Here is a 59,520-nt window from a genome sequence, read left to right as displayed (position 1 = left end):
TCTTCTCCGCTATTTCACTAGCTACTGATTGTGCCACTTTTTTTTGCGAAAAGATTATGCCACTAAGTAGCAACCTATCTATCACAGAACCTAGCTAGCTCTGGCACATGATGAATCAAGAAGATGCTTACCTATTCTGTTGTTCAAGACTGCCCGTCAGGATCTCAGGGGTGTTGATACTCCTGTCCGACGAACATAAAATCACCCGAGCCGTCGTTGGATCGGTGAGGACACCGTGGAAGGATGCTGCAGCGCGAGTTGGGCGTGATATGCGCCTAGGTTATTTTTGAGAGATTGGTTTGCGGCTAGATCGATCGCTCATGTCGTTGTGTGCGGGCCTATGCGTGAGGGCCGGGCCTGTGTCTATAAGTAGCCACGTAGCTAGCAAGGAATCCTTGCAAGTCTCCGGCCGCAAACCAGTCCCCATGAAATATGTATGGTAATCACCAAGCCGAATTCGTGTGCGGAACGGGATGAGCTACCAGATCGGACACGATCGAGGGCCCAAATCGGACCGGGCCAGCACATGCACGTAAAGAAGGAAGAGACAAGAACTAAAAGGCGAGTTTGGCTTTGACCCGCAAACACACGAAACGAAATCGATTTCGGTTTGCATGCTTGCTCAATAATTTGCCCGTACGTACTCATTTGAATAAGCGTACATGCAACACCTTTTCTTTTTTTTAAACACGGAACAATTGAAGTCGCTCACCTGAGAGGAAAAAAATGGCATCTTAATTTATTTTATTTAACACAAAAAGACATCATAACATGTTCTTCAGTACAAGTCATTGTGTATGCGAGGGGGAAGGGTCAACACGGCAGCATCGATCTTCTGATGGGCCCAACTTCGTGTGCAATTTAAATCATAGAAATGCATTTCCATACTTCTAGAACTACACTTTGTGTAGCCACCAATGTTTTTGCTGAAGAAAGAATCAGTGCTCTGTGCTCATCATCACTGGCTAATAAATAAAAAATTATAAATAGATCCATGTATAAATATACTGTCTTCTGGTATAGAAAAACAGATTTGCTAGCCCTACAACGATCCATATAGTTCCAAATTGCATGTCAACACGCGATGGAAGAGGGGGGTGGGCCGTTCGCATCAACACGCCAACTGTTGATAGAGAAATAAATGGGCTCCCGCGACTCGCCTGGCGACTCGTCGGGCGGCGCCGATCCCGCCGCCCCTACACCCACGCCACCCCCTGCTCTCTGCTTGGGCCTGTCCGGCGCCGTTGGAGCGCCGGAACGGCCGCCGGCTCCGCTCCTTGTCCGCTGCCCGGACCGCTCGGCTGCTGCCGGGCGCCCTGCTCCGCCGCCCCGTGCCGTCGACCTTGTCCCCCGCCCAGGTATCGCCTTCCGCGCCTGTGTCGTCGCTGCTTTCCGTTCTGGTGTCGTCTTCGACCCCTCTGAGTCCCCTGCTCTTTCCGACCCCGGCACCGTTTGGGTCGTCGCTCCGTTCGTCGCCGGCTGTTTCTCTTGCGACGGTGTGTCCTCCCTCCTGTCGTATTTCTTCTGTGCCCCCCCCCCCCCCCCGGAGCGGCTGCGTGCGGCTCAGGTGGCGCCGCGCGTGTTCTCGGTTCAGGTGGCGAGCGCTGCGGTGGCGCGGTTCCTGGCGACTGTTTCGCCGGGGCTCCTCGTCGCCGTCAACCTGGGCGTCCACGCCTCCCTCGCCGAGGCGGAGGCTGATGCGGCGTCTTCGCGTAAATGCGCGGCCCGCGTGCGGTGCCTTCTACACCCACCCGCGGTCGTTGCGTCTGCTGCCACCCGTCGCCCTCGCCTTAAACCACTGTCCATCCGCTGTCACATCCCCGCGGCGCCGCAGAGGCCTTCACTTCTCCCCCTGCCAGCGCCGCTGAACACCGCCCCTAGTTGCGATTGGCCGGGATTGGACCCTGAGGTCGCTGACACCCGCCTCGACTGCCCTGCCTCCTCCCATCTTGTCGCTCTAAAGGGGGGCACCGCGTGCGACGCGGGCGAAGTGACCGCGGCTGCGCCCCATGCGGGAGCTGGCGCACCATTCACTCCCCGCGACCCACCCTCACCTGCCGCCTTCACTGCGTCGCTGGGGGACAGCCCTTTTCTTCAGGCGCTGCTCTCCCCCGCTGCTCCAACCAAACACCCCGCTCCCCCTGCAGCCAGAGCTCTCGCTCAACGGCTGCTTCCGCTGCCTCTCCGCCCGCCACTACGTCAAGGACTGCCGGGACCCCGTCCGGTGCCGGCGGTGTCGCGTCTCTGGCCATCGCGCGTCCTCTCCTCGTTGCGCCATGGCCCCGAAACGCAGCAACGCCCCCCCCCCCAAGGCTGCTTCCTTCCCCGGGCGCACGGGCGCGGCGCCGCCGCCTCCCCCTGCTCGCCGCCAGTCCACCCCCTACCCTCGCGCTCGGCCCTCGGTTTCCCCTGGGCGGAGCTCTCCCATCCAGCCCCGGCGGCTTGAGGTGGGCGAGTCGAGCTCCGCCCCGCCACCCTCTGTGGGCGAGTCGAGCTCCGCCCCGCCACCCGCCGCGCCGCCCTCCCCGCCCAGCAACCACGACATCTCCCTCACGGAGGTGATCCGTTCGCCGCCGCCTTCCCCCCCGGGGTGGCCGAGGAGCGCGGGGCCCCGGACGTCCAAGTCCAGTCTCTAGGCTCGGATGGGCTGCCTACCGGGCTCTTGGCCTCTCGGGACAGCGTCTCCGCCGACTCGTCGGACTCACGTCTGTCTCTATCCGTGCGCTCCGCCTCGTCCATGTCGTCGGGCAACTCCATCCCGTCGGTCATTGCCGACTCGGAGCGTCCGGACGTCGTCGAGGTCTTCATGCCGGAAGGGGATTACGACGCGGCGCAACGGCTCGCTGTCGTCGTCATCGTCCCCCCGGGCGCCTTCCACAACGACACCCTTGCGGTGCAAGCTGCTGTCCTCGACAACATCGGCCACCTCCTGCCCGAGGTCGTCCCGTCCTCGGTCGGGGCTATGTACCTCCGTTTCGCGACATGGGAGGACAGGCGCGAGGCGCTTCGCCGCCAGCCGTTCATGCACGAGGGCGCGCGGATCGACCTCTTCCCTGAAGAGGAGTACGACCGCGTCGCCCCCCGCCTTGACGTGTGTGCGGTGCTGGCCGCCACCGGCTTCCCTGCCGAGTTCCTCACCCCGAACTGCATCCCTGCCATGTTCTCGGGGTTTGGCAAGGTGTTGGAGATCGACCCCCTGGTGCTGTCTGGCCACGAATTGGCCACCGTGCGGGCCGTGGTCTTGCTCAAGAACCCGCGCCGCGTCCCCTGTGACGTCTGGCCGCTGGGAGGGCGGTGGGGCACGCGCATCGTCGCGGTGCGCCCCGTGCGTGCTTGGAACCGCGACGACTCCTTCTCTGCTGACGGGGCCTACCTCCCGTTCTTCTCCGAGCCACCGCCTCCCTTTGCTCACAACGCCGCGGTCCTCCTGGGGCAACCTGTGGGAGCGCATGCTGGGGGGCCCGCTGGCATGCAAGCCATGCACGTCGGCGCCCGCGGAGGTGGGCAACGCCTCGCCTCCATGCTGCGGCTCTTGGGTGCTCCCCCCTGCGCCTCAGCCCACAGCGGCGCATCCCTGCGTCACCTTCTGCTGACGACCCGCCTGCCCCGGACGGCGCGGCCTCCGCTGGGCAGGCCCCGGCGTCACGCGGCCGCTCCAGCGTCGCTCTGGTGGAGTTGGACGAGCCCGGTGACGGGGTGGCGGTGCCGCCGCCCGAACGACGCCGGAGCGCGCGGATTGCTCGCAACGAGCCGTCCACCTGGCTGGGCGTGGAAGAGAAGGCCATGAGGCTTAGGGCTCTTCGGGATGCTCTGACCGGCTGCTCGCCGCGTCTCAAGTCTAAGGTGGCGAAGGCTAAGATGCTCGACGGGGTGCTCGACCCGTTGACCGCGGCGGCTACGGCGGCCGTGCGCTCGGCGGCTGCGATCCCGTCTGCACCGGCGCATGCTAGCTCCGATGATTAGGGCGCCTGAGTGTGTCGCCCCGTGCCGCGCGTATGGCGCCTATCCCCCCCGCCCTATTTCGTGTCCTAGGGCTAGCTATGCGGGTATCTACAGCATTTGTGCTGTCCGCCGCGGTGGTGTTAGTTTGTACCCTGTCGAGGGCGTGCTGTCGTCTCTGTTTCCATCCCTATCTGTCCTCGGTGCTTCTGTCTGTGATGGATAGTGCCTCGTACTCTAAACTCTCGTTCCTGTGTTGGAACGTGCAAGGGCTGGGGGCGCTGACAAGTGCAGCGTCGTGAGGAACGCTATCCACACTGTCAATCCCGTCCTCGCTTGTATCGAGGACAGCAAACTATCTGAGTTGTCCACCAGTAAGGCTCGCTCGTTCTTGCCTTCCCGCCTAGGCTCATTCGTGTCCAAAAATGCGGAGGGTAGTAGAGGCGGGATGGTCACCGCTTGGGACCCCAGCGTCCTGAGTCTGTCCGCGTCCTCGGCCTCCCGTTACACGCTTACTGCCTCCCTTTCTTCCACGCGGTGCGCTCTCTCCTTCCGGATCACTAACGTTTACGCTCCCTCCGATCATGCTTTCACGACAGACTTTGTCGAGGACCTAATGTCGGTCGCGATGGGCATCACCGGCCCCTGGCTGGTGCTTAGGGATTTCAATCTCATCCGCTTCCCTCACGAGAAGAATAACAACCGCTTTGATGCATCTCGTGCGGCTGTGTTCAACTCCCTCGTTAACTCTCTTGCTCTACACGAGCTCGCCCTATCGGATAGGCTGTTTACTTGGACGAACAGGCGGGATCCCCCCACCCTTGCTCGTCTGGATCGCGTCTTCTTTGATTCCGCTTGGGACGTCGCCTTCCCGGACTCGTGTCTGTCGTCTCGCCCTCGTCCTACCTCGGATCATGTGCCCCTAGTGGTGGAGGCAGCGACGCGGATTCCTTCCTCCTCTCGGTTTTTCTTTGAGAACGCTTGGCTCCGCGACCCACAGTTTCTCCCCTCTACCCTCCCATCCTGGTCGAACACGGGGGCCGGTCGGTGCGCAGTGGGCTGCCTGGCAGCTCGCAAGAAAAGGTTCAGGGCTGCGGCCAAGGTTTGGAAAAGGCTCCACAAATTCATTCCTGCTTTCGATAATAATTGCAGATTTGTGATTGACCTGCTTGACTTTTGGGAGGAGTGCCTCCCCCTGTCCTCTGATGAAAACCAGCTCAGGAAGGACGCGCGCGTGGCTTTGGCGGCTTCGATCCGGCGGCAGAGCGCGTACTGGAAGCAGCGCGGGAAGTGCCGGGCTGTCTGCGAGGGGGACGAGAACACTGGCTTCTTCCATGCGAGCGCCTCCCACCGCCGCCGCGCCAACACGATCCGTGTGCTCGACGTCGACGGCGCGATGGTGTTGGACCATGCTGGGAAGGCGGCGGCCCTGCTCACGTTCTACTCCGAGCTGTTGGGCAGGGCTCGACCTGCCGTGTGGCGCTTCGACTTGGAGGCTCTCTACCGCGACGCGCCGAGGGTGGATGCGGCGGCCCTGGTCGCGCCGTTCTCGCCCAGCGAGATTAAGGAGGCGGCGAACCTCCTCGACCGGACTAGCGCGCCCGGACCGGACGACCTTGGCCCCGCGTTCTACCAGGCCGCTTGGAGTGCGGTCGCGGGCGACCTACAGCGGCTCTTCGACGCGGTCCATGACAGCACCGCTGACCTCGACGCCATCAACCGTGCATACATTGCCCTGCTGCCCAAGGGTGTGGGCGTGCCGACGCCGGGCGCTTCCCGCCCTGTCTCCCTTCAGAATGGGGACGTGAAAATCCTCTGTCGTGGCCTCACCTCGAGGTTGCAGAAGCAGATCGGGGGCATCATCGACGTCGACCAGTCTGGGTTCCTGGCGGGGAGGAGCATCTCCGAGAACTTCGTGTATGCCGCTGAGGTGATCCAGTGCTGCCACAAACGGGGGGCGCCTGCCCTCGTGTTCAAGCTAGACTTCGCCAAGGCGTTCGATTCGGTCAACTGGGGGGCGCTGCGCCGGATTCTCATGGCGCGCGGCTTTCCCGTCGGTGGTGCGCCTGGATGGACCTGATCTTCGAGTCCTCGCGGTCGGTGGTGCTGCTGAACGGCGTGCCCGGGCGGTGGTTCACGGTGCGCCGGGGGCTGCGGCAAGGTGACCCATGCTCGCCCTACCTCTTCCTCATCGTCGCCGACGTGCTGCAACAGATGATCTGTCAAGATGGGGCCCTGTTCCACCCTCTCGTCGATGGCAAGCCCCCCCTGGTGCTGCAATATGCCGATGATACGCTTGTCATCCTCCGCGCGGACTCCGGCGCTGCTGCCCGCCTCCGCCGTATCCTCGACGACTTTGCGGCGGCGAGGGGCTGGACATCAACTTCGACAAAAGTACTCTGGTCCCCATGCACGTGCCCGAGGAGGTGTTGGTGGAGACCGTTGGCGCCCTTGGCTGCGCCGTCCAAGGGTTTCCGCAAGCCTACCTTGGGCTCCCGTTGTCGTGGGAAAAGCTCTGCTTCGCTGACTTCCTACCCATGATCGCGAAGGTTGACAGGTACCTGGCTGGATGGAGAGCCCGTCTTCTCTCCCCGACCGGGCGTTTGGTCCTGATCAACGCTGTCCTCGACGCCCTTCCCACTTATGCCATGGCGGCGATGTTGCTCCCGCCGGCGGTGATCAAGGAGCTCGACTCGCTCCGTCGGGCCTTCCTCTGGAATGCGGCCGAGCGCGCCTCCGGAGCCCAATGCCTGGTGGCTTGGGAGCGCGTTTGCAGGACCAAGGCGGAAGGTGGGCTGGGCGTCCGTGACCTCGCTACACAGAATCGCTGTCTACTGCTCAAGATGCTGCACCGGCTCCACGCAACCTCCTCGTCTTCGAGATGGGCCCTGTGGGTGTGGGCGGAGCTCGACGGCCGCTCCCTTCTCTCGCCAGCAGCCAGCAGGAGCGCAGGGGAGCACGGCAAGGCGCTGGCACGGCTGCTCCCGCTGTACCGCGGGATCACCAGGGTGACGGTGCGCGATGGGAGGCGGACGTCCTTCTGGCTCGACTCCTGGCTCCCGTGCGGGCCTCTCGCGGTGGCTCTTCCGGTGTTGCACTCGCACACGACGGTGAAGGAGGCCACGGTGTGGCGGGTGCGTGCGCGCGGCTTGGACAGTGTGCTGGTGCCCAGGCTTACCTCTGCCGGCGCCGTGGAGCGGGCTACCCTTTTGGCTCTGATCGGCGATAATGCTACGGGGCTTGGCGACGACGAGCGCAGGCCAATGCTGTGCTCGGACGCGCGTGGGAGCCTCGTCACGGCGGCCGTCTACGCCCTGGAGAGATTCGGGGGCGTGCAGGCGTCGTTCGCGGCATTCCTCTAGGGGTGCGCGGCTCCCTCCCGTGTTCGTTTTTTCGGGTGGCTCCTGGTCCAACGACGGGTCAACACAAGGGACGTCCTGTTGCGGAAGACCATCATCACGGCGGAGGAAGCTTTCTGTCCTGTCTGTTCGAGCGAGCTGGAGACGGCGGATCACATGGTGTTCGAGTGCCCTTTCGCCCGATCTTTCTGGGGGGCGGTGGGGGTCGATGTGGTCGACAAAGGCTATCAGTGTTGGGAATCGTAGCATAATTTTAAAATTTTCCTACGTTCACCAAGATGCATCTATGGAGTATACTAGCAACGAGGGGAAAGGAGTGCATCTACATACCCTTGTAAATCGCGAGCGGAAGCGTTCCAATGAACGTGGATGACGGAGTCGTACTCGCCGTGATTCAAATCACCGATGACCGAGTGCCGAACGGACGGCACCTCCGCGTTCAACACACGTACGGTGCAGCGACGTCTCCTCCTTCTTGATCCAGCAAGGGGAAGGAGAGGTTGATGGAGATCCAGCAGCACAACGGCGTGGTGGTGGATGTAGCGGGTCTCGGCAAGGCTTTGCCAAGCGTCTGCGAGAGGGAGAGGTGTTGCAAGGGGAGAGGGAGGCGCCAGGGGCTGGTGTGTGCTGCCCTCCCTCCCCCCCACTATTTATAGGACCCCTGGGGGGGGCGCCAGCCCTTGGGAGATCAGATCTCCAAGGGGGGCGGCGGCGAAAAGGGGGGAAGGGGTGGCTTCCCCCACAAGCCAAAGGGGGGCGCCCCCCACCCCTAGGGTTTCCAACCCTAGGCGCAGGGGGAGGCCCAAGGGGGGCGCCCCAGCCCATGGGGCCCTCCGGGACAGGTGGCCCCACCCGGTGGACCCCCGGGACCCTTCTGGTGGTCCCGGTACAATACCGATAACCCCCGAAACTTTCCCGGTGGCCGAAACTGGACTTCCCATATATAATTCTTCACCTCCGGACCATTCCGGAACTCCTCGTGACGTCCGGGATCTCATCCGGACTCCGAACAACTTTCGGGTTTCCGCATACTCATATCTCTACAACCCTAGCGTCACCGAACCTTAAGTGTGTAGACCCTACGGGTTCGGGAGACATGCAGACATGACCGAGACGCCTCTCCGGTCAATAACCAACAGCGGGATCTGGATACCCATGTTGGCTCCCACATGTTCCACGATGATCTCATCGGATGAACCACGATGTCGAGGATTCAGTCAATCCCGTATACAATTCCCTTTGTCAATCGCTATGTTACTTGCCCGAGATTCGATCGTCGGTATCCCAATACCTTGTTCAATCTCGTTACCGGCAAGTCTCTTTACTCGTACCGCAATGCATGATCCCGTGACTAACGCCTTAGTCACATAGAGCTCATTATGATGATGCATTACCGAGTGGGCCCAGAGATACCTCTCCGTCACACGGAGTGACAAATCCCAGTCTCGATCCGTGCCAACCCAACAGACACTTTCGGAGATACCCGTAGTGCACCTTTATAGTCACCCAGTTACGTTGTGACGTTTGGCACACCCAAAGCACTCCTACGGTATCCGGGAGTTGCACGATCTCATGGTCTAAGGAAAAGATACTTGACATTGGAAAAGCTCCAGCAAACGAAACTACACGATCTTTTATGCTATGCTTGGGATTGGGTCTTGTCCATCACATCATTCTCCTAATGATGTGATCCCGTTATCAATGACATCCAATGTCCATAGTCAGGAAACCATGACTATCTGTTGATCAACGAGCTAGTCAACTAGAGGCTTACTAGGGACACGTTGTGATCTATGTATTCACACATGTATTACGATTTCCGGATAACACAATTATAGCATGAACAATAGACAATTATCATGAACAAAGAAATATAATAATAACCATTTATTATTGCCTCTAGGGCATATTTCCAACAATCAGGTGGGCACGCTCCAGGATCTTGACGTCCGGGGGGTGGTCGGGGATACTGCGTGCGCTACCTTCGCTCTTCTGTGTGCTGGCAGCTATGGAAGCACAGGAATGCCGTGGTCTTCCGTGGGGCGGTGCCCTCCCTCGCCCGTCTTCTCGCTTGCTGTAGGGAAGACTCGGCCCTGTGGCAAGGACGCCTGAAAGTAGCTGAACGGACGTGCGTCGACAGATGGCTGCAGGTGTTCTCGTACCCTGGGAGGTAGCCTGCGCCATGTTTGTGTGGACTGTGTAATCCCCCCCCCCCCCCCTCTCTCTCCCTCCCATGTAAAACTTCCTGTCTCCCCCCGGGGGTGTGAATCTAATAAAAAAGAAAATTCAGGTGGAGGGCTTTGCCCCTCCCCCGGTGACCTTCAAAAAAAAAATTGCATGTCATCATGTCTACGGTAGTACGCAATAATCATATACACTAGCTGAGTAAATATTTTTCATGGCTTTCAATGGAGATGGCATGTCCACCTCCAAGAGGACGGAGCAGGTATCCAGTGTTGCTTGCACATCACCTTGTTGCCAGTCAAGGACGACGAGCAGAGTACGAAGACCTGCCTTGATATGTAGACCACAGCAGTAAGTTGTATATAACAACACCATGTTAGGTTTAACTCATTAGGATTTACGTGATTGGATCTTAAGCCTATTCATTGGATCACCTAATTGCATGGATCAGAAAGATGGATTAGGATTTTACCACCAAAGGAAGCACAATGCGAAGTCCCATGCAGGCTTGGTGTAGACGGCCGCAACGGGTAGCAGCGCCCCTCCGGGCGCCACCGACACCTGCCCTAGAATAGGGGCAAAGCTTGGAGTTGATCTTTCAGTCGTGCAGCGCTCCCCCAGATCGGTTATGGTTTTAGGGATATGGGGAGCAGGAGTAAACCATATGTGAACTTGTCAGCTAATATATCTGTGCTGGCGACAGGGGACTAAAACTATTTGTTGGTTAGGGTGCCCCCGATCATGGCATGTTAGTTGGGGTAAGGGTAACATACGTTGGTCATGACCACTCCCTTTAATGACGGTTCATCGAAGAGAAGGTTCACCTTCATACAAGCAGCGGACGAACACGGTGGGACACGTGTGGTACCTCGACACGGGAGTAAACAACCACATGATCAACGACAAGGACCAATATTCTGAGTTAAATCTCTCGGTGGTTGGAGGCACAGTTCAGTATGTTAGTTGGGGTAAGGGTAACATACGTTGGTCATGACCACTCCCCTTAATGACGGTTCATCGAAGAGAAGGTTCACCTTCATACAAGCAGAGGACGAACACGGTGGGACACGTGTGGTACCTCGACACGGGAGTAAACAACCACATGATCAACGACAAGGACCAATATTCTGAGTTAAATCTCTCGGTGGTTGGAGGCACAGTTCAGTTCGGTGACGGGCGAACCATTGACATCACAAGGCGAGGCACTATCCTCTTTGAGCTGGAGTACTGCGGTCACAAGGTGCTCACGGATGTGTCCATTGTCAAATCAGAGAGGAACAATATACATGCAACATCAGAGAGGAACCTAAAATCCATTGTCAAATCCTGAGTTTAAGATGAACGGTAACATTTGTACTACGTGGACCACGCAAGCATCCATATTGCCAAAATATCACATAATAAATCCGTAAAAATATACCATTCAACTTGATAACTGCAATGTTGTCCTTAGTATGACAAATAATTCGAGTTATTCCAATAGGTAGTTCTGCACCGCGTAGAAGTAGTATGATTTGAGTAAACATACAACCTATACGCCATGGTCTGGAAGACATATCATCCGAATGACCAGCTACGTGTTGTATTTTAGCTCACAACATCGACAGACTCAAATCCCTTGTCAATCGAAGTCTTCACTGCATCCATCACAACCTGTGTCTTCCTGGTGATGGCCGGCCACTTCCCCTCAGGCTTGGCGCCGGCGTCTCTGATGCCCTGCACCAGCCTGCAGAACTCCTTGACCATCAGGGCCTCCTGCGGCAGGTCTGTCGTGACGACGTGCTTGCTCGGCTGCGGAACCCATCCGGTGTGGAGCTCGGCGAAGTTCGACCTGGACGCCACGCTGAACGGGCCGGATTTCTCCTCGTACGGGATGATGAAGTCGGTGACATGGAGCGTACCGTCCGTGCCGATGACGGTCAGGTCCATGGTGAGGTTGGCGAGGAACGAGCAGTGGAAGGTGGCCATCTTTCCGTCGGCCCAGTAGAGCGTCGCGCCACAGGCGATGAGCACGCCGGCTTGGTTCTTGACAGGCTCAGGGAGCGCGATCACGTTCTTCGGGAGCTCGTAGTCGACGGCCCACAGGATCGCGCGGATGCAGTACCACCCGGCATCGCCGAGCACGCCCAGGGCGTCGAGGTCTGGCTTGACCCTGATGTCATTCTGGAGGAAGTCTTCGTTTGCTCGGAAGCTGAACAGACTGTTTATCTGATGCAACAGAAGAAAAAACAATGGTTTATAGAAGTGCCCAAATTAAGCGAGCGCAAACAGTTGTGAAGTTAGAGTCATATCAAGAAAGGAAACATCACACTGCTACAGAGTGCAATCAGAGATTGTGGAACCATGCTTATACCGGGTCACTGTAATATTTGTATTAGCCAATCATGATAAGGACTTTCAAGGAATTCTAGAGGACAACGCAGGATGAACAAAATCTACAGCTCAATCAAGAGAGAAGTCCAAGAAACAAGAAACAAGACATCGTTGTCCCTTCAAGTAAACTAAGCAAGGATGCATAGATGTCATTAAATTATTGATAATGGCTTCACCAAATTTGTGTGAGGTACACAATGGCAGGTTCGTCTGAGGTGTTTTGGTAGTTCCAATTGCTAGTAACAAAATGTCACCCATCTTCACTGTGCTCAATAATTAGGCAACTGAGATATCGAAAGCTAGATGATGTGACGTGCTTAATACAGCTTTATTGATTATTCTATATATTTGATTCAACGAGAAAATAACATACGGATAGTTTGAGGGAAGGAAACAATCAAACAAAGCCTATATCTCAAGTAAGATGATGGTATCAAGTGCTAGAAACACAATATGATTCGCTGCACATTCATCGTTGTCAATTTGGCAACTACATAAAGGTAGCTGTCGAATATTGCTGAATAAAGTTTTCATCTCTTTTCTTTTCCATGTCTTTGGTTTCTGCAAACTGAAATTTGTGTTTTTTCCTCTGCTATGTGAACGTCCTAATTTCAAATTCTATCGTGACTTATGTTGTCAGTATAGGGTTGATCATTGTCAATAAACATTTGCTCCAGTAGTGAACTATCACTTGGCTACCGCATATTTATAGTTTTTAGTAAGAATTGTTGTAAGGAAGTGTAAGAACTAAGAACATTGTGTAGCCTAGACAAACGAGATTAGTACTTTGCAATGTAATTTTTCTCACCAAGTGATATTGCCTTACACACACATTTTGGGACTAAATCCTTTCTATCTTCCACCACTATGTCGGATAGAAATTCCGCATTCTTCAATAGGCAAAGTCACCTCACAAACCAATTTCAGTAGAAAGAGATTTCAAGCATACTAAAGTGTCATCTTGTGCTGCTTCAGTGATGGTTGGAAGAGGGTTTGATGGTGAGTTTGTGCTTGCTGCTGGAAGGGGATACGAAAATGTTCAAAATCACTCAACACCGGAAACACTTGCTTTCAGAGATGGGTAACAATTGCAGCTAGAGAAGGGTGGCAGCAGATATATTTTGAAACTGATTGCCAAGTGCTGATTAGTATGTGGAAGTCTCGGAAGAAACAGAGTTCAGAAATCATGGGCATTTTCAGTCAGATTGAAGAGCTCATTTTATCCTTCCAGGGGTTTGATCTGTCTTGCACCCCGAGGGAGGCAAACTTATGTGCTTAGCATCATGTTAATGGTTGCAATTCTAGTGTGTGGCATGTCACACCTCTGGCCTTCCTTTTAAGGTGTATTCAGAACGATCGTGTACTGCTGCATGATGAATAAAATGAGCTCTGTTTTGACTGTAAAACAAAAAGTAGTGTTCAAGCATACCACCTAGGTTTTTTGGCCACCAAGAGGCAATTAACTAGCCCTTGTTCGCTGGATAAAACGACAAACGGCAATTAGTTCAGAGTTCACTAGAGAATCTTTTGAAGCTTAAGCAGATGCACTAGAATACTAAGGCAACCTGACAAGATCCACAAATTATTGATAATGTATCTCCATCTAGGCCGGCTAGAACACAAATGCAATGGACCACATCAACAATCGAATAGTAGTATTTCTCTAGATAGTTAGCGAGCAAAATTATTTTAGCAACAAATTCAGTTTGAAAAACTCACAACTCTGACGTCGCCGACGTCGGCGGGGAGGAGCTCCCGCATCTTGGCGGTGCGGGGGTGGTGCATCCACATGGTGGAGTCCATGAACTGGACGCCGCCGGCCTCGCAGGCGGCGAGGATGGCGTCGAGGTCGGCGGCGCAGAGCGCGGTGGGCTTCTCGAGGAGCACGTGCTTGCCCCGGGCCGCGGCGGCGGTGGCCCACCGCACGTGGAGGCTGGTGGGGAGCGGCAGGTAGACGGCGTCGACGGCCGGGTCGTCGAGGAGCGCCTCGTAGGAGCCGTGCAGGCGCGCGGCCGCGGGGAGGCCGTTGTCGGCGGCGAAGAGGCGCGCCTTGGCCTCGGAGCGGCTGCCGACGGCGGCCACGGCGGCGGCGGGCGCGGCCAGCAGCATGGCCCGCGCGAGCTTGCGCGCGATGGAGGCGCAGCCCATGATGCCGAAGCGCACCGGGCGCGGCGGCTGCTCCTCCGGCACCGGCGCGGCGGACGACATGGCGGGCGGGTGCTGGCTGGTGGGGCGCTGGGTGGGCTTGTGTCCGGTGTGTGTGTGTGTGTGGCGTAGGAGCTAGCGCGACGAGTGACTCGTGGGCCTTTTCGACTAGCTAGCCGAGTGCTCACCACCAGTAGCAACGTGCGACCTGAATCCACACTTGCAGAGTACCGACAACATTTTTTATTTTTTTTATTATTGTTTAGATTGCTTACCACATGTGTCACATGGTATACCCGTAACCTTAAGACTTACAGTAGTTGATAGTAACCTAAAAAAAATAGTCGTGCAAATTATGCCTAACTTTGGCGACCTTTATTAAATTGAATAATATAATAGAGAAAGGCTAAAATCCAAACCACATGATTTTAGCTACATATCTGAATAACCGTTCGATCTCGCTCCCCCCGCCGGTGATCCTGCCTTCGACTTTTCTCCTCGCCCGAATCAACCGCACCCAGAATCACGACTGATCTTGTCCCGTGATTTAAAGACGGTTTTAGTTCTCATTAATGCAGGAAGATCTTTTTCCTGTGATTGAAGGACGGTTTCAATTCTCACTAAAGCGGAAAGATTTTTTTTCCCTATGATTTAAGAACAGTTTCCAATTCTCATTTAAGGAGACACATACACGCCTAATTTTTTTCCATTTAAGGACAGAGAGTACGTATGTTTTTCCGCGGTAAAAAGATGGTCAAGGGTGGGATCTGAACCCTCAACCTCTCCAATTAGGATTGAGTAAGATAGCCACTAGACTATCTAATCATTTGTGTGAGTTCACTAATTGAGATATAATTTATAGACATGTGAATCGTGCTGGAATATCTGAGCATTGTATACCATTGTATCGAAGAGAGGCTTGGTAGAAGAGATATATTGAGAGAACATGTGTAATGAGATCTTTACGGTAACTTCTGTGTTAGACCATGGTAACTTTCTACCCCGGGATAAAAGTTGTTGACAAAACATACCCTCGAGATAAAAGTTGTTGAAAAACATACACTCGGTAACTTCTATGTAAAAAGCATGGTAATATACGCACAACAGCGATGATAACTTACTTAGCCCAGTCGTGGTAACTTTTTGACCCGGGGTAAATTGTTGAACCCCCCCCCCCTCCTAACTAATTTGTAAATAGTATGGCAATATACACACAACTGAGCTGATAACTTACTTAGTCCAAATATGGTAACTTTTTGACCTGGATGGGGGTATTGTTGAAAGATCGATGTTATGCGGACCATAACCTTTGCCCGATCTATGGATGACCCTATCGATCACACCATCCACGAATAGATAAAGTGCAACTACCGGCGTGGAGCTCCTCTTCGGCTCGATCAGTTTCATCACCGATGGCTCGGCGTGGCTCCAGGAAGCCCCGCTGGACGTTGAATCCATGCCTATGCGCGGCTCCGCGCACTTTCGCGTCGACGACTCTGGTGTTCTGCTCCATCAACCGTCTATCCGTACCAGGCATTGCGGCAGTCTTCAGTTTGTCGTCGTCGCAAGCGCTCTTCATCGTTGGACCCGGCATGCGGCAGTCTTCAGTTTGTCATCATCACAAGCGCTCTTCATCATTGGACCCGGCATGCGGCTTCACATCAAGCTTCAACCTAGCAGGTAGCTATGATGGAACCCAATGAGTCATTCCATGATTTATTTGCATCAATCCACGAGGATGAAGAAAGTTGTGGGAGCCTCTCACCCATTGTTGAGGTTCTCATGACCAACAGAGCTCCTGGTATGGGTGAACTGCCTGTCGCGCATGCTCATGATGGACGGAACAATCACGATGGGGGTGATGAGACAGTTGATGGTCGTGACGGCGGTGGTGATTCTCTGCATGTTTCATATTTCATGATCAAGATTTACCAAGTTTCAAGAACCCTAAAAGCAAAAATAAAAATAAAAAAATTGGCGATTCCTTGCACGTTTTTAGTTTCGGTTTGTGAAACTTGATTTTTTTTCACTAGTGCATATTAAATTTTGCTTGTTGAAACTTACCAAATTTTAAAAACGTGTCAAAACATATTGTTTTATTTCAAAGCCCTCGTCACAAGCAACACAAGACGTGGGATGAGTGGAGTTGTGAAAAGCTATGTGCATGGACCCTATCTATAGTATTTAAGGCCTAAAGGGCATGCAAACGATAAACCAGTTTCCGAATCACGGGGCAATCGGGCAGCCACAAATCCGCGTGCCCCGTTTCATGCGCGCTACAAATCCTCTCTCTCTCTCATCGACTGCCTATGTCCAAACCCCTCACCACCCCTTTCCACTCTCTTTCAACTACTATGCATCCACGATGGTGTGAAGTCAGCACGCCATGGAGAAGCATTGTCGACCTCGCTCCAAACTGGCAAACTATCTGAAACGCGGCCAGGATGAAGTTATTAATCGAAATCACTGCCTTTGTTTTTTGCTTCGATAAAGTTCCTTTGGGATACTGAAAAAGGTATTTTCCTTCTGCTCTCACGAAAGGTGAGCTAGGGCAAAGAACTCGGCCCCTCTAGGCTCCGTTGGCGAGCCCATGGATTCGTCTCCCCTTTGCTTGCCGCTCGGCGGTTGGTGGTGGGCAGGGGAATCTTATTGCCTCGGTTCAGGCTAGTAGTTTACGTCAGGGTTTTGTAGTCCTTCTGTGTTCTGACCCTCATTGACTTCTTCCATCGGGACAAATTCAGTGGAGCTCCGACATAGATTCATATTATCTCCTTAGTGCGGCAAGGCTAGGATATCTCACTGGGCATGACGATGAGATCTGGTGTCATTCACTTTAGATTTTTTTTCAAGGGTTCAATGGTGATGATTATGGCTCAAGGCATTGGTCCTTTAGGGTGTGTTTGGTTGAGGTCACCAGATAGAATGTAATGGGTCGATTCCGTTCCGGGAGCCCGTTCGAGTGTTTGATTTGTCCAAGGAAGAGGAACCCATCGGTTCCTCGGAACGGCATATTCCCCTTTATATGCCGAACCGAGTGATTCCTCCAAGCGGACCGCGCGGAACGGCTCGCTCGCGCGCCTCGCTCTGCTTGTCTCCGTCTCTCGTCTCTCCCTCACATCTGGCTGGCACCGGAAGGAGGCGAGCTGCGGCAAGCAGCAAAAGGCGGCGGCGGATCAATTCCAAGTCGTGCTCCTATCCTCACCGCCGGCAGGCAGCAACAGGCGCCGGCGTCCCCTCCCCTTCTCGTCGGATCCATCTAGGTCCAGCGACGGCGGCGGCCATCTCTGGTAGCCGGTCGTCTCTCTCCCGCTCACCTCCCCCCCGCCCCCACCAAGAGCAGCAAGGACCCGAGTGCTCGTGCACCGTCGGACCCTGCGCCATGGCGCTGCTGCTTTCTCTTGCGTGCGTCGTGCTCTTGGCCGGCCCTTGCTGCTCGTAGCCTGCACTTGCTGATGCTACTATTGTTGTGTGCCGTGCTGCTACTGCTGTTGCCTGCCGTGCTCCTACTGAATTTGATATTTTGTGCGCAGAATGCAGCCGACAGAAACATGATGAAATTTTGAGGCAAAGTGTTGCTGATGGCTGATTAGTACTACAAGATCGTTCGCTTTTTGTTTTTGTTCTGAGAAGATTGCAATCACGCACCACATTGCACGGCTGGTGTTTTTATTCGCGTGCAGATTGTGCTTGAGTTTCATGTTAAGTTGCAAAGGTTCGATGTCCGGGCGATACACTGATACTAGCTGCTTGGATCTAACACTTGTTTTGGGCGTATACCATCATTTAGAATTGAAAGAAATGTATTAATGATTTTTTTGCCACTATATATGTGTCTTGTTCGTGTTTGACACCAAAGTTCAATATATTGTAGATAATAACAACAACACAAGTGGAGGGATGAACAAATCCATTCCATTCCATCTCTGAAACCAAACACTGAAATGTAACCATTTCATTCCATCAAATTGCCCCTATCAAACATAAGGACGGAACCGACCCATTCTAGTGGAATGGAACCATGTCATTCCATTCCACTTCATTCCCAAACCAAACACACCCTTAGGGCACGTGCACGAAAACTTCCTAGCTGTCATGGGCAAAATCAGTCCGGCTCCCGTAGAGGAAGGGCGACAAACGACTCGTTTTGGCGGTTGTAGTAGCTGTCTGATGTTCAAAGAACCTCGATGTAATTCTTATTATTTTGGAGACGATTTATATTTCTGGTGAACTTCTATAATAGATTTGATACTTTTTGAAAAGAAAACTCCTTTGGTTTGCGAGATTGCAAAAGCAGGAAAACCAGAGTGAAAAAGAGGATTTAGTTAGCATGGCATAAGATCCCACATGAACCGTGTAAAGAGATCTTGTCTTGAAATGGAAGACTCCGAAACTTATTAAACGATTCCTAGGCGGTTATGATAATAACCACTCCCTCCGTCCCATAATATAAGAACGTTTTCGACATCACACTAGTGTCGAAAACATTCTTATATTATGGGACAGAGGGAGTACTATTTAAAAACCTAAAATCTAAAAAGTGCATACGCACTATTTTGATGAACCGAGCGGCCGGCTCCTGGCCACTCGCTTTGTAGTCCAGGTGTCACCTGGTCTGAATCGTATAGAATTGTTTTGGATTGTTGCGTTCTCACATAGTGGACCAAGGAATATAATTAGAAGGAAAGGTAGTCCGTGATGTCCATTCTCTCTCTCCGCATGTGACTGATTTAGCTACCTTTTACAACAATTCAAAAAGTCATAACTTTTTAACCGCGCATCGGAATTCAGATCCGTTTTTACCGTTGGAACCCTCACGACGAGATCTTCGAAACTAGATCCCGCATGGGTGTGTTTCGATGATTTTTTTATGCCAACTTTGATGTTATATGGTGCAACTTTAGTATTGCGTTGTGCAATTTTTGTACTACATGGTGCAACTTTTTTCAAACAAAATTTTGGAGCTGCATGATTCAACTTCCTATGTGGTTGCAACCTAGCAACCATGACAACCTGATTTGCAACTAGTCTACTGCTCTGGTCAACTACCTAGTAGTAGATGTGCAATCATGACAATTTTGATGTTTAGTTGCACACACATTGATGTTTAGTTGGCAGGACACTAGTTGCTCAGTTGGCTTGTAATTTAGTCTAGTTGCACACACATTGATGTTTAGTTGGCAGGACACTAGTTGCACACACATATGCTCAGTTGGCGCGGCAATATAGTCTAGTTGCACACACATTAGTGTTTAGTTGGCAGGACTATTTGGCACACATATATGCTCAGTTGGCGCGGCAATCTAGTCTAGTTGCACACACATTGATGTTTAGTTGGCAGGAAGACTAGTTCGTCGAAACATCTCCATGCAGATCTACTTTTGAAGAGCACGTCGCGAGGGTTTCAATGATGAAAACGAATCTGAATTTCGACATATGGTTTAGAAGATATGTCTTTTATAATTTTAAAAACCAAAAATAATGGACAAAGGGTGGACATGAGGAACATTAATACAGTGGCATGCAGGTATCCATCACGTGAGAAGAGACCACATATGATAGGGATTAGACGTGTTGCCTTTTTCTGGACCAGGCGACAGGCGCTTACCTTTTTTTAGTCGGCCGTTCGCGAGCACTAACGAGCCGCCGGCCGCCAGCTAGACGCGCCCATTTAAAAATAAGGTTTTTTCATTGCATGGTAAAAAAAACATGAGCTAAATTAGAAAGTTGTATAAAATGATTAACCATGAGCTAAATATACAAAATCTACACCAATTCAATTATGGACGCGTCTAGCGGGCGGCTGGCTGCCCGCTATCGCTCTTGGGCGGTCGGTTTTGTTGTCAAATAGTACGCGTAATCATCCTTATGGCTAAAAAGACACTGCTAATTAATCACCTTATATGTGGTCTGTTCTCACGTTGTGGGTGTCTGCATGCTGCTACATTAATGTTCCTCATGTTCGTCACTTGTGCATTAATTTTTGATTTTCAAAATTATAAAAGACATATATTCTAAACCGCGTGTCAAAATTCAGATCCGCTTTCACCGTTGAAACCCTGGCGACGTGCTCTTCAAAAGTAGATCCCGCATGTGGATGTTTCGACGAACTAGTCTTCCTGCCAACTAAACATCAATGTGTGTGCAACTAGACTAGATTGCTGCGCCAACTGAGCATAATGTGCTAAATAGCCCTGCCAACTAAACATCAATGTGTGTGCAACTAGACTACATTGCCGCGCCAACTGAGCATATGTGTGTGTGCAATTAGTGTCCTGCCAACTAAACATCAATGTGTGTGCAACTAGACTAGATTGCCGCGTCAACTGAGTATATGTGTGTGCCAAATAGTTCTGTCAACTAAACATCAATGTGTGTGCAACTAGACTACATTGCCACGTCAACTGAGCATATGTGTGTGCAACTAGTGTCCTGCCAACTAAACATCAATGTGTGTGTAACTAGAGTAAATTACAAGCCAACTGAGGATATGTGTGCAACTAGTCTTCCTGCCAACTAAACATCAATGTGTGTGTAATTAGACTTCATTACAAGCAACTAAACATCAATGTGTGTTCAACTAGACTATATTACAAGAGGAGGTTGCACATCGACTTTCGTTGAGGCAATAGACTAGTTGCACATCAAAGTTGTCGTGGTTGCTAGGTTGCAATCTCATACGAAGGTGCAGCTTCAAACATTAGTTTTGGAAAAAAGTTACACGATATAGTACTAAAGTTGTACAATACAGTCAGGGACGGAGCCAGGATTTCGGCATAGGGGGGGCGAGGTTTCACACTAAGTTCACGGGCAACTGCTATGTTGTGGTAGAAATTTTTAGGGCCTGGTCCAATGGAAACACCGTGTGCAATCATGCCCGATTTTATTTATTAATTCCATTCACATGACAAAAACAAATTCTAGAAACACATTACAAATTATTTTCTTAATGACAAAAACAAATTCACAACTCTAGAAACAGAAGACAATCTTACAAACTAATAATTAGCATTAATACAATGTGGTTGATAACACAATACGAAATCCCATTAATTTCCCTGTAATTGATGGGATCGACTCACTGATTCAACCTAATTCCAAAGCCAGAACATCAAAAAGCATGCAATTCTATGGAAGTAATCAAAGAATACTGGAACCGGGAGAAATATTACAGTTTGAAAAGGACAAAACAAGAACTGATCTAATCTAATGCTCGTACAGTATTAAACTAGAACCTTTCTTCCCGAAAATCCATTTCTGCACCCGAGCTCATCTGCACCCGCGTCGACGAAAAAAATTGAAATAAATACTAGAAAAATTCAAAAAAAATCAAATAAAATATGTGTGGTAGACAATTTGATGCGTGAGGCCCGCTCCAAATTTCAAGTCATTTGAACATATGAGCAGCTCTCAGCAAAAAAGACAAAATAGGGGTCTGTAAAAATGTTTATTGTTCATGTACTGTTTTGACCCGATTTGTCTTTTTTACTGAGAGCTGCTCATATGTTCAAATGACTTGAAATTTGAAGTGGGCCTCACGCATCAAATTGTCTACCACACAAATTTTATTTAGAATTTTTTGAATTTGTTTTAAATTGTTTACGAATTTTTTCTAACCGAGTGCAGATGAGCCTAGGCACCAAAACGCCCTACTCCTTTCTTCCTCGTTTTGTTACCGCTCATCTGTACAGGATCTGTGCTCACCAGCGGCCGTCCCCTTCCCTTCTTCGGTTCTCTTGACGGCGATGGGACGCAATCACGAAAAGATCGATATCAGGCAAGGCAAGGTACAGGCGTGACACTAGATTGCAGGAGGCAGTTTGGAAACCTAGCGATTATAGCGACCTGTGTGTACGTGGCTCATTTATCTCTACACAGATCGCTTTTTATTTTTGAGAGAACGACTGCTATTAGCCTGCTACTAACTGGCCCATTTATCTTCTATGATGGGCTGCTATGCTACTCGCTGTTTTGGGGTTTCTCGTTAACAAACGACACAGGGAAAGGGGGGGGGGGCGAAACAGCCCACAGTCAGTTGTCGAACAACAACTTATTAAGGGGCGACACGATCGTTGCCCTCGTCCTCCGTGAATCCGTCCCTGAATACAGTACTAAAGTTGCACAATATATCATTAAAGTTGGCATCAAAAATATTTCGTTAAAACATACCCATATGGGATCTAGTTTCAAAGATCTCGTCATGATGAACCCAACGGTGAAGACGGATCTAAATTCCGACACATGGTTTGAAAGATATGACTTTTTAAAAAGAGAAAAGTATGTTTTTGGTCCCTTAAGTTTCCATAAAGTATAGAATTGGTCCCTCAAGATTTTTTCGCATACATTTGGTCCCTCAAGTCTCAAAACCGGATAAGATCGGTCCTAAACCAGATTTTGAGCACGTTGACCGGTTTTGACCGCCACAAAACCGCCCGATGAACAGTAAATTTGAAAGAAAAAACTTCAAAAAAATCTGATATTGTTTGGGATCCAATATGCTTACATGCGCAAGGTGCGACCAACTTTTCATGCTCTTTCGACACTCTAGGAGGAGCTGGTGAAAAATAAAACAAAATTTTGCTCACAAAAACTTATTAAGGGGCGACACGATTGTTGCCCTCGTCCTCCCTGAATCCGTCCCTGAATACAGTACTAAAGTTGCACAATATATCATTAAAGTTGGCATCAAAAATATTTCGTTAAAACATACCCATATGGGATCTAGTTTCAAAGATCTCGTCATGATGAACCCAACGGTGAAGACGGATCTAAATTCCGACACATGGTTTGAAAGATATGACTTTTTAAAAAGAGAAAAGTATGTTTTTGGTCCCTTAAGTTTCCATAAAGTATAGAATTGGTCCCTCAAGATTTTTTCGCATACATTTGGTCCCTCAAGTCTCAAAACCGGATAAGTTCGGTCCTAAACCAGATTTTGAGCACGTTGACCGGTTTTGACCGCCACAAAACCGCCCGATGAACAGTAAATTTGAAAGAAAAAACTTCCAAAAAATCTGATATTGTTTGGGATCCAATATGCTTACATGCGCAAGGTGCGACCAACTTTTCATGCTCTTTCGACACTCTAGGAGGAGCTGGTGAAAAATAAAACAAAATTTTGCTCACAAAAACTTATTACGGGGCGACACGATTGTTGCCCTCGTCCTCCTGAATCCGTCCCTGAATACAGTACTAAAGTTGCACAATATATCATTAAAGTTGGCATCAAAAATATTTCGTTGAAACATACCCATATGGGATCTAGTTTCAAAGATCTCGTCATGATGAACCCAACGGTGAAGACGGATCTAAATTCCGACACATGGTTTGAAATATATGACTTTTTAAAAAGAGAAAAGTATGTTTTTGGTCCCTCAAGTTTTCATAAAGTATAGAATTGGTCCCTCAAGATTTTTTCGCATACATTTGGTCCCTCAAGTCTCAAAACCGGATAAGTTCGGTCCTAAACCAGATTTTGAGCACGTTGACCGGTTTTGACCGCCACAAAACCGCCCGATGAACAGTAAATTTGAAAAAAAAAACTTCAAAAAATCTGATATTGTTTGGGATCCAATATGCTTACATGCGCAAGGTGCGACCAACTTTTCATGCTCTTTCGACACTCTAGGAGGAGCTGGTGAAAAATAAAACAAAATTTTGCTCACAAAAACTTATTAAGGGGCGACACGATTGTTGCCCTCGTCCTCCTGAATCCGTCCCTGAATACAGTACTAAAGTTGCACAATATATCATTAAAGTTGGCATCAAAAATATTTCGTTGAAACATACCCATATGGGATCTAGTTTCAAAGATCTCGTCATGATGAACCCAACGGTGAAGACGGATCTAAATTCCGACACATGGTTTGAAATATATGACTTTTTAAAAAGAGAAAGGTATGTTTTTGGTCCCTCAAGTTTCCATAAAGTATAGAATTGGTCCCTCAAGATTTTTTCGCATACATTTGGTCCCTCAAGTCTCAAAACCGGATAAGTTCGGTCCTAAACCAGATTTTGAGCACGTTGACCGGTTTTGACCGCCACAAAACCGCCCGATGAACAGTAAATTTGAAAAAAAAAACTTCAAAAAAATCTGATATTGTTTGGGATCCAATATGCTTACATGCGCAAGGTGCGACCAACTTTTCATGCTCTTTCGACACTCTAGGAGGAGCTGGTGAAAAATAAAACAAAATTTTGCTCACAAAAAAATAGCCAAAATTGTTTCTTTTTGCTAGAGCCCGTCCGATGTCATTTCATGACAAAATTTGGTCGGGCCTTGCCCATGTAAGCATATTGGACCCCAAACAATTTTCAGATTTTTTTGATTTTGTTTTGATTTTTTTGAATTTACTATTCATCAGGCAGATATTTTTGGTTTTTTTACCACGAGCTCCTTGAGTGCCGAAAGAGAATGAAATTTTGTTCACATCTTGCGTACGCAAGCATATTCGACCCCAAAAAATTTCAGATTTTCTTGAATTTTTTTATTTTTTTTGTCGAATTTACTGTTCATCGGACGGTTTTGTTGCGGTCAAAACCGGCCAGCGTGCTCAAAATCTGGTTTAGGATCAAACTTATCCGGTTTTGAGATTTGAGGGACCAAATGTATACCAAAATTTGAGGGACCAAGTCTATACTTTGTGGGAACTTGAGGGACCAAAAACATACTTTTCTCTTTTAAAAATTGAAGAACCGGAATAATACAACGTGAATCTGTTTTGTTGTCCATCGGATATAATAAGTCTGACTGCATTTAATGATCAATCACATGCTAATCCTACGCATGCATGTGTGTGGCAGAGCCGGTCGCTCGTTCTCTTCGTTTAGTGCGCATGCACTTTGGAGGTTTTAGGTTCAATTATTCAAACTGGAGTAAGACAAAAAAAAGCTCCTTCCCGTACTTATATAATCCTTTGGAAGGAAACAGGTAGGGCCTGTCTAAAGTCTTCGAAAGCGGTGAGTGGGTTGGGTCTTGGGTGGATAGGGACTTGCGTTTGCGTGCGACCGGCCGGCCGGCCGGCCGGCCTCGGTGACCGCGCTCCAGAAATATTGGCGCGCCGCCCCCAGCCCATGCCGCCATGCGTGGCGGGCGAAGGCACGAGTCCGCTGCCCACGCGGCGGCCATGCGCGCCCGCCCCGTCTGCCCGCCTCGCGTCACCGGATAAGGGAGCCCCACCCCTCCCCCGCTCCCGGATCGCCGCGAGTTCCCTTTTGACTTTGCCGCCCGCCCGCCCCTCGCGCGCCAGAAAAATGTGGACGAGGGCGTCGTGATCTGATCGCCCTCAACTCAACGGAAGGAGGAGTCCCGAGGAAGTGGCGCGCGGCCTTGCTAGCCTGCCTGCCAAGAGTCTCTCCGCGGCATAGAGGTACGTGTTCTTGATGCGCGGGCTTTGGGGTGCACTCCCCGTGGTCGACGAAATTCCCCTGAGAAAGACAGAGATATCCTAGCTCCGCCGTTCACTTCTCTCCAGAAGATCTTGGTCTGCTGGGTGCAGCAGGAAAGGGGTAACCTTGCTGCTGAAGCGGACGAGCTTTTTTCTTCTCCAGAGAGAAGAACGGATTCCTTTCTTCATCATTAGTACAAATAGAACGCATTGCAGTTTCACTTGCGTGAATTCTTATAGCCAACCTGTTCGCGTCTCCTTTGAGAGTTGGCGACGGCAGTAAATAGAGCATTCAGTCCTTCATGATGTTGCCTGCCATGGTTTATTTATTTCATTCAGCTGTAATCTTTTGGTATTCTTGCCTAGTTACGTGGTAGTAGAAAAAGGTTCGAAGAGAAAAACAAGCCTTAGTGTCGGCACTGTGAAAGGAGCATCTGTCCCGCTGAAATGGCAATGTTTTTCTCAACGGACAACTGACTTCCTTCCTCACCATTTTCTTCTTCCTTCCGTTCTCTTGCTTGTTTTTATATAGCTTGTACTGTATTCTCCTGTCCTCTTAATATAATACATGCAGCTCTTCTGCATGGTTAGAAAACACACACACCAGGAATCCAGCTTCACTTGCGGGGAGTTGTTGTGTGCTGTGAATTTTGATATCTACTTACTTGTTTGCGTAGGGCAGTAGACAGATTTCGTGTCAACATTCAGTCCTTAATGGTGTTGGGCTGTTTGTTTTAGCTTATGTATCTCATGCGGCTGTAAGCTTTTGGCATCCTTGCCAAGTTGTATGTGCTAGCACCTTCAAGAGAAAAACAGAGCACCAATATCGGCACTCTAGTTTAGATCACCTAGGATTGTTGCTATTAAAGACGCCTTGCCTGATGATATGACAGTATAAATAATATCATGTCAACGACACACACACCCTCCTCTGCGGGTACATGCCGACGTGCTGATATGATCCTGTTTTCTAGGGCTATAGCGAATCAGCAAGAGTGATGCTCGACATTATTTGCTATCTGGAACTCAAATGGAGGACTATTTTGAGCGCATACTAAACCTTGCTTGGCAGTTTCGACAACACTTGACACAATTCATAGGTACCAGCTGAGCATACAATGTTTTGATCGATTTGAATCATCAGGGGGAAACAGACTTGCTGATAGTCCAGTACACATTGCTGTCTTGTTTCTTTGTTGATTCTGAATCACCGTTTTGTCAGTTATCTTTTCCTTCTCTGGAGCAAACTTATTCTGGCATAAGATTTTGTTTCTTAGATATTTAGATACTAGATATGTGTTTCATCCACTCTAGAAGAAATCTGATCAAGATGGGAGTTTCTGTACAGTGTTGTTTCTGTTGAGTTTCTTCCTTTATTTTTATGTGCTGGTATTTTCTTTTTCTTCACAGAAAATGTGTTTGGGTGCATTGATTGGATTCCTCAACGTCACGAAGTCCAATTCTCTGCTTACTATGGAGGATCATTGCCTGACACTGAAAGATATATTCATGGACAGAGTTCTGCGTTGTCCATTAGCAATACTACAGAAGAGTTATCCATTAGTAGTACTACAGAAGAACAGGCTGCACATAGGATATCTGAGATCACAATTTTCAGAAACGGCGTATCCGAAATTTGTCAAAGGTTTGGTATTCCCGTGCCTTCTTTAATCAGATAAAGTTAATGCTTGCAGATAGTAATATTTCTTATCACACTAGCTAACCATGTGTTTTGATGTTGTTTCTCGCGTCCACTTTGCAACTTTGTGCTGTCAGATCATATGCTAGCTGGTCATCCTATATTTTGCGTGGCTACAGATTGGGACAAAGATTGGCACTCCATTTGCGAGGGCTGTGCAGTCTCTTTGTAAATGAGATTAATACCAAACTAACCAGGTTGGTTACCGTCTTCTGACTTCCAACTTCGTTGTGTTGATCCAAGTGCTCAAGTCCATTCAGTGAAACTTCTGTTCGCAGATGGTTGCTAAGATCTGGTGCATGCTCACAGGTCCTTGCATCGTTTCTGGACAACATTACAAGGCTCTTCTGAAGATATAGGGTGGTTGCAAAGAACTCAAATGTCACTTTATTCAGTTGATGGCACATCTCGCTTTCAGGAGCTTTTGCATGATGTGAGGTGAACTGTTTTCCCTGCCTAGTGAAGTGTCAGTTAATAAGGAGATGGCATAGTGTTTAGTAGGAGTATTATTCAGTTATTCTTTTGCATTGTGTTTTTTTTTTCAGAAATGGCATGCATTACCTGCCTGATACACTGGTTTACTTGCTCATCCCTGGTGAGACATCTTTCTCAGTTTTCACAGATAACCTTAATATGTCGTGGTAGCTTGATGGTGACTCACAGCGTTCCTCTATGCAGGCCTTTTTAGCAACCACAGTCCACTTTACTTTCTCAACACTAAAAGATTCTTTTCAAAGATGGGGCTTACTTGCCATATTGCAAAGATTCATAGTGAGGTAATTCAGCTCAACAGGGTGGCATACAAGATCTTTCTAGTTTGTCGACCTATATTTGTTTCGTGCTGTGCATGTGCCGTAAACCAAGGAATGTCTGTCTCTTTGGTTCTCGTATCTTCCTCGTATATACTGCAGTGTATACTTTACAAGTTCGTGTTTCATTCTGTCACCCCCTGTAGGTATGTACTTACCTTCCATTTTGTTCAGGCATCAGTGGAGAAAAATGCACGGGAACTGAAACTATACATCGAGGAGCTCTACTGGGGATCTGGCAAACAGGTTTTGCTCCTGGGACATAGCAAGGGCGGAGTCGATGCGGCTGCCGCACTCTCGTTGTACTGGTCCGAGCTCAAGGGCAAGGTCGCTGGTCTGGCACTGGTTCAGAGCCCGTATGGCGGCACCCCCGTGGCTTCCGACATCCTTCGAGAAGGCCAGATCGCTGACAGGGAGACCAGGAGGATCATGGAACTGATAGTGTGCAAACTTATCAAGGTCTGTCTGTGTTCCCTTCATTTCATTACATTTCATGTCATGCATATTTCCTAACAAGTGGACGGACGCAGGGCGACATGAGAGCTCTGGAGGATCTCACGTATGACAAGAGAAAGGACTTCATTTCCAAGCACAGGCTCCCGGTGGACGAGCTGCCGATCGTCTCCTTCCACACAGAGGCCAGCACCGCCCCGACGGTGCTCGCGACGCTGACCCGCATCGCCCAGGCCGAGCTCCTCCCGCTGCTCACGGTGGCACCCCTGCCACGCTTCCTGTCCGAGTATGCAGAGTCATTGCTCGCTTCTCTGAAGCTGCCCGTGGTGATGCCGGTGTCGGCTGCAATGGCGGCCACCGCGCTCCACCTGCGGCTGCGGTACGGGGAAAGCAGTGATGGCCTGGTGACACGGCGCGACGCCGAGGTCCCAGGGTCCGTGGTGGTGCGGCCCGAGCGGAGGCTGGACCATGCGTGGCTGGTGTTCTCGACGCTGAGCCGGCGGCGCGCCGAGGCCGATGCCACCCAGGTGTGCGAGGCCCTGCTGGCCATGCTCGTCGAGATCGGCGGCAAGAGACGCCGCTGCCTCATCGAGGAGATCGTTACTTGAATTATTTTTCTCTCTGCTTGTTTGTTGAGCTAGAACTTTCTATATACATATAGTGAAGAGTCTCTGTTTTTCTGAGAACGACAACAGATGCAATATCTGATTATAATACGGAGTACTAATTAAGGGCGATGTTATACGTATTACTGTTACTGATTTACTGATTTAGGATGGTGATACCGGCAACTTCGTTCCCATAGATAGGTTGCGTCAAAAATGATTAAATCGAAGTTTGCCAACATAATCTAATGACCATTTGGATAACCTTTGAGGATATAACAGAGGCACTGGTGTCCATTTACTAGTACTTCCTTCGTAAAGAAATATAAGAATATTTAAGATCACTACTTTTAAGAGAATAAGAAATCCAGAATGACCATCTTGATGGTTAGACAAACATGATTACATCAAAATGCACATATATCCTAATCAAGTACGGTGGAACAGAAGTTAATGAGCCACATGCAACATGTATGTAAATTATCTCTTATTCGTAACCGTTTGTCAAATACATCTAGCTAGCTTTTGCACTTTTGCTGGCATTCGGCCATCGTCGTGTAGCAATCACCGCCGTTGAGGATACTTATAGTGCTTCCTTCGTTTCATAATAGAAAAAACGTTCTTATATTATGAGACGGAGGGACTAGATCCGAGGGGTAGGTGATACTAGCCTCTTGTCCTTCAAGCAAAAATGGTCCGGTGGTACAACAATCTTCTCCGCCTCGTCCGCCCTCCCGTTCGTCGCTTGGCCTATGATTCAAGATTAAAATAGTGTTACATCGTCTATGAGTTTACATCTGCATCGGTGCCCACCCGAGCCACTCACAAGCAAAAGCACATTGACTGTAAAAACAAGGCCCATCGAACAGATTCGGCTTGCTTTTAGCCATTAACCATGCTGGGACCCTAGTGTCAGGGAAACATGAGTTGCTGATGGCCTTAGCGCCCTCGTAGCCAGCCCCGCTATAGGGAGATTTCTAAGTCATTGAACTGCTCATAAAATATTCGTTCCTTTGTTCTATTTTTTATACAAGGTAAAAAAACTAATGCTTGCAAAATATATATGTTAATTAAGATACTAAGCTCCCTAGATTTGGAGCCTCCTAGTCCGTCGGAGGCTATGAAGGTCCCCGGAGCCCGCTACCCGCCTCTAAGGGCGTGTGTCCTTGGTTGAGGGTTCTTGTTTGTTTTATGTTTTTGTTATTTTTATTTTTTTATTTTTTCTTCTCTTTTCAATTTTTAATATTTCTTGAAAATTTATTACAATTGTGAACATTTTTAAAATCTCAGTAGATATTTTGAAATTCATGAATATTTTTCAAAATTCTGAATATTCTTAAAGTTCATAACATTATTAAATTTCATGGAAACAAATTTGTGAACTTTATTTCAAATTTGTGAATATTTTTTTGAAATTGAATATTTTTTTGAAATTGAATATTTTTTAGAAATCTGGAATAGTTTCAAAAATATAAGGTTTTTAAATGGAAAAGGCTACCCTTCAGCCGGATGATGCATGTGTAGCGTCCGCCGCCTGCGTAGCCGTCGGATCAATCCAGATGGAGCGCCCACATTGCCACAAGCCCCACGTAGTCAATTTTTTGTAACAAGGGTCTTGTTTCAGAAGGTTCCTACAAGAAAGGTCTTGTTTCAGAAAAGGGAAAAACGGTTCGATGGTGAAGTTTTTTTTCCTGCAACATTGGTCTTGTTTCAGAAGGTTTTTGCAACAAGGGTTTTGTTTCAGAAAGAAAAAAAATGGTTCAATGAAAAAAATTCCTCTCCAACAGAGGTCTTGTTTCAGAAATATAACCCCAGCTGCAGAAAGCGTTGGAGCGCTCAACTTTAGAGCGTGAGAGGTCAGACATTGCAACACGAGGCATGTTTCAGAAGCATAGCCTCGGTTGCAGAAAACACTGGAGAAGCACCCGGTATTAGAGGTCCTCGCCATGGTGCTGGAGCAGAGGTGGCAGTTGTTCATGATGCTGGGGTGGAGGAGCCGTGGCAACTCCAACAATCGGAGGCACTCCATGGTCGAGGCGCTCGGGCCATGGCGACACAGCAGCTGCGCTCCAGCCTAGGGTGTGCGTGTCTTGGCCAGCTGTTGTCTCGGCGGACCATTGCAACAAGGTCCTTGTTGCAAAACCCTTGAGCGCAACAAGCTAGCTGTTGCAAAGGTCCTCGATTGGCTGGGACGGTAGATCGAACAGTTGTTTTGGCCGGCATCCACGGCTGCCAAGGCGGCCGATCTAATCAATTTATCATCCGGCGGACGCGTAGCAGTTAAATTGGCAGCCGTTTAAAAAATTCAAGAGTTTTTAAAATCCATTTACATCTCTTGGTTCAACAAACTTTTGCAAAATATAATGATAACCACCTTTTTATAAGATATCAGAGGAGCATTCTGGGAAATATATATGCTAAGCGAGTGAGTGGACCAAGGAACCGAGATGAGTGAGCGGGAGCTTCGTGGGCCAGCCCGTGTGAGTGTTATAGTAGCAATTTTATGGTTTTTGTGTGTAATAGGAGCTCCCAAGGGGCTCACACAATGACCAGCAATTGACATCGAGACTGAAATGTGAAAAATTTCATATTTTAAATCATGAACTTTTAAAAAGTTGTGAACATTTTTAAATCTCATAGCATATTTTGAAATTTGTCAATATTCATAAATCTCATGGATTTATTTTTTATTTTTTATGTTTCTGAAAAATTTAAAACCCATGGATGTTTTTAAAATTTGAAAAAATTTCTTATTTTGGAGTTTTTTAAAATCCGCAACCATTTTAAAATCCAAGAGTTTTTAAAATCCGTTAACATCCTTTGATTTAACAAACTTTTTCAAAATAAGATGATAGCCGCCTTTTTATAAGATATCAATGGAGCATGCCAGGAAAAATATGTTAAGCAAGTGACTAGACCAAGGAGCCGAGCTGAGTGAGTGGGAGCTTCTTGGGCAAGCCCATGTGAGGGTTATAGTAGAAATTCCATGGTTTCGGTGGGGAATAGGAGCTCGCAAGGGGCTCACACAATGATCAGCAATTGATATCAAGGCCGAAATGTGAACATTTTCCATATTCTAATTTATGAACATTTTAAAAAATTGTGAACATTGTTTTAAAAATCCAGAATATATTTTTGAACTTTATGAACATTTTAAAATTTTATGAAATTTTAAAGTTCATGAAAATTATTAAATTTTGTAAAATAAAGTAAATTTTGTGAACTTTATTTCAAATTTTTTTATTTAAAAAATCCATGAATAATTTAACAAGATTGAAACATTTTTTTAAGTTTATGTTTTTAAATTTTCTTAGTTTTAGAAATCCAAGAGTTTATAAAGTCCGTGAACTTTTTTTATTTAACAAACTTAAAAAAAGGTAGCCATTTTATTATAAGATAGAAGGGGAGTTGTCGAAAGAAAAATGTTAAGCAAGCGACTGGATCACTGAGCCGAGCTGAGTTAGTGGGAGCTTCGTGGGCTGACCTATGTGTGCATTATTGCGGCATTTTCATGGTTTCGGTGTGGTATAGGAGCTACAAAGGGCTCACACAACGACCGGCGGCTGACATCGAGGCTGAAATGTGTAAGGACACCATGACCACGCATCGAGCAATTCCATTCTCCTCCCAGAACATATAATGTCTCTAGCAACACCCAACACGGGATACGAACAAAAAAACATCACTAGAACGTAGTATTTTTTAGGGTAAAGCAAAGCTTTATAAATCAACGGTGCTCAGGCATATCACCTGAAGCACAAACAGCCACTTGGGGCGGTACATTCGAGTCCCAACACATACAAGAATTATTTGATGGGCATAGCCGTCCAACTTTAGCTAGAGCATCCGCTACAGAATTAGCCTCACGGCGGCATACCAACACCTCCTGCTTAGAGAACCACATTTTGAGTTGGAATTTGATATCTTCAATGGCCACCGCATAAGGGGAAGAATCTACTTTCCGTAGGTCAAGGGCGTCCGCTAGCAGCTGCGAATCGGTTTCAAACGCCACTCTGATGGCCCCCAACTCAGTGCATGTGGCGATCGCTGCAGCCATGGCACACATTTCGGCCCTAAATGCATCCACCACACGCTCCTGCCTCCCTGCTCTTGCCGTGATAATTTGCCTGTCCTCGTCTCTCACTACCACTCCCCAGCTCCCAACATTATCTCCCGGTGTATAAGAGCCATCAAAATTGACCTTTAGCATACCATCGTTCGGAGGGGTCCATTTTTGCGCCTGTTTCTTTGTCTGCCTCAGGTTAAAGAATTCCAAATACTCAACAATATTCACTCTAACCCGCTGGACAATCTCAGCCCCTGGAACTGGGAGTTCACCTTCTCTGACCTTGTTCCGGTTATTCCACCAGTGCCACCACATCGTGAATATGGTCACCCTCTTTTCCTCAGCTACCCCCCACAAGAAGTCAAGCATCGCATGCACATCCCCTATGCGTTCCAGCTCGGTTCTTTCCTTTTCAAGTGTTAGCATACGCCATACTTCTTTGATGGCCTTGCACTTAATGAATAGATGCCCTCCATCCTCCTCAGAAAGTCCAAGTCCACAGAAGAGGCACTTTGACTGCTCCAGTTTCACTCCCCTCCACTCCAAATTATTGCAGAGCGCTAAGGCTTCGTGTTTCATCCTCCAAACAAACATTTGTAGCTTCCTGGGGCAGGGTAGTTTCCAGATTCTTTTCCAGGCATCCCCCTCCGACTTGTCAAGCTGGCCTGCAGCCGTGGAGCTGCATCCCGGTGCTCCATTACGAGCTTGTTTCAGCAGCTGGGTATGCAGTTTATAGGCATTTTTCACCGAGTGCACACCTTTTGGATCAAAGTGCCAAGCCGTAAAGTCATCTACTCCCTCCTGCAGCGGAATTTGCAGGATATGCCACGCGTCGTCCGGCCAGAAAGTCTCCTTCACCAGCCGTTCGTCCCAGTTCCCGGAGATGGGGCAGATAAGATCCTGGACATTAGTTAACAAACTAGCTCCGCGGGGCGTGATGACCTTCCTGGACCACGCACGTGGAATCCAAGGGTCGGTCCAGATCTTCACCTGTGATCCATCCCCGATCCTCCAGATATATCCCTGTTTTATTAGGTCCAGACCAAGCAGTATGCTCCTTCAAGAGTATGAGATGCCATCTCTTGGTTCAGCATGAAGGACGTCGGTGTTCAGAAAGTATCGTGCTTTGAGCACCTGGCTGCATAGGCTGTCAGGGTTCTGTAGTAGTCGCCAACCTTGCCTCGATAACATGGCAACATTGAAGCTATGCATGTCCCTGAATCCCGGCCCTCCCATTGCCTTCGGTTTCACTAACTTGTCCCAACTGATCCAATGTAAAGTATTTTGTTTATCCTGCTGGCTCCACCGAAAGCGCCCCAACAATGTATTTACCTCACTACAGAATGTTTTTGTGAGGTCAAAACATGACATGGCATGCGTGGGAATCGCTTGAGCTACAGTTTTGACTAGAGCTTCTTTACTTTCCTTCGCTAGCAACCTCTCCTGCCAACCATAGACACGTCCACAAATATTTCCTTTGATATAAGCAAAGGCCTTCCTCCTAGAGCGCCCCACATGGACCGGCAGCCCAAGGTACCTATCATTCCAATTCTCACTATGGATCTCAATAGCTTGTTTAACTGCATCTTTAGCCAACTGACTTGTGTTTGGACTAAACATCACTGCTGATTTCTCTACATTAATACATTGCCCTGAGCTTTCCTCGTATAATTTCAGTGCTTCATGCAAAGCTGCAGCCTCCTGCTGGTTAGCCTTTATGAGTAGAACCGAATCGTTGGCGAAGAACGGATGTGAAATGCTTGGCGCCCCTGGACAGATTTTGACTCCACTGATAGAACCTTTCTCCGCGGCATCATGCAGTGAAGCCGACAAACCTTCCGCACAAATGACAAACAGGTAGGGTGACAAAGGATCACCTTGCCGTAATCCTCTTGATGGGCAAAACTGAGTCGTGAGAGTCCTGTTAACCTTGATTTGGTATCTCACCGTGGAAACACATTTCATTATCAGGTCCACCCACCGCCTCCTGAACCCAAGTTTCCGTAGCATCGCCTCAAGAAAATCCCATTCGACCCTATCATAGGCCTTACTCATGTCTGCCTTTACCGCTGCCACCCCCTCCTTTCCATGTCGCTTATTTAGCAGGTAATGAGATAGTTCATAGGCGATAAGAACATTGTCTGTGATAAGCCGGCCCGGCACAAAAGCACTTTGGTTTTCTGAAATAATCCCGGGCAACACCACCTTTAGTCGATTTGCCATCACCTTGGACACAAGCTTGTATAAGACGTTGCATAAACTGATGGGTCGAAGATCCTTAATCCTGTTAGGATTTTTAACCTTGGGAATTAGGACAACACACGTATCATTCCACCCTTCTGGGATATCTCCCCCATTCAGGACCGCAAGGACTTCTTCGACTACCCGATCGCCCATGAACTGCCAGTGTCGCTTGAAGACTATGGATGGCATCCCATCCGGTCCGGGCGCTTTTAGATCCCCAATGTGATCCAAGGCTGCTTTAACCTCCTCCCTGGTAAACTCGGCATCAAGCACATTATGCATAGCCTCGGTCAATTTGGGTTTCACTTTCCCAATCAACTCCGCAGTGTGGGTTCCGCCCTGAGAAGTAAAGAGATCCTGAAAAAAGGAACACACATAGTTAGTTAAATCTTCCTCTTCCTTCAATACCACCCCATCCTCCCTTCTTAACTCCTTTATTCTGTTTGTTTTCTTCCTAGCCGTTGCCACTGCTTGTAAGTATTTGGAGTTCCTATTGCCATCCCGCAGCCACCAAGCTGTTGGGGATCGTAGCAGAATTTTAAAATTTCCTACGCATCACCAAGATCCATCTATGGAGTATACTAGCAACGAGGGGAAAGGAGTGCATCTACATACCCTTGTAGATCGCGAGCGGAAGCGTTCCAATGAACGAGGTTGATGGAGTCGTACTCGCCGTGATCCAAATCACCGATGACTGAGTGCCGACCGGACGGCACCTCCGCGTTCAACACACGTACGGAGCAGCGACGTCTCCTCCTTCTTGATCCAGCAAGGGGGAAGGAGAGGTTGATGGAGATCCAGCAGCACGACGGCGTGGTGGTGGATGTAGCAGGATCTCGGCAGGGCTTCGCCGAGCTTCTGCGAGAGGGAGAGGTGTTGCAGGGGAGGAGGGAGGCGCCAAAGGCTGTAGTATTGCTGCCCTCCCTCCCCCCTTTATATAGGCCCCCTAGGAGGGGGGCGCCGGCCTGGAACCCATCTACATGGGGGGCGGCGGCCAGGGGGGAGACTTGCCCCCCAAGGCAAGTGGGGCGCCCCCCCCCCCCCACCCTAGGGTTTCCAACCCTAGGCGCAGGGGGGCCCATGGGGGGTGCCCCAGCCCACTAAGGGCTGGTTCCCTTCCCACTTCAGCCCATGGGGCCCTCCGGGATAGGTGGACCCTTGGGACCCTTCCGGTGGTCCCGGTACAATACCAGTGACCCCCGAAACTTTCCCGGTGGCCAAAACTTGACTTCCTATATATAATTCTTCACCTCCGGACCATTCCGGAACTCCTCGTGACGTCCGGGATCTCATCCGGGACTCCGAACAACTTTCGGGTTTCCGCATACTCATATCTCTACAACCCTAGCGTCACCGAACCTTAAGTGTGTAGACCCTACGGGTTCGGGAGACATGCAGACATGACCGAGACGCCTCTCCGGTCAATAAACAATAGCGGGATCTGGATACCCATGTTGGCTCCCACATGTTCCACGATGATCTCATCGGATGAACCACGATGTCGAGGATTCAATCAATCCCGTATACAATTCCCTTTGTCAATCGGTATGTTACTTGCCCGAGATTCGATCGTCGGTATCCCAATACCTTGTTCAATCTCGTTACCGGCAAGTCCCTTTACTCGTACCGTAATGCATGATCCCGTGACTAACTCCTTAGTCACATTGAGCTCATTATGATGATGCATTACCGAGTGGGCCCAGAGATACCTCTCCGTCATACGGAGTGACAAATCCCAGTCTCGATCCGTGCCAACCCAACAGACACTTTCGGAGATACCCGTAGTGTACCTTTATAGTCACCCAGTTACGTTGTGACATTTGGCACACCCAAAGTACTCCTACGGTATCCGGGAGTTGCACGATCTCATGGTCTAAGGAGAAGATACTTGACATTGGAAAAGCTCTAGCAAACGAACTACACGATCTTTGAGCTATGCTTAGGATTGGGTCTTGTCCATCACATCATTCTCCTAATGATGTGATCCCGTTATCAATGACATCCAATGTCCATAGTCAGGAAACCATGACTATCTGTTGATCAACGAGCTAGTCAACTAGAGGCTTACTAGGGACACGTTGTGGTCTATGTATTCACACATGTATTGCGATTTCCGGATAACACAATTATAGCATGAACAATAGACAATTATCATGAACAAAGAAATATAATAATAACCATTTATTATTGCCTCTATGGCATATTTCCAACAGTCTCCCACTTGCACTAGAGTCAATAATCTAGTTACATTGTGATGAATCGAACACCCATTGCGTCCTGGTGTTGATCATGTTTTGCTCTAGGGAGAGGTTTAGTCAACGGATCTGCTACATTCAGGTCCGTATGTACTTTACAAATATCTATGTCTCCATTTTGAACACTTTCACGAATGGAGTTGAAGCGACGCTTGATATGCCTGGTCTTCCTGTGAAACCTGGGCTCCTTCTCAAGGGCAATAGCTCTAGTGTTGTCACAGAAGAGAGTCATCGGGCCCGACGCATTGGGAATCACCCCTAGGTCGGTAATGAACTCCTTCATCCAGACTGCTTCCTGTGCTGCCTCCGAGGCTGCCATGTACTCCGCTTCACATGTAGATCCCGCCACGATGCTTTGCTTGCAACTGCACCAGCTTACTGCTCCTCCATTCAAAATATACACGTATCCGGTTTGTGACTTCGAGTCATCCAGATCTATGTCGAAGCTAGCGTCGACGTAACCCTTTACGACGAGCTCTTCGTCACCTCCATAAACGAGAAACATATCCTTAGTCCTCTTCAGGTACTTCAGGATATTCTTGACCGTTGTCCAGTGTTCCATGCCGGGTTTACTTTGGTACCTTCCTACCCTTGCCTTTCTTGAACTTAGTGGTTTTATTCACCATCAACACTTGATGTTCCTTCCTGATCTCCACCTCCGCTGATTTCAGCATCGAATATACCTCAGGAATGGTCTTTTCCATCCCCTGCATATTGAAGTTCATCACAAAGCTCTTGTAGCTTGGTGGAAGCGACTGAAGGATTCTGTCAATGACCGCGTCATCCGGGAGATTAACTCCCAGCTGAGACAAGCGGTTGTGCAACCCAGACATTCTGAGTATGTGCTCACTTACAGAACTATTCTCCTCCATTTTACAGCTGAAGAACTTGTCGGAGACTTCATATCTCTCGACCCGGGCATGAGCTTGGAAAACCATTTTCAGCTCTTCGAACATCTCATATGCTCCATGCTTCCCAAAACGCTTTTGGAGCCCCGGTTCTAAGCTGTAAAGCATGCCGCACTGAACGAGGGAGTAATCATCAGCACGTGATTGCCAAGCGTTCATAACGTCTTGGTTCTCTGGGATTGGTGCTTCACCTAGCGGTGCTTCTAGGACATAATCTTTCTTGGCAGCTATGAGGATGATCCTCAGGTTCCGGACCCAGTCCGTATAGTTGTTGCCATCATCTTTCAGCTTGGTTTTCTCTAGGAACGCGTTGAAGTTGAGGACAACGTGGGCCATTTGATCTACAAGACATATTGTAAAGATTTTAGACTAAGTTCATGATAATTAAGTTCATCTAATCAAATTACACAATGAACTCCCACTCAGATAGACATCCCTCTAGTCATCTAAGTGAAACATGATCCGAGTTAACTAGGCCGTGTCCGATCATCACGTGAGACGGACTAGTCAAGATCGGTGAACATCTCCATGTTGATCGTATCTTCTATACGACTCATGCTCGACCTTTCGGTCCTCCGTGTTCCGAGGCCATGTCTGTACATGCTAGGCTCGTCAAGTCAACCTAAGTGTATTGCGTGTGTTCCGAGGCCATGTCTATACATGCTAGGCTCGTCAACACCCGTTGTATGCGAACGTTAGAATCTATCACACCCGATCATCACGTGGTGCTTCGAAACAACGAACCTTCGCAACGGTGCACAGTTAGGGTGAACACTTTCTTGAAATTATCATAAGGGATCATCTTACTTACTACCGTCGTTCTAAGCAAATAAGATGCAAAATATGATAAACATCACATGCAATCAAACAGTGACATGATATGGCCAATATCATTTTGCTCCTTTGATCTCCATCTTCGGGGCACCATGATCAACTTCGTCACCGGCATGACACCATGATCTCCATCATCATGATCTCCATCATTGTGTCTTCATGAGTTGTCACGCCAACGATTACTTCTACTTCTATGGCTAACGCGTTTAGCAATAAAGTAAAGTAATTTACATGGCGTTATTCAATGACACGCAGGTCATACAAAATAATAAAGACAACTCCTATGGCTCCTGCCGGTTGTCATACTCATCGACATGCAAGTCGTGATTCCTATTACAAGAATATGATCAATCTCATACATCACATATATCATTCATCACATCTTCTGGCCATATCATATCACATAGCACATGCTGCAAAAACAAGTTAGACGTCCTCTAATTGTTGTTGCAAGTTTTTACGTGGCTTGTATAGGTTTCTAGCAAGAATGTTTCTTACCTACGTAAAACCACAACGTGATATGCCAATTTCTATTTACCCTTCATAAGGACCCTTTTCATCGAATCCGTTCCGACTAAAGTGGGAGAGACAGACACCCGCTAGCCACCTTATGCAACTAGTGCATGTCAGTCGGTGGAACCTGTCTCACGTGAGCGTACGTGTAAGGTCGGTCCGGGCCGCTTCATCCCACAATGCTGCCGAAACAAGATAAGACTAGTAGCGGCAAGAAGAATTGGCAACATCTATGCCCACAATTGCTTTGTGTTCTACTCGTGCATAGTAACTACGCATAGGCCTGGCTCATGATGCCACTGTTGGGGATCGTAGCAGAATTTTAAAATTTCCTACGCATCACCAAGATCCATCTATGGAGTATACTAGCAACGAGGGGAAAGGAATGCATCTACATACCCTTGTAGATCGCGAGCGGAAGCGTTCCAATGAACGAGGTTGATGGAGTCGTACTCGCCGTGATCCAAATCACCGATGACCGAGTGCCGAACGGACGGCACCTCCGCGTTCAACACACGTACGGAGCAGCGACGTCTCCTCCTTCTTGATCCAGCAAGGGGGAAGGAGAGGTTGATGGAGATCCAGCAGCACGACGGCGTGGTGGTGGATGTAGCGGGATCTCGGCAGGGCTTCGCCGAGCTTCTGCGAGAGGGAGAGGTGTTGCAGGGGAGGAGGGAGGCGCCAAAGGCTGTAGTATTGCTGCCCTCCCCCCCTTTATATAGGCCCCTGGGAGGGGGGGCGCCGGCCTGGAACCCATCTACATGGGGGGCGGCGGCCAGGGGGGGGACTTGCCCCCCAAGGCAAGTGGGGCGCCCCCCCACCCTCGGGTTTCCAACCCTAGGCGCAGGGGGGGCCCATGGGGGGCGCCCCAGCCCACTAAGGGCTGGTTCCCTTCCCACTTCAGCCCATGGGGCCCTCCGGGATAGGTGGCCCCACCCGGTGGACCCCCGGGACCCTTCCGGTGGTCCCGGTACAATACCGGTGACCCCCGAAACTTTCCCGGTGGCCAAAACTTGACTTCCTATATATAATTCTTCACCTCCGGACCATTCCGGAACTCCTCGTGACGTCCGAGATCTCATCCGGGACTCCGAACAACTTTCGGGTTTCCGCATACTCATATCTCTACAACCCTAGCGTCACCGAACCTTAAGTGTGTAGACCCTACGGGTTCGGGAGACATGCAGACATGACCGAGACGCCTCTCCGGTCAATAACCAACAGCGGGATCTGGATACCCATGTTGGCTCCCACATGTTCCACGATGATCTCATCGGATGAACCACGATGTCGAGGATTCAATCAATCCCGTATACAATTCCCTTTGTCAATCGGTATGTTACTTGCCCGAGATTCAATCGTCGGTATCCCAATACCTTGTTCAATCTCGTTACCGGCAAGTCTCTTTACTCGTACCGTAATGCATGATCCCGTGACTAACTCCTTAGTCACATTGAGCTCATTATGATGATGCATTACCGAGTGGGCCCAGAGATACCTCTCCGTCATACGGAGTGACAAATCCCAGTCTCGATCCGTGCCAACCCAACAGACACTTTCGGAGATACCCGTAGTGTACCTTTATAGTCACCCAGTTACGTTGTGACATTTGGCACACCCAAAGTACTCCTACGGTATCCGGGAGTTGCACGATCTCATGGTCTAAGGAGAAGATACTTGACATTGGAAAAGCTCTAGCAAACGAACTACACGATCTTTGAGCTATGCTTAGGATTGGGTCTTGTCCATCACATCATTCTCCTAATGATGTGATCCCGTTATCAATGACATCCAATGTCCATAGTCAGGAAACCATGACTATCTGTTGATCAACGAGCTAGTCAACTAGAGGCTTACTAGGGACACGTTGTGGTCTATGTATTCACACATGTATTACGATTTCCGGATAACACAATTATAGCATGAACAATAGACAATTATCATGAACAAAGAAATATAATAATAACCATTTATTATTGCCTCTAGGGCATATTTCCAACACAAGCATGTGTTCGTTGTTTAAGCTGTGTATGCTTCTTCTCCTCCAGGTCATTTACATCTCCCCTTAATCTCGCCTCCTCCCTCACTTTCCTTTCTGAGACGGGTTCTTTCATGCATCGTTCTAGTTCACCCTTCGCCTTCTTTAATCTCGTCTCTAGTTCTCCCACAACTCTGCTCCATGTTGTCACTCTCCCAGCTATTGCACTCAGGGTAGATGAGACACCACCGTCCCCTACCACCCAGCTTTCATCCCATGCCTCTTTTACCACCTCACTGCATCCCTCCTTCTGCAACCATCTGACTTCAAACCGAAAACTTCTATCGCCTTTTTTCCACCCCTTCTCCCAGCCCTCAGTATGAACTACAACTGGCCGGTGGTCTGAATGTCTTGGCTCGCCATTAACCACGACATATTGTGGAAAGATATTGCACCATTCTTCATTTGCCACCGCACGATCCAGCCGCTCACAAATGTATGATCGTAACTCCTTACTGTGATTCCTCCATGTATAAACATCTCCCTCGAATCCAAGATCTTGTAACTCACAAAACTCCAGCGCCTCACGGAATCCGTCCATAAATCTCTGTGGTCTAACCGCCCCACCTGATTTTTCGTTGCTTGCTAGGATTTCGTTAAAGGCAGAGCCATGGTCGTCCGTCTTGGTGTTGCTGCTTCAGTAGACGTAGGGTTCTCCATGTTTCTTTTTTCCTAGCCAACTCGGACTCCCCGTACACCCCTGTCAGCCGCCAAATTAGCCCCCCTTCCTCTGTAATGTCCACGTCTACATGCCGTCTTCCAAACGATCTTAGAGTAGCATTAATCCCCTTCTTCCAGAACAACACAACCCCTCTACTCCTCCCCTCCGCCTTCCAAGCCAACATGTTAGTAAGGCCAAGAAGCCACCGAAACCTCTCCAACTCCTTCTCCTCCAGCCTAGTTTCACATAAAAATAGAACGACGGGCTCCTCCATCCTCCCCATTTCGAGGAGAGACCGAACTGTCGGGCCATTCCCAAGTCCCCGACAATTCCAGCTTATTATTTTCATTGGTTCAGGCGGGGCTGCTCCTGCAGCCCGACCGATAGATTCTCATTGCTTTTGTTAGTTGCATCTGCCTCGACTACCTCTGACGCCTTGGTTGGCAAGTTCTACATTTTTGGCACCCTGATCGGTGGTCTCCACCCCTCCAGTTATTTTCACCTTCTTAGTCTTGTCAGGATCATCAATCTCCATCTCGTCCCCTCCTCTCTTTCCTTTGGTCTATAGCTTCTCAGTATCCTTATTAGGGCACTCCCCCCTCGGCTTCCTTTTAAACTTCCTCCCTTGTTTCTCCTTCCCCTCTTGCTGCTTATTTCCCCGATATGGTCTGCCTCTGTACTTACACGGACCGGGTTTTTCCCGTTGTTTCCTTCTTCTCCCGTTTCTCCTTCATTGATTTTCCGGTACTATCCACAAGCATTGGCCCTGAGTTACTTTCTTCCACCTCATTGCTTCCATCCTTTGACGAGAACAACATTTTCTTCGCGGTCACCTTATCATCCGTTCTGGCCCCATCGGACAAGAGTTTTATTGGGCTTGTCACTTTAGGTTCTCCTTCTTCTTTCCGGCCACGCCCCGCCCCAGACTCCTTCCCGTCCTTGCGCCAAGATGGCCTGTCACTACCATGTGAACCTCCTCCATTACCCAAGTTGTACTTTGGTCCACTCTCTCATTCTTCCCGCTTCCCCCCTTCCACCGCTCCAACTCATGCTTCCATCGCTCCCTCTGCTGTCCGAACCTCTAGTTCTCCCACCATCATCAGGTTTCCTATTTAATTCTTCTACCCTCATCCATGGCCCGAACTGGGGCGCTTCTCCTTTAACTGGCTTCTTGTTGCATTCATCCTCACCATGTCCAACCATTCCGCAGGTATAACAGAAATCCGGCAGATGCTCATATTCAAATCTACACCAGAGTAACTTCTTCTTCTTTTTGTTCTTGTCCTCCCCTCCCTCCTGCATGGTACACTGCTCCTTCCCCTTCTCTCTATCCAACAGGAAACCCCTCATCAGTGGAACCTTAATGTCCAGTTTCACCTTAATCCGCAAGAACTTTCCCACCGCCTTCCCATCGTATCCAACATCAACATCCAGGAGGTCGTGAAACTCCTTGCCAATCAATTCTCCTGTTCCTCTATTCATCGATCCAATAGGCAAGCCAAACACCCGAATCCATATTGGTATTAGGTTAAACTCATACTCCTCCACAGTTTTGTCCGGATCAAATTCCTCCATAACTAGCAGTTCCTTATCAAACCACCATGGCCCATCCTCCAGTGCCCTTCTCCTCCCCGCCGGCTGACGAAAGGTGAATAGGAAGGCATTATCACCAAGATCTATGCAGCCCACTCCTTTGATCGGGCACCAAATCTTCCCTAACGCATGCCCTACTGCGTATGCATGTGTTGGTCGCTCCGAGAACAGTTTGCCCACCGCCTGCGGATCCTCTTCAGTCCAATCGACCTTCTTCCCCATTACCACCTCCTCCAGATTCAGCCCCTTCTTCTCTGCCGCCGACAGCTTCAGCCCCCTAAGCATCCCCTCTACATCCTCCATCTCCTTCCTCCTCCCCCAACATCCAGACCTAGTCTAGGGTTAGAACCATGGTGTATGATCGGGCCCCTAGAACACCCGAAAGGCCTTTGTGGATGGGTTTGGGGCAACACAGATCACAGCAGGACCTGCGGGACAGCCGTGCTCAACGTTGGGAGCTTGGACCTTGATCGGGGCCAAGGCTACGAGGAACCCTAAACCAGATCCGATCGCCTCCCTGTTCGCCACAGCGTAAATTACGGAACCGTCACCCAAGGGACGGACGAAGATCCACTAGAACGTGGTTAAAGGCAAAGCCAACGCAGATAATGAAACTAAAACGGAACAACAGACCATAATAACATACTAGAGAAAAAAATGATAATTCACAAGTAAAGACCTACGCGGCAAAGCGCACTAAACCTCTAGTACTACTAATCAATCGGTGCATGCATGGCTAAAAAGATACACATAAACTCTGTAAAACATGTTTGAGTCTGAATTGAAAGCAGATACTTGTCCGATTTGATGGCCAAGGAACACTTGTCCGTCACACATGTGGAAGCTTTTCTGCATAAATGGGTGAATGACACATACTATCAAGTGTACAAACCAACTTGCCGTAAGGAGCATATAGTTACCAAATCCAGTCTTACTAAACATGGCTCGCAGAAGGCGCACAACAACATATAGGGTGTGCAAAGAGCACTGACCTCATCAGTCGTGGGACTCCTTATGCTCCCCAAACCCAAATCGTATCCTCCAATTGCACAAACTCCGACCCCACTAGGTGATCAATGTCCTAGTTGATGTCGGCGTTCGCATGTGCGAGTTTTCGTCTATGTTGGAATTGGGCAAGTGGTTGCTCGAAGGTGGACTCGATGCCATTCTCTGACTAGTTTGGTTTGATGCGGTTGGTTTGGGAAGCATAGGGAAAATCCCCCGTGCCGACTCGTCACAAAGACGAGGGCTATGATGTTCATGTCGGCCCTGTTCACCGACTAAGAAAGCCCATATGCAGTGGTGCATTCCCGATCAGATGGATCTCCGATGCACGCGTTGGCGTTGTTGGTTTTCTGATGGTAAGCAATTTTGTTGGCATCTGCAAAGGCCTCCATGGGGATGTATTTGGTGCGCAATTGGTGCTACCAGTGCACCGGTCTCCCGTCTTCAGTGGCGGAGCTATGTTGGGGGCAGGGGGGCGCTGCCCCCCCCCCAGCCATGGATGAATTACTGGAGATTTTTTTTAGGGAGGCTTAGATTAGATCTTTTAGCATTTGGCCCCCCAAACACTGATGATTTGTGTTCCCCCCAGTGATTTTCGGCTAGCTCCGCCACTACCAGTCGTGCACTAAAAAATGTTCAAAAAATCCAAAAAAAAGGTTAGTGCACTGGCACCACATCAATATAGGTTGTCACAAAAATTCAAATCAAAATTCGAAACATTGATCGAGGCACAAAAATCACAAATTTGACACAAAATAGTACATAACACAAGTTGGGCTTCAGCCTTGGCTCATTAGCACATTGATGTTAAATTTGTCGATTTTCTTATCTCAAGCAATGTTTTGAATTTTGATTTTGTGACAACTTACATTGATATTGTGTCAATGCACTAAAAAATTTCTGGATTTTTTCATACATTTTTGAATGTGCAACGGGGTCCGGTGCCCCGGTAGCACGGATTGCTCCGGTGCAGCAGATACGTTCCCAGACCTCCATAGGCTGAGCACCTTTTTCCCCCCTTTACTTGGAGTGTTTTCTGTAAAATTTTAGCACAGTTGTATTATCTCAGGCTCTCTTATTGTATCAACGTGGACACGTGGTTAATTAAAAAAACTTCAACCCCACTAATAACAACTCGGTGTGAATCAATTTTAGTCGCCGCCAAACCGGACGGTGCAGCAGCCCGCGGAAAAATTCCAAAATTCCCGCCAGCCAAGGCTGGTTTCCTGTTGCCTACCATCTCGCCCACGTCATCGATCCGAGGCACCGGCCTCTCCACCAATCAGCGCGCACCTCCTCCCGCCTATATACTTTCGCCGTCCCTCGCTTCATTTCACATCTGCAATTCCCCACCTCCCACTCCCAGCGAAACACCCCGCTCCCTCTCTCAAGCAGCCGCCATGGCCCCCAAGGCAGACAAGAAGCCGGCCGCGGAGAGCAAGGTGGAGAAGGCGGCGGAGAAGGCCCCCGCGGGCAAGAAGCCCAAGGCCGAGAAGCGGCTTCCGGCGTCCAAGGAGGCCGCCGGCGGCGAGGGCAAGACGAGGGGCCGGAAGAAGGGCAGCAAGGCGAAGAAGGGCGTGGAGACGTACAAGATCTACATCTTCAAGGTGCTGAAGCAGGTGCACCCGGACATCGGCATCTCCTCCAAGGCCATGTCCATCATGAACTCCTTCATCAACGACATCTTCGAGAAGCTCGCCGGGGAGTCGGCCAAGCTCGCCCGCTACAACAAGAAGCCCACCATCACGTCCAGGGAGATCCAGACCTCCGTCCGCCTCGTCCTCCCCGGCGAGCTCGCCAAGCACGCCGTCTCCGAGGGCACCAAGGCCGTCACCAAGTTCACCTCCTCATAGACTGAAGATGCGTCCGTCGCCTGTAGTTGGTCTCTGTATCTGCACCTGTACTGTCGACTCTGCTTGTCTCTCTGCAAGTAGTGCTGGTAGTCTGCTGGGTGATCGCCAACGCTTTGTTGGCTAATTAATTGGTTGTAAGAACTGAAGTTGTTGTGTTTGGCAGACTGATATATCTATCTAGAACTGAACTTGTGGTGGTACTATATCTGTATCAGTGATGGTCTGACTGATGTTTGCTTGTCTACTCTTCTGAAATTGAATTTTAGTTGGTTATATCGTGTTATTATCTGTGAGTAGTGCTACATCACTGTTAATTTATGGGAGTTGCCGAATGCCCGTTGACACTTGGTTGGCTCGGAAGAACTGAATTCTGTGATGATTTAGAAATGACGGTGCATTTCTGTGTTGGTGATTTGGTTTTTACAGTACTAGGTAGTACTTGGAACTGAATGGCAAATGCAAGTTGTTTTTGCGGAAAGTGAAATGTGAGTTACTACTGTCCAATTGTGCTGCTACTAAACAAGATAGAGCGATTCTTCTTTGTGTTATTGCCTTGCCGCTGTCAACTGAAGAAAACTTGGCAGCTGCTGCTTCAGACTCAGACTGCGGTAGCAGCTTCAGAGTCGTCCTAGGCTTGGCTGCTGCTGCTTCTTGCGCTCGTTTCAACTTTCAGGCTCTGTATAATTACATGCATGCTGGCGTGTGTTCTGACCATGTTGTCCCACTGTAAGAATTGTGCCGGAATTGTGCTTGCATTGGATGAGAGTTACTGTCAGAGAGTTGTTGGGTTCAGATTCCTTAGATACCAAAATCTTGCGCAGTTGCAATTAGTTTGTTCTTGGATTCAAATCTGGTTCTAATCTAAACCTGCCGCAGCACGAATCAAGCAAACGCCCGCTGCAGCCATTCCCTCGTACATCAAACTTACCGACCAGTCATCGTCATTGGGAAGAAGGGCGACCTTCTGAAAGCATCCCGCGCCACCTCGGACAGCCTTTTAGATACTACTTCACTGAGCATTCTTTGCATCCCTTTTTTCTGTGGAGCAGTCCAGGAGTCCAGCAAAGAGCACATAGTAAAAATTGCATTAGTAGGTTCAGTAGGAAGCACACATTGAAAACAGGATTTGTTCCTTGTTTTGCAAATAGTCCATAACAAGGCAGCAGCACCAAGATAACTTGCAGGTCTGTACGCATAAGATGATTTGTCAACATGCTTGCAGGTTCCACGCGCAAAGATTGGGCGATGCCATTTTGTAGTCAGTAGGAAGAAAAAGAAACACTGTATCATTTCAGATACTCCCTCCACTCTTTTTTTATAAGACGTTTTGGACAGCTGACATTGAACTGTTCTGGGTGCCGTCTGAATTTTCTAAACGTCTTATAAAAATGAACAGAGGAGTGGTGTGTTCTGAAACTTCTTAGTAGCATCCACTCGCATATGTTTCTTTTACTAGGGATGTGCCTGAAAAAAGGGCATAATTAAGTGAGCCATGATGATTCTATATACAAGAGACTAGTAAGTACCATTGAGATATGAACAGACTTTACTCGAATCCTGGTAGCGAGACATCCGATTGAGGTTGCCAAATCACTGAGATATGCATATGTTTCTGTCCATGGAATAATTCTTTTCCTTCCCTATTCCTATTCTTCCCATTTCTTTATTACAAGCATTCAGCACATCTAACCATTGTTTTTGTCATCATCTACATTTAAGATAGCAGTATAATTCTACTCCCTCCGTTCCTAAATATTTGTCTTTTTAGAGATTTCAAATGGACTACCACATATGAATGTATATAGACATATTTTAGAGTGTAGATTCACTTATTTTGCTCTGTATGTAGTCACTTGATAGAATCTCTAGAAAGACAAATATTTAGGAACAGAGGGAGTAGAAGGAAGGGGTTAAGGCTTGGAATTTGAACTGAATCACGTACTCTCTGAAGTATAGAGTAGACACTACAAGGTGGGCATACAAACTGAACTTCCCCTTAGCAAGAACAGCTGCAGCCAAGTAAAGAACAGGAAAAAAATCATTTTAGTCCGAAGAGCTCATTTATCCTTTTCCTTTTTGAGTCAGATGAAAGTATTTCAAAAATACCAAGATTCATTGGTGCAATGTATGCATTTTGGAGGATTTGATCAAACAATACAGTGGAAAGATATTATGTCGTTCATCTACTCGATACAAGATATCCACTTGTTCATTTAGATGAAAAGGCAGGTTGATCTACTGGGTACAAAATATCCACTTGTTCATTTAGATGAAAAGATACTATGTACTCCCTCCGTCCCATAATATAAGAGTAGTGTCAAAAACGCTCTTATATTATGGGACGGAGGGAGTAGTTATTTGAGTACTGCATAGCCTAGAAAACATCATCCTGGGGGATTCATGGAATATGCTTGATCCAGAAGACATAAACTGAACAAACTGAAGGTCAAAGATGCTTATTTTGATTTCTCATGTGTATAATCATAATTACAATCATAAAAAAATTATTTTGCTTTTTGATAAAATTGGGATGTGTTTTAAACTCACTCAAGAACATGTATCAAAAAAGAACTATACTTAAAAGGCCGAAGGCAGCAATACACCGAGCATCATAAAAAGTACTAGCTCAAGAAATCAATACTAAAGGATGGTAAAACAAATGCAAACACATACCAGCTCCATCGACCCAGAATTTGGATTCACAGAAATTCATTTTGCTGCAGCATGCAAACAAGTCAGGTGCATCTAGTGAGCTAAAAAACTGAACCGGAAAGCATGATACCTGTTCTTTTTTCGAAAAGAAAATGCATGATACATGTGCCTTTACCTGAATAAAATGGGCTGGGGCACCTTTTTCTTCGCCAGAAGCATTGGTAAGCCCCAGCCCAGGGACATTGCTTACCCTGTACCAACTCTAGGTGAGGAAATAAACATCTTCAGGTCGATCGATTTCACCACTAAAATTTTACAAGCAAGATATATGTTAATTTACTAACCCAACATCGGCCAAAAATACAAATTGCTATTATCAATGCCAGAAGCATTAGTAAACCCCAGCCATTGTTCAAACTTAGCCAAAAGTGAACCACCATATTTGGAACCATGAAATTACATACTTGGACAAAATGAAGGAAACCATATATGCTCAACCACACTGTTATATACTCCCTCCGTCCCAAAATAACTGTCTCAAGCTTAGTACCACTTTGTACTAGAGCCAGTATAAAGTTGCGACACTTATTAGCATACTTGGACGGAGGGAGTACTTGAATAAGAAAACGAAGAAATAAGAGCAAAAGCTACAAATGACCTGTAAGAAAGTTAATGCTTGGCCCCTCCTCCTTCTTCCGGGCTTGGGACCGGCTATGCGAAGATATTAGCATAGGCGGAGTTACACCCCCCCCCCCCCCCCCCCAACACACACACCACACCACCCCCAAAAAAGGAGAAAACACATTAACACATACTTGGCCTCTTAACCAATACACAAAAAGGAAGCCCCCGCCCCCGAACACACACACCTACACACGCACAAAATGGCACGAGAACCCAACAACTTTTTTGGAGTGTTTTCTTCCTATAAGTAGACAACCGAGCAACAGACTAGTAATCCACAAAGTAAATGTTTTTTTGTGATTTTCATTTTTCCTTTACTATGAAAGACAGTAAAACAAATGAACAAACCTTTTTTGTGTGATTTTTTCATTCACTACAAAAGAAAACATAGCAAGATAACACTTTCTTTTTGGCTTTGTGTGATTTTTTGTTCTTTGCTACAAAAGAAAACAAAGTAAAGTTTTTTTGTTTGTGATTATTTCCTTTGCTACGAAAGACAATACATAGTAACATAGAGCAAACAAACGGAAGCCTCCCGCTATCATTTCTTTTTCCGTGGTGATTTGTTAACGCTTCCAGCCTACAAGTATGAAGTAACTCTCAGAAAACATATATGTGGAGTATGCATGGTCTCTATTTAAAATGATAAGAAAGAGAGCAATATATGTATCGCGTGTGGTGCAGATTAGCAATTGCTATGCCCCATACAATTGATCGGCAATTGTGGTTATTTACTCTAGAAATAAAAGATAGAGAAGGTGCAGATAAATACTTAGATAGGGAGCGTACGTACCTTGGATAGGTGGAGATCGCGATACGCTAGATACATGGCTAACTGATTATCCGGTTTCTGAGGTCTCTGGAAAAAGATATACATAAGATAGCTGGCTAGCTGCCCGTGGACATCTATACTAGTAATAGAGATAAGTACACACCTCAGCATAATATGCAGAGCTGCCTCAGCTATTGTGAATCGAAGGTTGACATGGTTGGGAAGCATATCAGTTGCATGCCTCACCGTTTCCTCAGCCTTCTCGCGGTCCGCCTCAGGGGTAGATACAAGGACCGAGACGTGTTGAAGCAAAGGGAGGTTTTCTAGGCTACCAAAGTCAAAGTCAAAGCTAATGTCGTCATCATTGGACTGTGCTACGGTGTGGAACTCAAGATATTCAAGGACTGGCATATCTCCCTCTACGAACGAGCCAATCGTTGATTGTGTCTTGAAGACCCTCAGTTTGGGGAACGCACCTATACCGCCCATGGTGTCATGGTGGAGAGCTGATGGACCGATGAACAGCTCGAGGGCAACAAGCTCTTGGAAACTTCCAAAGACCTCCAGTTCTGGACTGTATACAAATAGTTCTAAATGGGACATGTTCGGAAGAAGCGAGGGATTGATCCTTGCTACCAGCTCAGGTTCTAGGTAGGCCATGCGTAGGACACGGAGTTGTGGAGGGAGGACCTTCCATTCCCAGGGGGTCTCATGGCCAGAAGTTCTAACTGAGAAAATAAACTGAATGTCTATGACTTCAATCTTATTCAGCTTAGCTACAGACTCCGCCCAAGCATTCATTGTGCCAACACTATCTAAATATAAAACATCAGACACGCGGAGCTTCCTCAACTCTGTCAACTTGCCCAGCTCTGTCACGAAGTTCGAGTGCTTCTCAACTCCATTCAGGCATAGCTCTTCCAGCGACGTCAAATTTCCGATCCAGGATGGCACTTCAATGTTTGTTCTGCAGATATTCAAGCACTTGAGTTGACTCAGTAGACCAATACTCTCTGGAAGTTTATTTATCCCTTTTGCACTCAAGTCTAGTACCAGCAAGAACTTTAGCTCTCCTATTTCCTCTGGGAGCTCAGAGATATGTATGTTCGCTAGTTTGAGATACCTCAAGTGGACTAACTTCCCATTATGCTCATAAGAATCGGGATTGTGCCTATTAGAGGGGCTTTCCAAAACTAGGACACGCAAAACTTCAAAGCATGAAAGTGATGGCAACAAATTAGCATTGCACATGGCATTAAGTGACCTTGCTTGAAATGTAGACGTGCTAGCCAGAGGTTGGAATCCTCGATGAATAGCTAGCCTACGAGCATTGCAATGTGAAGTTGTATATTTCTCGTTACTACCCAATACCGTAACAAAGTTTTCTTCCTTTGATAGTAGACATATCATATCAAACATTATGTCATGGACATGACATCCAGTTATGATGCCATCATGTGGGCTCTCTACCGGCATTATCATGCTTTTTTTCACCAGCTCATTGAAGTACCTCTCACCAATCTCGAATAGTCCCACACCTGGTTCCTCATGGATAAAACCTTCGCCAACCCACTTCCATATCAAACTACCTTTTTCAATAAAATGATCTTCAGGATATATGCTCAGATATAATAAGCAAGTCTTTAGGTGATAAGGTAGATCATAATAGCTATGTAAAAGTATTTTTCTTGTGTTCTCCACGTCTTCATTCTCTTCATGCCAAAAACCGATTGAGGTGTATACCTTAGACCAAAGCTCCACTCGTTTATTGACGAGCAAACTAGCTATTGTGATTATAGCCAACAGTACACCCCCACATTTATGTAAAATTTTATCATATGCCTCTGCTGGCAGATGATTAGGTTGTTCTATTTCACCACCAATTAATCTTCTATGAAATAAATCCTTAGATAAATAAGGGGAAAGTGGTTGTAGCTAGTATACTTCACCAGTAATTGTAGCAACTTCAAGTATACGTGTTGTTGTGATTATCCTGTTTCCACGGTTATTACACACCAAAGCAGTCTTGACTAATTCCCATGTTTTTTTATCCCATATGTCATCAATGACAATCAAGTATCTGTCATTGCCATCCATATTGCAAGAGATGTCCCAAATTAGTGAAAAATATTTGTTAAGGCTCTAAGTGTGCAAAATATCTTTAAAAAGAGGATGCGTGAATGTCAACCTCATTAGGGAATCTAGAATTGGCATTATTGAATTAAGGAAATGGAGGGGCACAGGAGCATTGGCGGAGCATCGGCGGGACTAAGGGCATGTACAATGATGCTATCTTAGTAGTGCCACATAGGATAAAAAATGAGGTGGAGGAGAGAGAACTCATAAGAAAATGTTTGTCTTCTCTTATTGAAGAGAAGATAAGAGATGATCTCTTAGCACAATATGTCTCACCACGTTTTTAGGAATAGAAGATAAGGCTAAGAAATGATCCATTGTAGACATTTTTTTTTGTCATCTTTAAATTACATGCAAGACTTAAGATAAGACTATCTTATCAACCATTGTACATGCCCTAATCCGGGCCCTGGCAGCCCCTTCCTAGATTTTTTTTTTGCCAAATAGGCTTGTATTTCTATTAATCGCTATGCTAATTCTCCGGCGTCTCTGACTACCATATCTTTCTCTATGTCATACACTCATCTCGCCCCTCCTAAAATTTGCTTCACGCTCCACCACTGCACAGGAGAGAGCCACACCACCAGTAGAGTTTGATTCCATTTCATCGTTCATAACTATATTTTTTATTGACAAAATTTCCACGTCTATATACTTTAATTAATTAGTTTTTTTTTTGGAATTGGCATCTACTAAGAGGAAGTTCTATAATATATGAACGTGGACGAACGTTCAAAGGTAAGTCCCAACCTAAAGAAGGTAGGAAAACTTAATATTATGCATTATTCCCGACAAAAAATACAGTCTTTTGTAAAATATACAAGAACGACCATAGGCCATGCAAACCCGCCATGTAAAATATCTCAAATAGAATTTTCCACTCATCCCTAACTCAGTTTTTCTAGGGCTTGACGCTATTTTCCCACTTACTACCTATATGACATAATAGGTGTCATCGATCAGCTGCCTTTCATTCGACCCGCTAAAGTTTCGCAGTTTTTTTATCCCATTTACTACTTGACGTATATGACACTATGTTTTCCCATTTTTTCCCTCTTTTTCTCGGAGTTCAGTTCATCAATCAGCTGCCTTCCATTCACTCCGATAAATTTTCTTATTGCTACTTAAACTATATGAAACTACTCTCTCCGTAAAGAAATTTAAGAGCACTTAAATCACTACTTTACATAATAGGGTGCATACCTCTTGTTCTCCAGTAATACTTGGAGTTCGTCGATCAGCTGCCTTTCATCCCACGATGATAAAATAGAATCCTGATGTTTTTGCTTGTCAATTCCAAAGAGAATGTCATTGAAAAGTTTCTTCATGCTAGGGTTCCGTCCTACTGGAACAAAAGCGCTGCAATCAAACTGCGCTTTGAGCATATCATACACTGCTTTGGCAAGAGTTGTCTTGCCAAGACCTCCAAATCCGAAAACAGAGAGTATCTTGAGTTGCTTGGACACATCACCATCCTCGATGCTCAGCATCTTGGTTAGCTCACTCAATGAATCATCAATGCCAACAAGCTCTTTCCTATCCTTGTAGAGAGCCAACAGGCGAGGGTCGACCGTGGTTGCACCAGTTGGATTAGCAACCACGTCATTGATCTCGTGGACCCTGTATCTATCACGCTGATCAGCCACCTCCTGGATGCCGGCTTTGATGCGTTTGATCTCTTTTCCGATACAATGGCGTGTCTTGCCCTTCGTGAACAAATCGCCCATCTTCTTCATGAGCTGTTTGAGCTTGTGTTGTTTGTCATCAGGCTCAGGGCCCTCAACACGTACCATGAACTTGTCGATGATATCCTCCATTCCATATGAAAGGTCTCTGACCTCGTTGGCCCAGAGCTTGACCTGCTCGTCGAGCTGGTCCCGTGGCACATCCCCGACCTTGCAGAGGGCAGCTTGCATGCTCTTCAGCTCTCTCTCAAGATACTGGACACCTTCCTTGACGCTTCTCTGCAGGTTGTACTCCTCCTTGAGGAGTTCGCCAAGCTTGAGGATTAGGCTGCCCATGGCACCGGTTGCATGGTCCATTGCTCGCTGTTAACAGCTGGGTTTTGGGTGGAATAGTGCTACCTTTCCTTTTGTGATGAGGGAACGAGTGGCTAGCTAGAGTCTTTATAGATAGAATAATACAGGCTATAGATGGATAAGCCAGCTACTCGAATCTGTGTGGACATCGTCTAATTAAGTGTCGGCATTCCAAGACTTGTATTGCACATCGAAATCCCATGTGACGTGCTGCAAAGATGGAATTTATAGGAACTGAATTTGTGCGTAAGTTCACTCGATCAAAGACTTGTTTGTACTCCCTCTGTAAACTAATATAAGAGCGTTTAGATCACTGTCTTAAAGGGCCTCTTTCGCTCAAAGGAGTTCCACAGAATTTTCTGAAATTTCCATTTGTTTGGTTTGTAGGATTCAAAACTACTGAAATTTAGTTTAGATAAATGTGTGCATTTTTCCTGAGATTTAGCTCTATAACACGTTTTTGGTTACAGACTATGATGGACAAAGGTAGCTAGTTGCTTGATTTTCTCAACAACAAAAAAACTAGTTGCTTGGTTTTTATGTGGATACAATCTAAGCCGTGCCGCTTCCCAAGATTCAGTTTCTCTCAATCTGTTTTCCAGTCAAGAAGAAGAAGAAGCTATTTGCTTGATGCGCAGACAAGTTGGACCATACAGGATCTGAATTTGTCCGTGGGTTCACTCCAGGACTTGTATATATTTTTGAAGTAAATTTATTCAGGAAAGTTTAAGCTAGGCTCTCGAATTTGTGTGGACATTGCCTAAACCGTGTGGGCATCCAAATTGTTGAGTATATATTTTGTATTACACGTGTATTGGAATTGTGGCCCACTTCCTAGTCTTGTATAGTTGAGGTAGAGGCCTTCCCTTGTATTATATATACGTGCACCAGCACCCCTATCAATACATCATATTGCAAATTATCTATCCACATGGTATCATCTTTTTCGATCTAACCCTAGGGTAGCCGCCGCCGCCGCCGCCGCGCCCCACAACCCGCTTCCGCCCGCGCGTACCGCGCCGCTTTCACTCGCGCGTACCGCGCCGCTGCAGCCTGCGCATCACACGCCGCTGCACGCCGCTAGGCGCCAAGAGCCGCTGCATGCCCGTGCCTTGTTTTGCTGCACGCTGCTCCGCCGTAGGCTAGCGCCTTGTCTCGTACGGGAGTGAAGTCTGAAATAAACCTTGAGATTGTAGAGGCCGGCGCAGATGAACCCTCACCTTCAAATCCCTGAAATTGATACCCTGACCTCTTTGATCCCGGTCTATCCCGACCCTAAATACGTTTGGCACGCCGGAAAAAGCGCAATCCTGACCGGGAACTTGCTTTTCTCATTGTTGTGCGATGTCAAGCTTAAGCCATCTTCTTCCTCGCTCCCACCTATCTCCTCCTGTTCTTCCCGTATAGATACATCAATGGCTATCGGGGTAGATGGTCCTGGAAAGGTGGCAGCGAGTTGGCGAGCTGCGGCTTGCATGACGCATCGGCGGGAGGAGATGCAGCCGGGGCGAGCCTGCTGCCATATGGTGAGCACGAAGGCCATGATGGCGATGGCAGCCGTGTGGATGAAAGCCAAGGCAGCTGAGGAGCCTGGACGCCAACGGCGAGGATCTGTTTGCCATCAAGAGGACCAAGGCCGCCGCCAGGGATCACCGGACCATGCTCAACATCTCCCTCGGCTCCGTTGACGCCATGTCTCGGAGGGTCGCTGCCGTCCTCAACGCGAAACCCCTGCCGCATCTTGCGTAGCTCATCCGCGACGACGAGCTCCTTCCGCAGCTCTCGGAGGTGAGGCAACAAGTGTGTGCCGCAGTTGCCTGGACCGATGCACGCAGCCACCGCGGTGGGCACTCGCGTTAGAGCATTGCGGCTGGTGCGTGGCGCTGGAGGCCTATGCTGAGTTGCAGCGCGCGTACACGGCGACGCTCTGGGCTGGGTCTCGAGCTACGTCAAGAACCCCATCTCGCTACCGCGCTGCTATCCCTGCTCCCGACGCCGCACTGGCTTGAGCATGTCGCCATGGCCGCCTCCCGGTGCAGCTCAGCAGGCCTGGGCTGTGGGCACACGCGGCACGGGTGACAACGACCACAGCCACCTGAGCTTTTTTTTGTATTCACGACGATGTCGACGAGCACGGACTGAGGATTGAAGTTCCGTCGGAAGACACGCACGTACAGGCCCTTGTGATGCATCATATTTTTCTTGTCTTTTCTGACTCGACAGTGGCAACACTCCGTCAATGGACACCGTGGTCGTGCTCATCGCTAAGGAGATGCAAAGGACATGTGGGCCCATGTTGTAAGTGACAATAGAAATCAATCCCGATTGGGATTGTGCCTTTCCCATCACAGCAAACAAGATTTTACTCGTATAGGGTTTGGATTGACCGGGATCTGTAAATACAGGGTATCACCTTCAAAGATTTAAAGGTAAGGGTTTATTAACGCCGGTTTGTACAATGTCAAGATTTATTTCAGACTTCACTCCTCGTACGGCCGTACGCCAGCGCCTTGCTTCACTGCACGCTGCTCCGCACCAAGTGCCGCTGCACGCCGCCCGCGTCTCGTACCGCTGCAGCCGCCTCCTTCCTTCCCACCCGCACGCCGCTCTCTTCTGCCGCCGCGCCCGTCTTTCGCTGCAGCCGTCCCGTTGTTGCTGTCACATTCTCCCCAAAACCCTAGCCGCTATCCCGCACCTGCACGCCGTCGCCATGGCCTTCCTCCCCCGGCTCCTCCACCACCCACTCGTCCAATCCGTTCGCTGGTCCCGAGCCCTCCACCGCCGTTATCCGTGACCTCAATATTGAGGCCCGGGTCCCCATCCGTCTCGACAGCTCCAGCACGTCGTACTACGCGTGGAAGACCTACTTCAACCTCGTCTTTCGCGAGTACTATTTCACCGAGCATATCGACGGTTCCGTGGACAGCGCGTACATGCGTGGCGACCCGGAGTGGTCCGCCATCGAGGCCACGATCATCCGTTGGTTCTACCAGACGGTCTCGAAGGACATCTTCCACATGGTCGTCGCCGAGGACGACGAGTCGACGACGCCTGCACCGTGTGGCCAAGATCAACGCGCTCTTCACCGACAACAAACTCCAGCGCCTTGTTTTCTTGCAGCAGGAGTTCTTCGGCTGTCACCAGGACAACTCCACCATCGATGAGTACTGCATGAGGCTCAAGATGCTCGCCGACGAGCTTCGCGACATCGGCGCTAAGGTCTCTGACGACCTCATGCTGAGCACCCTCACCGCCGGGCTTAATGAGGACTTCGGCAATGCGGCGTCCAACCTCACCCTGCTGCCGCAACCCACTTTCCAGCGCATCGTCGCGTACCTCAAACTTGAGGAGCGCCGGATGACGAAGCTAAAGCAGCGGGTCCAGCACACCGCTCTCGCCGCCGGTACCACCCGCGGCGGCCCTGCTCCTCCGGCCGCCCCTCGCCAGTCCGCGCCGCCAGCACCCGCCGGCTACTACCCGCTGCCGCCCGCGCCCCCCCCAGCAGCCGCAAGGTGGCGGGGGCCGGCGCAGCCAGCGGGGTGGCGGGGGCCGCCGCCAGTAGCATCCGCAGCAGCAGCAGGCGCAGGGCGCAGGGGGGGCGCCCCACTTCCAGCAGCCGCCTCCACCGTGGGCCGCCGGGCAGAACCCGTGGACGGGCGTCATCCACGCCTATCACATGCCCGTCCCGCGGGCTCCTGCACCGGGTCTCCTTGGCCCCCGTCCAGCGGGCCATCAGGCGTTCGTCGGCGCCCCCTACCAGCCCTACGGTGCCCCGCTCGCGCCGCCACCCCTCGGTGGCTACGGCGCGCCCGCCCATGCGCCGCCCTATGGAGGCCAGCTGCCACCGCCGGCACCTGCACCGTGGGACCCAGCCCTCCTGGCCGCCCTCCACTCGGCGCCGTCGCCGAGCAACTATGGCGGTGGAGGCGACTGGTACATGGACTTGGGTGCTACTGCGCACATGGCAGCTCATCCCGGTAACCTTTCCTCATCCACTCCCGTTCACACTCTCACTCGCATCACCGTTGGCAACGGTTCCTCTTTACCCATCATCCATGTCGGTAGCACTAGTTTTCCTTCTAGTTCCACACCTATCACTATGTCTAACGTTCTTATTTCACCTGACTTAGTCACTAGCTTAGTCTTTGTTCGTCGTCTTACTCGTGAGAATCCTCTTACTGTTGAATTTGACGGTGTTGGTTTTTCTGCGAAGGACGCCTGTACCCGGATGGTGCTTCACCGATGTGATAGCCTTGACGAGCTTTATCCCATGCACGGCGGCGCCTCCACTTCCACACCCGTCGCTCTCTCCGCCGG

The 59,520-nt window shown here is 48.6% G+C and overlaps 6 protein-coding genes across 9 annotated transcripts; 2 read left to right on the top strand and 4 right to left on the bottom strand.

Moving 5' to 3' along the window:
• Positions 1 to 10,883: 10,883 nt before the first annotated feature.
• LOC109755917 (uncharacterized oxidoreductase At4g09670) lies at positions 10,884 to 14,208 on the bottom strand. The gene is made up of 2 exons (XM_020314798.4): positions 13,575 to 14,208; positions 10,884 to 11,690 (listed from the first exon to the last, which is right to left on the bottom strand). The coding sequence occupies exons 1-2, from the start codon at positions 14,061 to 14,063 to the stop codon at positions 11,070 to 11,072; spliced, it is 1,110 nt and encodes a 369-aa protein (XP_020170387.1). The 5' UTR covers positions 14,064 to 14,208; the 3' UTR covers positions 10,884 to 11,069.
• Positions 14,209 to 25,010: 10,802 nt separating this feature from the next.
• LOC109755915 (uncharacterized) lies at positions 25,011 to 29,082 on the top strand. 3 transcript variants are annotated; one of them, XM_040391129.3, is made up of 9 exons: positions 25,011 to 25,366; positions 26,367 to 26,484; positions 26,795 to 27,029; positions 27,161 to 27,280; positions 27,393 to 27,521; positions 27,629 to 27,678; positions 27,762 to 27,859; positions 28,067 to 28,351; positions 28,423 to 29,082. In XM_040391129.3, the coding sequence occupies exons 2-9, from the start codon at positions 26,415 to 26,417 to the stop codon at positions 28,951 to 28,953; spliced, it is 1,518 nt and encodes a 505-aa protein (XP_040247063.1). In that variant the 5' UTR covers positions 25,011 to 25,366; positions 26,367 to 26,414; the 3' UTR covers positions 28,954 to 29,082. The 3 variants fall into 3 exon arrangements, with proteins under 3 accessions (XP_040247063.1, XP_020170382.1, XP_020170384.1); XM_020314793.4 differs by having other exon boundaries at positions 25,231 to 25,366; positions 26,359 to 26,484; XM_020314795.4 differs by lacking the exons at positions 25,011 to 25,366; positions 26,367 to 26,484; positions 26,795 to 27,029 and having other exon boundaries at positions 27,164 to 27,280; positions 27,362 to 27,521.
• A 3,595-nt stretch (positions 29,083 to 32,677) lies between these two features.
• On the bottom strand, positions 32,678 to 44,365 carry LOC109755926 (uncharacterized). The gene is made up of 3 exons (XM_020314806.1): positions 43,595 to 44,365; positions 34,349 to 35,617; positions 32,678 to 34,039 (listed from the first exon to the last, which is right to left on the bottom strand). Exons 1-3 carry the CDS (start codon positions 44,363 to 44,365, stop codon positions 32,678 to 32,680), a joined length of 3,402 nt encoding a protein of 1,133 aa, XP_020170395.1.
• A 2,042-nt stretch (positions 44,366 to 46,407) lies between these two features.
• On the top strand, positions 46,408 to 47,123 carry LOC109755918 (histone H2B.2). The gene has a single exon (XM_020314799.4). It carries the CDS (start codon positions 46,468 to 46,470, stop codon positions 46,918 to 46,920), a length of 453 nt encoding a protein of 150 aa, XP_020170388.1. The 5' UTR covers positions 46,408 to 46,467; the 3' UTR covers positions 46,921 to 47,123.
• A 2,711-nt stretch (positions 47,124 to 49,834) lies between these two features.
• LOC141039152 (uncharacterized) lies at positions 49,835 to 52,279 on the bottom strand. The gene is made up of 2 exons (XM_073506461.1): positions 51,192 to 52,279; positions 49,835 to 49,877 (listed from the first exon to the last, which is right to left on the bottom strand). Exons 1-2 carry the CDS (start codon positions 52,277 to 52,279, stop codon positions 49,835 to 49,837), a joined length of 1,131 nt encoding a protein of 376 aa, XP_073362562.1.
• LOC109755927 (disease resistance protein Pik-2-like) lies at positions 50,546 to 55,263 on the bottom strand. Of its 2 annotated transcripts, none has more exons than XM_073496754.1 (4): positions 54,368 to 55,263; positions 51,192 to 53,108; positions 51,050 to 51,115; positions 50,546 to 50,836 (listed from the first exon to the last, which is right to left on the bottom strand). In XM_073496754.1, exons 1-2 carry the CDS (start codon positions 55,204 to 55,206, stop codon positions 52,964 to 52,966), a joined length of 984 nt encoding a protein of 327 aa, XP_073352855.1. In that variant the 5' UTR covers positions 55,207 to 55,263; the 3' UTR covers positions 50,546 to 50,836; positions 51,050 to 51,115; positions 51,192 to 52,963. The 2 variants fall into 2 exon arrangements, with proteins under 2 accessions (XP_073352855.1, XP_073352867.1); XM_073496766.1 differs by having other exon boundaries at positions 51,050 to 51,106.
• Between the last annotated feature and the right edge of the window lie 4,257 nt (positions 55,264 to 59,520).

Source organism: Aegilops tauschii, chromosome 1, assembly GCF_002575655.3.
Source record: "Aegilops tauschii subsp. strangulata cultivar AL8/78 chromosome 1, Aet v6.0, whole genome shotgun sequence".
In the NCBI taxonomy this organism is placed as follows: domain Eukaryota; kingdom Viridiplantae; phylum Streptophyta; class Magnoliopsida; order Poales; family Poaceae; genus Aegilops; species Aegilops tauschii.
Note: the sequence above shows the minus strand (reverse complement) of the source record. Positions and strands in the feature narration are given on the sequence as shown.

What these genes read in the sequence shown, in the direction of transcription:
- LOC109755926 (XM_020314806.1), bottom strand. Translation starts at nt 44,365, where the DNA reads ATGGAGGATGTAGAGGGGATGCTTAGGGGGCTGAAGCTGTCGGCGGCA. An exon ending in AGTTCGGGCCATGGATGAGG is followed by an intron (nt 35,618 to 43,594) that starts GTAGAAGAATTA and finishes TCCTTTTTTCAG; the next exon opens with GATCTCTTTACTTCTCAGGG. An exon ending in CAAAAACATTCTGTAGTGAG is followed by an intron (nt 34,040 to 34,348) that starts GTAAATACATTG and finishes CTAATAAAACAG; the next exon opens with GGATATATCTGGAGGATCGG.
- LOC109755918 (XM_020314799.4), top strand. Translation starts at nt 46,468, where the DNA reads ATGGCCCCCAAGGCAGACAAGAAGCCGGCCGCGGAGAGCAAGGTGGAG.
- LOC141039152 (XM_073506461.1), bottom strand. Translation starts at nt 52,279, where the DNA reads ATGTGCAATGCTAATTTGTTGCCATCACTTTCATGCTTTGAAGTTTTG. An exon ending in GCTCTGCATATTATGCTGAG is followed by an intron (nt 49,878 to 51,191) that starts GTGTGTACTTAT and finishes GTAAAATTTTAG; the next exon opens with TGGTGAAATCGATCGACCTG.
- LOC109755915 (XM_040391129.3), top strand. Translation starts at nt 26,415, where the DNA reads ATGGAGGACTATTTTGAGCGCATACTAAACCTTGCTTGGCAGTTTCGA. An exon ending in GTATCCGAAATTTGTCAAAG is followed by an intron (nt 27,030 to 27,160) that starts GTTTGGTATTCC and finishes TTGTGCTGTCAG; the next exon opens with ATCATATGCTAGCTGGTCAT. An exon ending in ATTAATACCAAACTAACCAG is followed by an intron (nt 27,281 to 27,392) that starts GTTGGTTACCGT and finishes GCATGCTCACAG; the next exon opens with GTCCTTGCATCGTTTCTGGA.
- LOC109755917 (XM_020314798.4), bottom strand. Translation starts at nt 14,063, where the DNA reads ATGTCGTCCGCCGCGCCGGTGCCGGAGGAGCAGCCGCCGCGCCCGGTG. An exon ending in ACGTCGGCGACGTCAGAGTT is followed by an intron (nt 11,691 to 13,574) that starts GTGAGTTTTTCA and finishes CTGTTGCATCAG; the next exon opens with ATAAACAGTCTGTTCAGCTT.
- LOC109755927 (XM_073496754.1), bottom strand. Translation starts at nt 55,206, where the DNA reads ATGGACCATGCAACCGGTGCCATGGGCAGCCTAATCCTCAAGCTTGGC. An exon ending in GTATTACTGGAGAACAAGAG is followed by an intron (nt 53,109 to 54,367) that starts GTATGCACCCTA and finishes TGGCAATGACAG; the next exon opens with ATACTTGATTGTCATTGATG.